The sequence below is a fragment of the Enhydra lutris genome, unplaced genomic scaffold, assembly GCF_002288905.1.
Source record: "Enhydra lutris kenyoni isolate GAN:26980312 unplaced genomic scaffold, ASM228890v2 scaffoldscaffold6, whole genome shotgun sequence".
NCBI lineage: Eukaryota > Metazoa > Chordata > Mammalia > Carnivora > Mustelidae > Enhydra > Enhydra lutris.
In genome coordinates, this window is record NW_019154090.1 from 27,472,902 (window position 1) to 27,542,994 (window position 70,093).

At 52.5% G+C, this 70,093-nt stretch overlaps 1 protein-coding gene across 3 annotated transcripts; it reads right to left on the reverse strand.

Moving 5' to 3' along the window:
- Positions 1-7,133: 7,133 nt before the first annotated feature.
- Positions 7,134-49,500, reverse strand: LOC111141561 (angiopoietin 4). 3 transcript variants are annotated; one of them, XM_022494193.1, is made up of 11 exons: positions 49,137-49,500; positions 26,265-26,420; positions 24,677-24,798; positions 21,813-22,026; positions 20,173-20,206; positions 19,595-19,607; positions 19,408-19,513; positions 16,965-17,066; positions 15,285-15,451; positions 10,815-10,945; positions 7,134-9,910 (listed from the first exon to the last, which is right to left on the reverse strand). In XM_022494193.1, the coding sequence occupies exons 1-11, from the start codon at positions 49,443-49,445 to the stop codon at positions 9,750-9,752; spliced, it is 1,515 nt and encodes a 504-aa protein (XP_022349901.1). In that variant the 5' UTR covers positions 49,446-49,500; the 3' UTR covers positions 7,134-9,749. The 3 variants fall into 3 exon arrangements, with proteins under 3 accessions (XP_022349901.1, XP_022349899.1, XP_022349902.1); XM_022494191.1 differs by lacking the exons at positions 19,595-19,607; positions 20,173-20,206 and having other exon boundaries at positions 19,408-19,523; positions 21,794-22,026; XM_022494194.1 differs by lacking the exons at positions 10,815-10,945; positions 19,595-19,607; positions 20,173-20,206 and having other exon boundaries at positions 9,838-9,910; positions 19,408-19,523; positions 21,794-22,026.
- Between the last annotated feature and the right edge of the window lie 20,593 nt (positions 49,501-70,093).

Here is a 70,093-nt window from a genome sequence, read left to right on the forward strand (position 1 = left end):
CCAGGTGCTGTTCTAAGCATTTTATATGTCTTAACTCAAGGATTCTTAACTTGAGGTCCTTCTGGGGTCCATAAATGCCACTTACCTTCATTCACCTGTAATTAAATTCAGCATTTCCTTCAATATGAATGCAGGGCACAAGCCACAGAGTGTCAGCAGTGCCTGGAACTTGGCCACCATTAGAAACCATAGCTACTTGCGTATCCCGCCACAGTAGTTAAGAGTATCTCCAAATATCGTTGGCACTCATCATTACTTTGCCATTACAGTACTTATGAATCTTAGACGACGAGAGCTTGTTATTTAAGTGTTCACCAAAAAACATGTATAATACCATATCACATACCATATCACAACTATGTTCTTTAAAACTATTTTGAGTACCATGTTTTTAATGAATATAATTTGTTTTCTTCAGAATTCAATGTATTTTATTTCAAGCAGTTGAAAGCAGCTTTCTGAGAAGGGCTCCATGGTTTTACTTGACACCAAAGGGATCCACGGCAGGACACACAAGGAGAACCCTGTGCATTGATTCACTCCTCCAATGACCCCACAGACAGGTCTCATCATCAGCTCGTTAATGGAGGAAACATGAGGCACAGAGAAGGTGTGTAGTGTGCCCAAGATCACATAGATATTGAGTGGTTGTGCTTATTAAATCTGCCGGCTCTTTTCACAGCCTATGGGCTGCTGTGGGGTTGTTCTCTGTATTATGCACGTGCGTGTGATTATCCCGAGGCAGGTGTCAGGCACAAGGGCCTGTGGATCTCCATTTCTGCATGTGGGTGTGTGTAATGCGTATGTGTAGCAAAGGGAACCGTTCTGGGCCTTCTGACTCCTGGGATCACTTCGAGGAACCACATCCTCATATCATAACTTCATCCTCATATCCGGCTGAAGGGCTGGGCTGGGGAGAGCTCAGGGGCCAGGCTAGGCGTGAGGTGGGCAGCAGGTGAAGGGGGGGGTAGGAGGGCCAGCATTGCTTCAGGTTTTGGCCTCTGGCCTGAACCTACTTTTGTGACCTGGGACAGCTTGGGGACAGGGAATCTGGAGGAAAGAGGATGCAGGTCCCAGAGTGAGACCTTCTGCCCAGGGACATGTGAGTGGAGAACACCTGAGAGCATGGTTCTTGTGCCAGGCTGCCTGGTGGGAGTGCTGTGGGCAGCTGGAAGGGAAAGCCACCTTCAGGTAAGACCCCTGGGCTCTCAGCACTCCACTGCAGCACCCCTTCCCTTCAGAGCCCAGACGTGCGGGTTTTCCCAGGATCAAGCAGTTGCGTGACACTAGCTGGGTGTCCCACCACTTAAGTCCATTCTGACGCCCTCCCTCCCTTCAGTTTCAAGTTCAAGTTGTCATCAGATTTGACAAATCGCTGAAGCAGCTCCCAGAACTCAGGGAAACGGTTTACTTCCTAGATCACCTGTCTGTCATAAAGGGATCCGACTTAGGAATGTGGAAGAGATGCGTGGGGCAAGGTAGGTGGGAAGGGCCCAGAGCTTCCGTGTCCCCTGGGGTGTGTTCCTCAGCCTGCTGCCCCACGTGCTCACCAAACCCGAAGCTCTCGAAGCCCAGCCTCTGGGGTTTGAGTGGAGGCTTTGTTACATAAGCACAATCGATGAAATCATTGGCCGAAGATTCTACCTTCAGTGCCTTGCTGCTGCCCACGGTCCCGGGGGTGCGGGTGGGGTGGGGCCCGAAAGTCTGAGGCTGGTTGGGTCCCCTGACAACCAGTCCCCAGCCATGGGGCTTTCCGAGAGACTCACCTCAGGAACAAACACTCAGGTGAGGAAAAGGAAATTCCTTTCACCTTCAGGGCTGGGAGCGTTTTCAGGAACCAACGACAAATGACCAAACATGATGAAGGCTACTTTCCTGGATCTTATCACTCAGGGAATTCCAAACATTTAGGAGCTGTGTGCCAGGAATGGAGATGAAGACCAAACCGGGATGTTTCTTACGACAGATCATAATGTGGCAGGAACCTAGGAAAACCTGCCGCCCACACGGGGGCTTTGGTGTCCCCAGCCTGAAGGCAATGAGTCCCCAGAAAGGTCTTTGGATGTGGGCCGTCCGAGTCACAGAGCGGAGGACTCCTCCTACCCTGTGGGCCTTGGGACGGGGGGGTCACAAAGAAGAGTCCCTTTGATCGCAACTCTGGTCGGTTGTGTTCCTCCCCAAGGTGAAGTGACAGCAGTAAACATAACACATGTATGTCCCATGGATTACTTGTGGTCATTATTTGCTAATTCTCATACCTGTGTCATGTTGGATCAATTATTACAGTTTTGTGAGATGCTTTACAAGGAGCGGGGGAGCATGGAAAAATCACAGCAAGTCATTTTACTTCATTTTCTCGTTTAGAGAACAGGGACAGGGGTGCCTGGCTGGCTCAGTCAGTTAAGCATCTGACTCTTGGTGTTGGCTCCGGTCATGATCTCAGAGTCCTGAGATCGAGCCCCACATTGGGCTCTGTACTCAGTGAGGAATCTGCTTGTCCTTTTCCCTCTGTTCTGCCCCCCTGCCAAATACATAAATAAAATCTTTAAAGAACAGGGACAATTACATGCTAAGCTGTGAGGACTAAATGAAGTATTGCATTTTCTCAATTCTAAATGGTAGCCTCCCTGTCTGGTGGATGCTGTGTTTGAGGAACTTTGGACAGGAAGAGAAAACAGTAGCTTGCCTCTTATCTAGTGTTTAATTCAGTAACTTTTCTTGCTTTATTGAAGTAAAATTGACATGTGATAAACTGCCCGTATTTAAAGTGAATCATTTGAGAAGTTTTAACATATGTGTGCACCTGTGAAGCCACGCCCATGGCCAAGGTAATGAGCCTGTGCATCCCCCATAAATGCTTCCACATGAGTAATTTAGACGAAAGTGTTGTCTCAGAGCAGGAGCTCTGGAAGCTCTCATTTGTCTGAGGTTTTTTTTTTTTTTTTTTTTTAAGATTTATTTATTGGGGTGCCTGGGTGGCTCAGTCATTAAGTGTCTGCCTTTGGCTCAGGTCATGATCCCAGGGCCTTTGCATGTGCTGTCACCTCTGCCTGGAACCCTTTTTTTCCCCTCTTCACCTAGCTCTTCTACATCCTATAAGGATGGCTTCCCCAGCTAGTTGCTGCCTTTGCTCCAATAGTACCATATGGTTCCCCTCTCACATTCATTGTACATTAGGTGGTTTGGTTAATTTGTATTGAATTTCTGTCTCTTTCTACCCACCCCAGACTATAAGCACCTGAGGACAAGTGTCGGTCTGTCTTGTTCATGGCCATGTCCCCAGTGCCTAGCACAGCTGCAGGCACATAGAAGTAAATACTGAATGAGGGAAGGGACCATCTTATTTGAATCTCATGACAACCCCATGAAGCAAGCAGAGCTGGGCTGCTCACTCCCTTTTTACAGATGAGGAGAGTGGGGTCCAGAGAGAGAAGGGATTGGTCCAGACTTCTCATTTGTGGACACAGCCAGACCTGGGCAGCTGTGGTCCTGACGCCTCTCCCAGACACCAATGGGCCGGTGGAGGCGGAGGGAAGAGACCTCGGCCAGCCAGGAGGTTTCCAGTCTCCCCAGATTAAAGTGGCCTGTCCCTGTCCCTCCCCTGCCCAGGCCACAGGGGGCAGGTCCAGGAGGTTGACAAGGAAGAAAGCTAAGTCCTACTCGGAAAAGATTTGGGGGCAGTGAGCCTGTGGCCATGTGTTCTGAAGCTGGGACAGGGAAATCAGGAAGTCAGAAGCAGGAAGGAAGGTCCTGTCCCTGCCCCGGGGTGGGGGTGGGGTGGACGTCAGGCAGGGACAGCAGGACTTTATTTTCCTGTGTGAGCTTCAAGCACTGGCAGCTTGGCAACTGCTTATGCATTTATTTTCCTTGAACCCTGGTCACTGGGAACATGAGACCCAGGTGAAGCGACCCCTATAGCCGGGGATCTGGGTCCCGACCCACCTCGGTAAATTCTTCCTGTGTGACTTTGGCAAAGTGACTTCACCTCTCTGGGTCTCAGTTTTCCCACTGGGAAAGGGGAGAGATGATAACAGTACCTATCCCATAAGGTCATTAAGGGGCTTCCGGGGAGAGTCTAAGGGAAGCTCTTCCTGAGGCGGCTGGCACAGAGAAATAATTGGAGACAATTCGCAGAACGTTTACTATGTACAGGTTCTCTGCTGGGTGCCTGGCAATTTACTAAGCCCTCACGGGGGTTTTGGAGACTCTTAAGTTATCCTTGTAAAGAGCAGAAGTGGACTTGGGCCCAGCTCTTGGCAGAACCAGAGGGCTGAACCGATACATTGTGTTACTCACAGACAGTAGCCACCGTATGCCGGGCCCGGAATTCTGTGCCACGGGGACGTGAAAGTCCAGTGGAAATGGACCATCCTCCAGGACAACTGATGGCCGCCTGGCACCCAGAAGGAATTCTTCAGGCCCAAAGCCTCTGAATTCCAGTGTAAGAACAGAGCAGAGGTGGAGCTGGAGAAAGACTTGAGCTGGGCAGTGAAGAGCCCTGATCGCAGGCTGAGCACTGGGTACTGGGGAGCCGCTGAAGGTTTCAGGCAGGGGAAGTGACATGACTGTAGGCCAGGAGGGAGCAAACCTGGAGAGGGAGCCCTTAGAGAGACTGCTGGGATATTCTGAGCCAAAGATGAGTCTGGAGTAAAGAGGGTAAGTGCTGGAGGGGAAGCTGTACTGGACAGCCTGTTTCCCTTCCTGCCAGGTATGAAATGGCAACTTTGGCTGCAGCTGCCCTGGCTGGAGAGGGAAGCTCAGGTTGAGGATGGCAGAGCTGCCCACCAGCCATGGACTGCTTAGCTCCAGACTTTACAGAGAAGAAAAATACTTAACCTGCTGAGTTTTGGGGTCCTCTTGCTACAGCAGCTTAGCTTAGACCCTAAGTCACTGTGCAAGTATAGGCAAGGCACTGTATTTCTCTGAGCCTCTGTTTCCACATCTGTAAAATGGGGTAATACTAGAGCCCATTAGGATTCAGAGGTGGTGCATGTAAACTAGCACAGAGGAGGCAGACAGTGCCCCATGTTCCCACCCAAGCCCCCCATTTGACCACGTGGAGGAGGCACTCCCAACCTCCCATTCAGTGCAAGGGTAAGTCCCTTACTTTCTTTTCCTCCTTCTGACTCCCCCACTGGCACCCAGCACGGGGCAGTGCACACAATAAGGCCTTTGACTCAGTTTTATACAATAACAGGATCTGGATGACTTTCAGATGGAGGTGCTCCCTCTCCTGTATTTTACAGAGAAACTGAGGTTTAGTGAGGGGCAGGAACTTGCTTCCAGTCCATAATGACTCAGGCAGAGTGGTGACCGGATTCAGTCACTGGCAGGCGTTGGAATGGGGAGTGATCTCTGATGTAGATGCTGGGCAGGCACACTGTCCCACCCCTTCCCCCTTGCTCACTGTGACTGCAGTCACACTGGCCCCCTTGTAGTTCCCCGTGATCACCTCAGGGCCTTTGCACCTGCTGTTCCTCCTAGTGAACCCACCCTTCCCTGGCTTCCTCACTATATAGTCCTCCAGTTAGGTACTACCTCTTCAGAGAGGACTTCCCCTGATCACCTGACGTTGGACCTTCTGTAATCGGTCTCTACTTCCTGTTTGTTCTCTTTATTTGCAATATATTGTCAATTTAGTTTTACAAATTAAAAAAAAAAAATGGATTGGGCCAGCCTCTCTCTCTAGCCTGTTAAGTTCTGTGAGTACAGGACTATCTTGTTGGCTCTGTCCCCATCACTTAGCTTGGCCTTGACCCAGACAGATCCTCAGCATATGTGAACGAATGCATGCATGCATGAATGACTGCACGAGAGAATGTTCCAGGCCTGGATGTCCACCATCACCTGGAATCCACATGATTTCCCTGTGAACCAGCCCTCAGGCTCCCCAGTGTGCAGACAGGGAAAGGAAGGCTCTGAGTGTCCTCACGGGGTAGCGCAGGAATGTGTTGGGCGTTAAAGGCCATTGGACTTCCCTGAACTCAGGACACACGGGAACCTCTGTTGTGCAACCTCACGTTCATCTAACACAGGAAAGTAACACATTTATGCTGGGTGCAGCCTGGACCAGCCTCCACTCTCCGAAGCGCTGCCCTTCGGAAAATGCTGCTGCTGCTGTTGCTAAGGCAATGTTGTTAGTTTTCGGAAGCATCTTTAAATGGAAGCCATGAAGGCTCGCACGGACATCAAGGTGGAGGGAAATCTCGAAAATGGACTCAAATCCCCCCAGCCAGCACGACAGACCATCCTGATGCTGGTTGTTCCCCTACTCCCTGCAAAGGGCCACCTTTGACCTTGGCCACAGCTCTGGAGTGTGCACAGTGACTCTCTCCCTCAGTGTGGAAGCTGCTTTTGCTGGGGACATGCAGAGACCTTAGGAACAATGTGATCGAGTGCCAGTGGTAAAGGCAGACTGGTCTTGGAGAGCTTTCCAGAAATTTCCTCTAGTCCTTGAGATAAGGAGAGGGGACCCTACTCCAGAACTTTTGTGGTTGGTGCCAAGATGTCCCAGAGAGGCCTGGACAAGCGAGGCAGCTCATAGATACAAGTGCACTGGAGGTGGTGATTGGCTGTGCCACCTTGGCTGAAAGCCTTTCCCTCTATGAGCTCTAATTTCTTCATCACTACAATGGGGAGACTGCTGGGCTGGTGTAGGGAGAGGTGAAAAGGATTCTGCATAGGAACCTGCAGAGTCACGTATCCCAGAAGCCAGGTCCTACATGTAGGGGCCCAGAGGAGATCCAGCCAGGGCCAAGGCCACACCAGCCATGCCCCCACAGGGACATTGTGCCACCCGGAGTCCTTCCACTGGTCTTGTCCGCAGCCGCTGTGGGTCAGCATCACTGCCAGGGGCTTACAGAGGTCAGGAGCTGCTCTGTCCTAATTGCACAGATGGGAAACATAGGCTCAGAGGGGGAGAGGGACTCTGTTTCAGGGACACAGCCAGGACAGCGAACCAGGGTCTGACATCCCTAGATAGGCCACAGCTGTGTCCTTGATAGTTTGGGGCAACCCTGGGATGAGCTGAAGCTTGGGGGTGAGGAGGATGGGAGAGGGTGCAGAGATGGAGAGAAGGGAAATGGGAGTCAGAGAGATGGAAGGAGGAAAGAGATGGAGAGAAGGGAAATGGGAGTCAGAGAGATGGAAGGAGGAAAAGTGATTGTCAGCCTGGAAATAGTGCCTGCGAACTGCTAGTCCATGTGACTTGGGTGGGATTGACCCCAGCCCTGTTCCAGGCATGATCAGGTGGCCCAGGTCTGGTCAATTAGATGCCCAGTGATAAATGCAGAGATGGGCACAGGAGGACCAGTCCCAGCTGGAGAAAATCATGCCTTTGCCAGAATCACTGGGACAGGGGCACTCTCTGCCTTAGGGATGCTCACCTGGGAGGATGTGAGCCTAGGGCTGCTGGAGCCACCTGTCAGGAGACAACCTGATTGAGAGTAAAGTCAACATGGTGGATGCAGGGCTGAGAGGTGAAGACAGGTATGAGTTGAGCCCCTGGATCTAACCGTGCCTGAACCCACCCCTGGACTTCCTGGTATGTGAGTCAATCCATTCCTTAGGACCAGTTCCTTTCTATCTCCTGTGCTGGAGGGTCCTGGCATGGAGGAGGAAGGGAGGTAGGAAGGAAGGATGAATATTTAACAACAGGCATCTGAGGATAACCCAAATCAGCTTCTCAGCCTTTTGTAGAAAATGAGCACAGACCAGGATTTGGGACTCAGCTCACCCAGAGGGGTCTGTCTCTGGGGCTCCCAGCTCTGCCTTCACCTCCTCTCCAGCACACACCTGGCCCATACACTCCACAGTGCAAACATAAATGCCACGGATTCAAAAACAAATGCTCACCTTACTTGGGTTTGGAAGAAGGGGGGCATGCACTTAGGGGTGAATTTCCTCACCCCACTTTCCTCTTTGGGCACTAAATTTTATTAGGCACCTGCTCGTGCCGAGCCCTGTTACAAAGCTGACATACGCAGTTTCATTGCCTCCTGCCACGGCCCGGCCAAGAGGGAGCGTCATTTCCATTTCACAGACAAGGCAACTGAGGCCTTGAGAGGCTGAGCCACGGGCCTCAAGTCCAGGAGCTGGAACAGGTCTGTCCAATTCCAGAGCCCCACCCACAGCACGACCGGGCACACAGTAGACACTAAATAAAAGCCTGGCTAGCAAATGGTGTGCGAGGCCACGTGGGCCTTCTGGGCAGCACTCTGCCCCTTGGTACTTTCCCCCTCATGCCTGCAAGGCCACCATTGGCAACCACCTCTTTGTTTTTTTCAAAGAGATCAGCGTTAATCTGTGCTGCTGGCTTTGCTTGGGGGACTGTCTGAGGTGAGACTCAAGGACAGGTGGGAAAAGGTGGCCCATTTCCATCACTCCAGCCTTATCCAGGAGAAACCCTCCCGAAGACAGAGGCGTACCCTAGTGGGAGAGCAGGATGGTCTCGGCTGGTCTAGGTGTTGGCTGAAGATGGCAGGGCAGTGCTGGTCTCATCAGGTCTGAGGAGGGTGACCGTGATGGGAGTGGGTGGCAGAGTGGCTGTGGCCCTTCTCTGACCCTGTCCTCTGATGGAAGCTCATGGGGAGCCCCTGGTCTTCCAGACCCAGGCCAAGGCCGGCTCTGCCCCCCAACTCCCACCTCCCTCGAACCCCCAGCTGTAGCATCACTGTTGGATCAGGAGGGAGGAGAGGGCTAGTGTCCTGGCTTGGAGGCTGGAAGGTTCTGGACATGAAGACTGGCGTCCTGCCCAAGGCAGAGTGGATAGTCCCTAATTCCTGAACTTGAGCTGAGGTGAGCTAGGATCACAGAGAGTGCTGAGAGGGTAGCCTCCAGGCAGAGATCTGGCTTCTTAGGGCCAGAAGGAACTTAGCAGGACCCCAGCCCAAAGCACAGACTGGAAACTTAGTTCTAGACCCTTCTTCAGGGGTGGCATGTGTCTTCTTTAAACCAAATCTTCTTCCAGTTGTTTTTAGAGGCTGTTTGAGATCGTCACTGTGTCTCTTGTAGTTAGAAAGGGTGAGTGCAGATGGGGGTGGGGAGAAGGGGCTCCTTCTGGTCACACTTGACCAACTTTTTCAAAGGGCATCTTAGATGTTCTGGGATAAAGAGGACCTATTTTCAAATAAGGACACTTGGAGAAAGCTGCCCACTTTAAACAAAGGCATATGATCTCTCTAAAGTCTCTGACAAGTCCTGCAGCTAAGAATGCCTGTTCATATTGATTTAACCAGGTGTTTCCCTCCCTCACTTGAACATAGGTACTTTTTGAGGGGAGCCTGAGTTACTCTCTCCAGAACATATTCTAGGACATGCTGGGGGTAAAGAAATCCTTGTTAGATCTTCTGACGCCTCCAAGAAACCAGGTCAGAGCTCCAGATACTGGGGCCTCGGAGGAGTGGACTGTTAGTCATGTATTTCTTCGAACACCTAAAAGAATTCTGTTTTCAGCTCATTCAGTGTGTTGTGACCCTCAAGCTGGCAGGAGACCCGTGTAGGAGACAGAAAGGAAGAGGACAGAGGGGCACTATAGAGGCAGGATCTCCCCATGACCCACCATTTCTCAACTGGAGGGGAACAGGGAGGCAGTGGACCCTCTGACTTTGGGCAAGGAGGGCTGGGCTCAGGGGACCCAGGGGACCCAGGACAACGCCCAGTACTCTGTCCCATGTTTGGAGTCCAGCTTTTCCAGGAGATGCCCAGTCCCGGCTCTTCCTCTGGGTCCAACCTCCAGGCACATCTGCTCCTCAGACGCTCACGGGGCGCAGCATCATGCGAGTGGCCCGCAGCGAGTAGCTGGGGCCCTGGAAGTAGTGCCAGCGGATGCCGTTGAGCTTGCGCACGTGGTGGCGAGCTGGGTAGTAGATGCCGTTGAGATTCGAGAGGCCACAGGCATCAAACCACCATCCTGGGGGAGGGAGAGGGACGTGCTTGGGGAGGTGGGGGCCCAGCCAGTGGGCAGAGGGCAGTCCCCCACCCCAGGGACTCATCAGGGCTGCTGCCCCCTCTGGGAAGCCAGCTCTCAGGGGATGGGGTCGAGTGTCAAGGGCAGACCCTCTGCTCAGCCTGCAGCCACCAAAGGCAGCACCTCAATAGCCCCCAGCTTGTGACAAGTATCTCAGGGGATGGGGTCGATTGTCAAGGGCAGACCCTCTGCTCAGCCTGCAGCCACCGAAGGCAGCACCTCAATAGCCCCCAGCTTGTGACAAGTATCTCTTTGGGGCTCCGTCTGATGTCTCTGTCTCTCTCTTTGGTCTGTGTTTCCTTGCCTTTCCTGGTCTGTCTCTCACATACCGTGTCCATCTGTCTTTCTCTATCTCCCCCTCTGGACTTCTATCCCCACAGAGCTCTCTGTGTCCACTGCTCCATGTCTCTATGTCCTGCTGTTCCTCTCTCTGACCTCTGTCCTTCCCAAGGAACACTGCTGGAACCAGGGTTGGTGGAGAGCTGCCCCTTGTTCCCCTGCCCAGGGCTCCCCACCCTGGTCCCGCTCGGCCTGGGGAGCAGAGTCTCTGGCTTGGGGCTGGGACTGATCAGGCATCGCACCCCACCCTCAGTGGTCCCCTAGCCCAGTCTAAGAGGAGTATCCGTGGTGCCTGTGTTAGAATGAGGGGAAACCCTAAGGGAACCTCAAGGACTTGGTAGAGGAAGGGATGGAGGAGTGTGGCCAGGCCAGCATGCAGGTGGGTGAGACCCCACCTGCACACTTTTCCCGACAACACCTGGCCATCCAGGACCTGGATGGGGAGGTAATAGGGGTGTCCCGCCAGGTGAGCCTGGGGACACATGGGGCTTCAGACCCCCGCACCCACCTCCAGATAGCATCTGGGCACACTTGCAGAGGCAGTTGTCATTGTCTGCGTCACGGGTGCTGAAGTTGGTGCCCTGCAGGACCAGGCTGCTCTGGCGCCCTGCTGACCCGCTGTACCCGCTCAGAGAAAGCCTGGAGGCCACCCGGAGGTGGTGATGGGAGATGGGTCTAGAGTTAGGTCAGGACTGGTTAAAGAAGGTCTCCCCCAACCCAAGAGGCTTTGCTGAGACTGGGGCTCCCCCTCCAGTTGTTCTGGGAGGGGGAGCCCCAGTCTAGGCTGCTTGGGCTGTCCGGGCCCCTGGGTTGCCCTCCCTGCCTACTGCCTCCCAGGGATAGAGCACCCGCTGTGTGCCAGGCCTCCCCCATCTCACTGAACCTGAGTCTTAGACAGGAGTGAAAAGGATCAAAATAATAATACTAATAATGAGAACAATGACCAACATTTTTTTGAACACCTTCCATGTGCTAGGCATTCTGTGGCTTAGCTCCTGCTCCTGGCATCCTCACAACACCCTCTTATTTCTATCTTACAGATGAAGAAACAGAGATCCCAAGAACCAAGGGAGACTGCCCTAGACCTCGGAATGAAAGACAGTGAGAGCCAGGTCCCAGCCTAGGGTGGTCTGTCTGGGGAGCTGTGTGCATTTTGCTCCCCAGCTGACCACCCTGCGACCCCAGCCTGTCACCTCCAGGAAGCCTTCCCTGACCACACCAGCCCACATGGATCTGCAGCACCCCCAGCCCTGTGACTTGCACATCTGCAGCCAGCTGGGGGTTTCTCTTTCTCTGCCAGGCTATGAGACCCTGGTGGGCACGGCCAAGGCTGTGTGGCAATTACAACCATGAACTCTGGGGATAGAATGCCTGGATTCGAATCCCAGCTCTGCCCCTCGCCAATGGTATGACCGTGGGCAGATGGTGTTGCCTGTCAGCTTCAGTTTCTCCTTCTGTGAAATGGTAACGATAGTCCTGTTACCCGTGACGACTTCATCGCATTATTGAGATCCAAGGCCCCCGGGGTTGAGGAGGGCAGAGCTGCGCGTTAGTGCTTGTTAGCCATTGTCCCTGTGGTCCCACTCGGGACACACAGCCGCCATGGGCTCTTGTTCAGCCTGATGGGAGAGGGTATTGGGTGCTTGCAGCCCTGGGGATGGGGGTCCTAAGGGTGGAGAAAAATGGACACCAGATGCAGCCAGAGCAGGTCGGGGCAGCTCTGGTTCCCTCAGGGCAGGGCATGGGAGATGCCACTGGTGGGATCAAGAGGGAACGTTGGACCTGGGCATGAGGACTAGCTCAGTCCCTACACCTCCCACTGTGGGCTCTGCCTGTCTGTAGTGACGCAGTGGCATGGCCATTAGGGTCCAGGTGCCCCAACTGGGAAACCCTAACTGTGCCCTTAAACATGTAGCCCGGGACTTATGGGATTGGTGTCGCAACCTCCCTGTAAAGGGGCCCATCTGGCCAGGAGCTCCCATGGGTGGGGATGGCAGGTTGGCCTGGCTTCTCTCCGTGGCCATTAGAGGCTCCCCTTGATGTTTCAGTGATGTCAGTTCAAGGTCAGTCTTGGAGCTCAGGCTGAGGTTTGGGGGTCCCTTTCAGTCCAAGGTGCATGGAATCACGGCTGGACAAAGCCAATGGTCTCACGAGATCATTCCAGCAGCACTGGCCTCCCTAAATGTCTCCCAAGTCCTCAGCTTGGGCTCTGCCTCTCTTCCCTTCTCCTGTGGGAACTAGCATGGGGAATCTTGTGACCTTTTGAAAATTCTCAAGTCGGGGACCAGGAAGCCCCACGTGACCCATCGTTCAGAGGCACTTTGAACATGTTCACAGCTCAAGCCCAGGGACCTCAAATACACAAGTCTCTGGGTATTCCCAAGTTATTAGACACACAAGGTATGTTTCCACGTGTCTGTGGATCTGTGGGTGGGGTCTGTGTGTCTACTGGTGTGAGCATTTGGGTACAGTTCTTCATGCCTGCGTGTGTGTGTGTGTGTATGTGTGTGTGTGTGTGTGTTTGACGTTTGTGCAGCAAGAGCTATGGTGGGTCCCGGTGTGTGCCCTGGAATCTGTCTCTATGTCTGATGGTGTGTGTGTCTGTTCGTGTAGCTGTGCACTTATAGCCCGGGTACTCTGTAGGCCCAGTGCCCCCTCCCATCACCCTCCACATGGGCATGTATGTCTCTGCACGCCCCTGGGTACCTCTGTGTGGGTTTCTGTGTGGATCCTGCCTTTGTAAGCAAATCTGGCTGTGTGGGCACCTCTGGGGTGCACACACCTGGCATCTGTGTGTGTGCGTGCCTGTCTGTGCCTCTTCTCCCTTCCTCTGTGGGCCACTTCCTCTTGCGGGCTAATGCTTGTGCTTCAGCCAGGCTCCAGAAGGCCCCCATTATTGTGTCTGATACCTAGAGGCTTATTTGTGTCTGATACCTAGAGGCACCCCTCCTGTCCCTGACCCCCAGGCCCCAGGGCTGACTCGGCTTCCCTGTGGGGGATGCTCCCCATCTCACCAGCCAGCTGACTATGGTGGGGGCACGGAGGCCGGCCTCTGTTCTGTCACCGTCTCCTTGGCTCTTCTCTGGCAGTTTCCAGGTTTGTGTCTTCTAGGATCTCTACCCCCCACCTCCGCCCCGGCTCCCAAGCTTTTTCTGAATGAGTGGGGATTATTCCTTATGATCTTGATAGAGACTTGCTCAGGTTTGGGGTATCTGTCACCAGTTGGATGTAACTTATCCCCTCTGCCTGGGATGCCCTTCCTAGTCTCTCTCTGTCTGGAGGATACCTACCATTTATAGGCCTTTCCTCCTCCCGGGAGTCCTCCCCGTTTGCATGAGCATCTCTGTGCCCCTGCACTATCTCCATAGGCAGCTATTGTCTTCCTGGGAGTGTGGGACTGCCTGTGGACCTGCTCACCCCTAGACGCACAGGACACACTGAACTGTGAACCAGGCACTGGGGATAAGAACAGCAGTGAACTCACACAGAGCAGGCCTGCTGAGTGTGTTAAGGCTGCCTCGGGGACAGCAATTACAACATTATTTGCTGAGCACTTACTAAGTGCCAGGCACTGTGTTAATGCTCTATGGGCAGTATCTCATTTGAGCTTCATAACATGTTGAATGAAGCAGATGTATGCAGGGCACCCATTTTACAGATGAGAAGGTGGAGGTAGTCTTTTAGGGTTGCTCAGGGAGGTCACTAAGGTTGCTCAGGGAGTCAGAACTTAAGCCTTGGCTTTGGTGGCTTAAAGGGGAGTCAGCAGTGTGTTGTGGTGACTCACTGGTCACCTTGAGGAGTAGAGGAGCATCCAGCTTTGCCCTGCCTAGCCCAAACCCAGGGCATGGTCCATTCAGCTCTGAAGCTTGCAGTTTAAGGAGGACTATTATCAGATTGGGGTGGGTCCCCATAAAAAAGATGTCAGGACAACATTGCTGGAGGATCCAGGAGCATTTAAAAAGACCAGAGAAGTGCAGGGCACTCATTGAAAAGCTCCTCAAGTTGGAATTAGACATAATGTAGGAGGACAGAGAGCCTCCAGAGATTACTTTGGAGGAAGTGACCTTCCTGTCAGTGGAGGGATTCCTGGCTGGCTGATGACTTTGGCTGTGGAGGAGATTCTAGCATCATGGGAAGACCGAGATGATACCGTGAGGTCCTTTGCAGACCCGTGAGTGTGAGTCTATGATTTCAATCCTGTCCTGTTCAAAGAGAACTTTGAGTTTCTCAGAGAGGCAACATCACGTAGTGGAAACACCCCGAGTTTTGGTAGCAGTGAGATCTGAGTTCAAGTCCAAGCTCTACCTAACTTGTAACTTTGGGCAGGGGACTTAAGCTCTGTGCCTGCTCCCACATCACTAGAGCAGGTACAGCAATGCTTACCTCAGAGTGTTGTAGGAAGACTAAATGGAATAATATGCTTTGGGAACACAGTAGGTGCTCATTAAATGCTCTTTTCTTTTCCTAAACAGAGCTAAGAACCAAGCCAAGGGAGGTGTGGGAGACCTTGCTGATTTTACATTATACTTCTATTTAAGCCCATCCTGCAGTTAACAAGCAGAGGTATAGAGAAGCCAGAACGTTGACTTGCCCAAGTTCACAAAGTGAGTTGAAACAGAGCCAGAATGAGCTCAGGTCCCCTGATTCCCTGCCCAGGGACCTTTCCACCTCACCCCCACAGCATGGATAGCCTGGACTCTCTGCTCTGGGCCTCATTAATAGGGCTGACTCGGGATGACTGACCTTAGAAGGCCCTTTCCTGCTCCTAGGCTGGCAACGTCAGCGACATGCTCTCCACCCCGCCCAGTGGCTAGGACGTGCTGAGTGTTAACCAGCCGCCTCCAGAACCCGTGACGTGTGCCCAAATGGGGGACAGATGGTAGGAACAGGAGACGCCCAGGGACTGACCCATAGTGCAGACTCTACAGCCACTAACCCAGGACCCTGGCCCGCCCACCAGCCTGGGCCCCAAGCCCACCTGTACAGCTGCCCCTCACTGCCCAGCTGGAAATGCTCATACTGGGCGTAGGCCTCGTTGCCCTCCCAGTCTTGCAGCTCCACGCGCAGAGAGTAGGCTGTCCTGCTGGTGAGCTGGTGCACCACCTCATTGCCCAGCCAGTGCTCCCCCGCCAGGTCACCGAAGCCCTGTGGAGAGGGAAGGGTAGGGGTGGGTTTCATGCTGTGACGGGAGGCTGCCCCGCTGGCTAAGGAGCTGGGCTGGGCCAGGCTCCAGGGCCACTTAATCCAAAACCACTTTGCCTGATGATCAAGTCCATAAAGTACAGTGTGGGCAGGCCTAGGGATGGGAGTTCCCCACCTCCTGGAGCAAAAAGACTAAGATTTTTGTAAATGTAAACTTCTGTTCAAAATAATTGAAATCACATTTCTATAGAGTTTGAGAACAAACAAAATGAATCTGTGATGATAGAAGTCAGAATAGCTTCTTGACCGGGACACACGGAGGCAGAGGGGAGCACAGGGAGGGCTTCCGTGGTGCCAGGAGTGTTGTATACCTAAATTTGAATGGTGGTCACATGGGTGAATACGTATGTAAAAATCCACTAAATATCTTACACCTAAGATCTGTGCTTTTAGCGGCAAAAAATTAAAGATTTTACTCAGCTGCATACATTGTAGAGAAAACTTTGTTCAGTGGTATGGCAGCTGCTGCAAAATTTCAGCAACATAGAAATGCAAAGCTAAGCATGCTAGGAGTTACCAGTGTCCCTGGGCAAGGAGAAACCAATGCCCTGGGCAGAGACACAATTCAGCACCAAGGACAGGGACACACCTAAACCCCACTCCCCATTTTAGTCACGCAGCGCGGCTGATCAGCCTAATGATTAATAATCATTGCCCTTGTGTGTTTCTGCGTCTGAGTACCTATTCCTTTTTGTCATCTCAATAATTGTTTAAAACCCAACTGGCTCAAGGACACTCTTACCTTAATTTGGTATTTCTTTTTTAAGTATTTATCAAATGAACAGTAAGCAGACACAACTAATGATACTGTTGCATTTCCATGTATCCTTTTCTATTTCTTTTGCTTGTGGAAACTTTAAGAGCTTTTAAGTCAGCTTGCCAAAGGTCCTTTATTCAAAATTTAATTAAAAAATTGGAAGACAGTCTAGCACTATGTCTCATCTTGTAAAATGCATAGGGTCTTTTTGAGCCAACAATTCCATGTTAAGAATCTGTCTTGCAGATGTGATGACATTAGTGTGTGCAAAGACAAGGACGTTGACTTAAGCAATGCAGCCAGGGGTGGGTAGGGAGATTATTTTCTTCTGTTCCATTTTTTTGTATCCTTAAAAAAATTTTCTAAGCAACATGTATACATGATCTTTCCACAAATAAAGAAATAAAGTTAAACTTTTATTCTTAGGGTCTGTCTTAGAATTGCAAAAAGAAGGTTTGATTTTCAATGATGGAGTCCCTGACAGAGAATGTGCACTGGGAAAATCTGTTTGAGGGTAGTTGTCCTTGGGTGAGTTTCTGGGTTTTTTTTTTTTGTTTTGTTTTTTTGTTTTTGTTTTTTTTTTCGTTTTGTTTTTGTTTTTTCTGGGAAGGACTGAGGGTAAACCAGTGTCCTGCCTCTGATTCACCTTCACCAGGCTTCAGGGTGGAGAAAAGCCCCTTCCCAGGGCAGTAGTGTTACCTGTTTGTAATCTCTCCAGTTCCGCTGGAAATTCACGCTGCCGTTCTCACGGCGCTGGATGAGAGTCCACCCGCCTCCATTGGCCTCCATTTCACAGAACACCTGGAAGGAGTTGGGTGGTGCTTGGGGAGGGATTCAGAAGCCCCTGGGAGTGTCAGAGGCAAGTCTGGGCCAGCCTGATTTCGATTTGGCTGACATTCTCACAGAACAACAAGTGAGCCTGGTGCTTGAGGACATCAGAAATATCCAGGTTCACATTTCCCACTTATCGTCATCATTTTTCTAAAGTCGTGGGCAAGTGACACCCCCCCTCAGAGCCTTCCTTTCCTCATTCATAAAATGCAAGTATTAAGACCTTAACCTCTTTGTGCCTCGGTTTCTCATCTGCAAATGGGCTTGATGTGAGAACTATGTAAGCTGAGCCATCTGAAGAACAGAGCCTGGGTGTACTGGGCACTCAGTAAGTGGAGGCTTTCCCTTTGTTGGTATTGTGAGGTTGTTGTAAGGATTAAATGCCAAGAGGCGTAGAGCTCTTGGCCCACAGTGCAGATTCAGGAATTGCTCTTACGTTCGGCAGACAAATGTTTTCTGAGCACTGCTACATACCAAGCTCTACTCAGGACAAGGAGGGTTGCCAGTATGGATAAGACAGAAAAAGTCTTTCTCTCAAAGGGCTTACCATCCGTCATATCATAATTTCCTCTTTCAGCCTAATCTTTGTTCACATATCCCTTTTCCAGCCAGTTCAGTATAAGTTAGGTGTTCAGTGAGAGATAAATCAACCCTCAAGGCTGGCTTGGTCTGGAGAAGGCCATGATGGGGTAGGTAGACTATGGATTATGAACATTTGGGTAGCTAGAAGGAGAGCTTCTAAGGAGTCACTGGTCAGCCCTGGAAGTCTTCTCAGAGGAGATAGCATTAGAACAGGGCCTTGGCATGTGCCTGACAGGCAGACAAGGGGAATGGCCCCTCCAGGGGAGGGAGCAGCTCTGACAAGGTAGAGGCCAGCTCAGGGAGAGAAGACAGTTGCTTCTGTTGTGGAAGTAGCAGAAGGTGCAAGAAGGGAAATTGAGGTCCAGAGAGGAGAAGGGACTTGCTCAAGGCAAGCGAGACAAGAAAAGCTGAGGGGCGCTGAGTGGCTCAGTGGGTTAAGCCTCTGCCTTCAGCTCAGGTCATGGTCTCAGGGTCCTGGGATCGAGTCCCACATTGGGCTCTCCACTCAGTGGGGAGCCTGCTTCCCCCTCTCTTTCTGCCTGCCTCTCTGCCTACTTGTGATCTCTGTCTGTCAAATAAATAAGTAAAATCTTAAAAAAAAAAAAGAAAGAAAAGCTGAGGTTTGAGCCCAGAACTTGGGTCTCCCAGAATTCTACGATAGCTGAACTTACTTAGTTTCATGTAGAATATTTACTTAAAAAGTCATGTCCCTTAAAAAAAAAAAAAACTTAAATACTTAGATTAACTGCGTTTTAAAAGGAAATCTTACTGTACCATAAGTTGAAAACTAGTAACACTTGTTTTTATTCAGATAATTATAAAAATAAATTAAACAAAAACGTGAAATTCTAGCTAGAAATTAAGGGCTTGATCTCTGTGTCAAAAGAAGAGTTGAGCAGGTATATGTGAAGTGGTAAAGACAATCTGGAGACAAACTGATATGAAATTCAAAGGAATTCAAACAGAATTAGGAAGAGCAAAGACTGGTTAGTTGTTCCCCATAGTCTTTCATTTCTGGGCCTGGTCCCCAAACCCTCTCTCCTGATAGCCCCCCTTTCCCTTGACCACTCATCCACCTGCTAACTGGAGCTCAAAGCCCAGGGCAAACTTGGAAACATTCACTGGGGTCTCTGTTGGTCCTGGTACCTAAATTCCCACGTGGAGCAGAGCCCCCACACCTGCATTCAATTGGACTATATGTAAATTAGAAATAATCTTCTTTTGAGATGCCTGGGTGGTGTAGTTGCTTAGGTGTCTTGTCTGCCTTTGGCTCAGGTCTTGATCCTAGGGTCCTGGGGTGGAGTCCAGCATTGGGATCCTTCCTCAAGGGGAAGCCTGCTTCTCCCTTTGCCTGCTGCTCCCCCTGCTTGCCTTCTCTCTCTCTCTCTCTCTCTCTCTCTGACAAATAAATAAAATCAGGAAGAAAGAAAGAAACAAACTTCTTTGTGTTAAGCCCCTGGATTTTCAGGGTTGATTTACTGAATCAGCTAACATTACTTTAAGCAACACAGGACTATTTTCTGCCCTTCCAACTGAAAGCATTCTGGGAACTTCTCTACCCCCACATTCTGACCTCTGATTGGATGGGGGCTCCAGAAGGTAGGTTCAGCCCACCTTCTCTGACATGTCAGATGTTGTAGAAAGCCTGAAGCTGATGGGGGATGGCCTGGCAGGGACGCCCTTGACTCAACACCCTTGGATAGTCTCAGCCCCCAGGGAGTCCCCTAACCTTCCTGGGCTCCGTCATATTGGCCACATGGATGGTGTAGATGCCGCTGGCATTGGCCCCGAAGCGCTGGATCTCTGCACAGTCCTGGAACATGTGCTCAGCGGCCCTCACAGAGGCTGCAATGGGACAAAGCAGAAGCAATTGGAGGTAAGCTAAGGAGAGAGGGAAGGGGCCAGGTGGGCACTACTTCCTGCCAGCTTCTGGGTTGGGAGATGCTGGGCACAGGGAGAGGTGTCAGACCTGGGAAAATTTCTTAGGGGAGGTGACCATGAGCTGGGATGTGGATAAAGGGCAGGAGTGACCTAGGAGAAGGAGAAAATGTTCCAAGCAGAGGAACAGCAAGTTCAAGGGCTCTAAGGTGGGAACAGTCCTGGTGTGTGCAGTGATGGGAAGTGGTGGAGGCCAAGGAAGAAAAAGATCCACCACCCATGAGAGCAGAGCTGAGGCCAGAGAGAACTCTGGCTGTCCGATGAACTTGACAGGAGTAGGGCAAACCCGGCACAGGCATGGTCACCAAAGAAGGAGAGATGAGGCTGAGTTTCAGCAAGGGGCCAAGTCAGCCTTGTGAGCCAAGATGAGGAGCCTGAGCTGTGCCAGGGAGGAGCGCTCTGGCTAGAGTGTGGAACAGGGACCGAAGGGGATGAGACTCAAATCAGGGCGGCCACGGACCAGGCTTCTAGAGTCTTCCAGGACTTCCAGGAGAGGTAACTGGGGTCTGAACTCCAAGGAGATCCTTCCCCCTTTCATAGACCAGGAATCCAAGGCCCAAGAGTAAGGTCACTGACTCAAGGGCACATAGCTGGGGGCACAGGCAAAGCCTCCCCTCTCTCTAAATCATACGAAGGAGTCCTTAGAGCCTTGGACTGGAGGCACAAATCGACAGTGCCCTTCTTTGGTGACAGTGGGGCAGGGGGACAGGGTGTTTGGGCAAAGTGTGCCTGAGGCGAGGTCCCAAAGCAACCTGCTCTACAGACTGGGGAGCAGACACTGGGTCACAGCTGGAGACCGGGCTAGCTGTGGGGAGAGGCCTTGGGGAGAGGTCTTGGGCCGGGGCCTGCATCGGGGGCTGAGCTACAATACCTCACACAAGGGACTCATTTAGGCGGCTTCCCTGCCAGGGTTACCCACAAGCCAGTGATGGGTTCGGGTCACTCCATATCTCATGGTTTGGAAGGCATCCACTTCTCCTGCCTGTGGCTTCCTTGGGGCCTCAAATCCCTTAACCCAGCAGGGCCTGCCCGACTTAGACAAGCCCCTGGTGCCATCCTCTGGCCCCAAATCTCTGCCAGCCATCGTACCTGGAACCCATCACTATTGCTTGATTCCTTGTAACTTAAAGGCTTCCCAGGCTCCGCTATGGCAATCCTAGAAACCCCTTCCTATGTCTTTCTCTCACCCAGCCATTCTCCCCTGCCCAGTTCCAATTAGGCTTCCCCAAATATAGTTCCACTTGATGCAAAACCCTCATGTGGCTTTTGGCTGTCCTCAAGTTCATGTTCTCTCTCCTCAGCACAGCCTTTTAGGCCTTCAGTGGCTTGGAAATTTCAAACACACAGCTAGCACATAGTGGCACATACTAGGTACTGAAAAAAATTCATTTCCTGCTTCTTCACTTAGAGACCCAGAGATGGGCAGGTGGGTATTTTTGCAAGACTAGGCTGTTCACTGCTGCGTTCCCAGCACTCGACATTGGGCCTGGCACACAGTGGGTGCTCAGTAAAGGCTTTGCTGACTGAGGGAAGCTGAAGCCAGAAATGCCTTGGCCACCCTAAATGGACCCCATCAGAAGGAGTCAGTGAGAGTTGGTGGGTGGGGGGGGGGGCACCAGGCATTGTTCTCCCTTCTCAAAAGCTAGGGCCAGAATCACCTCCTCACTTCTGTTTGGCTCTCCTGGGCTTAGGGACAAGGGCAACAGGGTGACAGGAGTCTTTGGGGGAACAGTGAGTCTAACCTCTCCATTCTACAGAGAGGGAAACTGAGGACAGGGGAGGGGTGGGGCAAGTCTGAGCAAGGGAAGATAGAGTGTGTGGATCCTGGAACCCAAACTTGTCAGTCTGGGCTGGTGGTATCCTTGTTAGCTTCACTTCCTTTAAACAGATGGGGAAACTGAGGCCAAGAGAGGGACGGGGGCCTGCCAAGGTCACTCACGGAGTCAAGAGGTAGAGTCTGGATTGGTTCCTCCTGGCACTCTCGTCCTCACCACTATCATTACTGGTGGTTATTTCTGTTTTACAGGTGCTGGGAGAGGGGCCGGGCCCTTCCCCGCCCCACAGTGGCTTCTGGGCGACCCCTACCCCCACCTCGAAAGCGAGCCGGCAGGGTAAGCAGGGTCTCCCTCTCTTCTCCTGCCCTCCTCCCACACCGCGCAGGCGCCCCGCTCGCTCACCCGGGCCCTGGGCCACGACGCGCACCAGGCGCTGCACCGACTCCAGCAGCTGGCGCTGCTGCCGCTGCAGGAGACTGGAGTTGCCGCTGGCGGCGCGCAGGCTGCGCTCCAGGCCCGCGAGGGCGCCGCTCTGGCGGCCCAGCAGACGCCGCAGCCGCTCCTTCTCGCCACGGAGGGAAGCCAGCTCCGCCTGCTGCTGCGTCTCCAGGGCCTGCACCCGCGTCTCCAGCGCGCTGCGGGGCGGGGGTGCACGCGGGTCATCCCGCGGGTCCCCACACACGGCCACATTCGCGCGCTTGCCTCTGGGGCTTGGGGGGCACTCCGCGGAACAGATCCGCACGGAGGCCCAGAGAGGCAGAGCATGCTGTCCTGGGTTACAAGGCGGAGGGGATGGCGGGGAGGAAGTGCACCGGTGGCAGAGAGTGAGGAGGGGAGGAAAGACGGACCCCGCCCTGGAAGAAGACAGATTGGGGTCCATAGAAGAAAGAGGTGCGGGTGGGGGGACATACCAGTAATCTGGGCAGTGGTTACCAGATCCCCAGTATTCCTGCCCTTGGAGCCAGCAGTCCGCTCTCAGGAGATAAGCTCCAGGGAGCAGGCGCGAGAGGGCCCCTTGGGGGATTAGTTATACTAGAGAAAAATGAAACAGCCACGATGTCCAACAGCCAGAGCTGGCTGAGTCTGTTTGCTTTCCGTGTCCCTGGAAATGTTCTGGAACCGCGAAGAGGAAGGAGGCAGAGCGCATCTGCACGAAACTGGAAAGACGCCCAAGGCGCGGAGGGAACTGCGCCGGCACATCAGTGCCTCTAGTGCAGCCCCACATGTGAGAAGACAAAACAAGAGAAAGAAAAAAGGTCTACATGGAAATGGAGAGGGAAACCGGGGAACTGATAGGAAAAGGCATGGAAAGACACGTGGAAGAACACAGCGGTGCCTGAGCGCATCTTCCTGATGAGGTGGTTCTGGAGGAGAGCGATGGAGAGGGAGGAGGAAGGAGGCAGTTGGAGGGAACCCATCTTCCCTTTCGTTTTCTAGGTCCTTATGGTCTGGTGATATAGTAAACATGGAGCATATTTGTCATGAATTTCTAAAAAAAGTTTTAGAAAAAGCAAAAAAAAAATCTTTTGACTCAACAATTCCACTTTTGGCATTTTATCTTGGTTTGTTCCTGCCTGTGTGTGAGGAGGTATGGGGACATAATTAGGGGCTTGGTGTTGAACAGGAGTAAGAGACAGGAAACAATCTCAATCCCCAAAATTGGGGACTGGGGATATAAGCGTGGGCGCAGCCATAGGGTGCAACATGATACAATTAGAGAGAAGAATGGACAAGTGTGTCATGCAATTATGGAACAGTTTTCAGGATACTTGGAAAAAAGAGGCGCAGAGTGGTACACTCCATTTGGGTTCAAGAAGGGCAACAAAAGGACTATGCGCACGTATTTATTTACATATTCATAGGAAACCCTCAAATGACAGCTTGTAGAATGTCTGCTGTGGGATAGGGATTTTTGTCTATGTGTTCACTTTGTCTAGAACAATGTCTCACATGTGGTAAAGCTCAAAAAATGATTGTTGGTTGAATGCATGGAAGAGGACAAGACACTAGGAAGAGGGGTTACCTCTGCTGTGGACAGGTCTGTGGCCGAGGGATAGGATGGGAGGGAGACATCCTCCTATTTATGAGGTTATGTTGACCCATTCTCCAGACAAGAACAACGAGTCTAGCCAGGGTACAAGGAATTTCCCCTGAGCCCTGAATTCTGTGGCAGGAAGAGAAAAAGTTGGGGGCACACTCGGGTTCTAGAATTTTAGCTGTCTCCATGGGCCAAGTGCTTATTGATGACATCGTCTGTCTTCTGTGACTTCTAGGCACCTGGTGACAATTCAGACTGTCCCAGTCCCTGCTCTCCCCCACCTCGGGGTGAGGGCACAAGAATAAGGAAGTGGACAAGCTATCATTAGCTGCACACAGATCACAGGGAGCTGGGCGGGCCTGATGACCCGATCTTGACCCAGCACGTGAGCGACAATGACATCTCCCCTTGCACCCGGGCCGGTGGCTGCTTCAGAGCGTGGATTTTGCCTCCCCTAACACCTTGACCTTGACAGTTTTTCTCCACTCAGCTCGAAACCAAGATAAAATCAGCCTCAGAAGTCCATTTCTCTGCCTTATCTGTACCCCATGACTTTTTTATTCTTTGTAATTTGCAGGGTGTTCCCCTCAAGTGTATTTGCTTACAAATGCTGAGACACTCTCTTCTCTGCCTGTGTAGGCGAGAGGCCGGCAATGTGGTTGCTTCTGGGAAAGGCAACCAGTTAAGATCAGATTTACTTATTTACAAGCAAGTAAATCAAATAAAAATTTACAGGGTGAATTGCACAGCATATAAACTAAACTGTAGCTCAATAGAACTGTTAAAAATTTATAAAATAAAGGAATAAAGAAGGAAAGGAGAAAAAAAAAAAAAGAAAGAATGGAGAAAGAATCAGGGTGTCCCGAACTCCCGGGGGAAATGTCTGTCTCCTGTCTCCACCCAGCGGTGCCTGTCTGACCCCCAGCCCCACCCCAGGGCCCACCTTCACTCCCAGCTTGAGTCTGGACTCTAGCCCTGGTTTCAGTCCTTACCCCAGCTCTGGCTCCAGCCCGAGACCCCCCTGTAAATGGTCCTTCACTTCAGTCCTAACCCAGGCCCCCAGCTCTGACCCCAGCCCTGGGCCCAGGCACTAGCCCCCAGTCCAATTTCCAACCCTGGCCCGGGCCTCAGCCCAGCCCTGGCTCTGGTGCCCCCCAGCCCCACCCCATCCTGAGTCCCAGCCAACCTGGATCCCAGGCTGGCCCTCGCCCCCAGGCCTGGCCTGGTGCCAGGGCACTAGCACCCACCTGTTGCGGCCGTGTAGCCTGTGGAGCTCGTGGCCCTGCAAGAGTAGCTGTTTCTCCAGCTTGTTGGTGGACAGTGAGGTCTCGAGTAGCTGGATCTCCATTCGGGATGTCTGGTTCAGGACCTGTCCCAGCAAACAGGAAGGGGAAGGGGGCGACGACACAGACCCTGCAGGAGCCCTGATTGGCAGCCGCCCCCCCCCACTCTGGGGGCTCTGTCATTCTAGAAAGGTGCTGATCTATTTCCCTCCTCCTAGCAGTTAGATCCTATAGTCGTTCATTCATTTATCCCTTCCTTTCTTCACTCACTCACAGGCCCTTGCTGACTTTATGGTCTGTTTCTTGACAGCAGTTCCATTTTTCCTGATGCTCAGGCTCCAGGAGGAGTCCCCCTTGACCACCCCCGCCTCCTACCCCATCTGATCTTGTCAGATCCAGCTTCCACTCCCCTCCCATGGCCCATACCCTGCTCTTGGCCTCTGTCATCTCTTGCCCTGTGTCCTGTGCCACCCTCCTTAAGGGCTCCCTCTCCCCGCCCTTATCCCCTACACTCCTTCCTCTGCTGAGCAGCCCCAGGCATCCTTTCAAAATGTGGCCCATCTGCTCAGAATCTTCTTGTGGCTCCCACAGCATGTAGTGGAAAAGTCCCAGTCCTCGCCATGGCCTGCCACGTCCTGTGACGTCCTCTGCCCCAGTGGCTCTGTGAACCCTTGCCCACCCCCTCCCATGGTTGCTTCAGCTACACTGACCTCCTCGATGTTCCTGGAGCTTGCCAGCACAGTCCTGCTGCTGGACCTTTGCACATGCTGTTCTCCCTGTTTCTGGAAGGCCCTCCTGGTGAGCCTGGCTCTGATCCTGCCTCCTCAGAGGTGCCTTCCCTGCCGAAACTTGCAGGCCCTCCCTTTACCACTCCTAGCACACACTCCCTCCCTCTGTCCATGCCGGTTTCTCCTGAGACTCTCACTCTCTCCCATATACAGGGGGTTTATCATGTTCATTCTCCTGGAGGTCATTAGAAAGGAGATGCTTGAGGGTAGGGGTGCATACCTGTTTCATTTACTGCTCTAAACTAGAACCAGGCACCTCCCGCCGTGCCTGGCACACAGTAGGGTTTCAACAGACATGTGCCTATTTGTCATTCAGTCCTTTTGTCCATTCCTTTACTCGCCTTCCTCTTTATACGTTTGTTCCCTCCCTCCCCTTCTGTTGCTCCCACTGCCTCCCATCTCAGAGCTGCTGGCCCCATGAGGTTGAATGAATTCTTCACGATCCATCTTTCCCTGGAGCTCTCAAAGCCCCCTGAGTGCTGCTACCCTCTCTCATGCCAGTGCCCAGCACAGACGCCGAGTCACTGGAGTCACAGAGGCAGAAGACCCAAGCCCAGGGCCCGCCCCCAGGGGCACTGCCTGGTGGTCAGAGTGATTCATGATGGGGGTCATCGGGGAAGGGCCCCAGGGTGCTACAGGCCCAGAGGAGGTCCAGACTTTATCTAGGGACAGAGGTCAAGGCCAGATGGTCCAGGCTGTAAGTCAGCCAGGCTGGCCTCAGCCCTTCCCCCCACCCCCCAATGCCACAGACTTGGCCTCCGTACCTGAGCCTCCACGTCAGTCAGCTTGCGGGTCTGGGCGGTGGTCTGGTTCAAGAGGCTGGTGCCTAGCTCCAGCATGGTGGCCGTCTGGTTCTGGACCATGTGCTGTTGGACCTGGGCCAGCTCTGACCTCAAGCTCATCTGGATGTACCTTTCTAGCTGTGGGGAGACCGTGGGCTGGGGTCATGTGTAGGGGCTGGAGGAAGGCTCCCGTCCCTTCCTGTGCCTTCATGAAGGACATAGAGCAATGAGCACAGGCCTTCCTGTCAGGCCAGGCCACCATTACCTCTCTCCTGGACTATTCCAGTAGCTTCCTCCCTAGCTTCTCTGCCTCCATCCTTGTCCCATGTACAATCCATCCTCAACTTAGCAGTCAGAGGGAACTTACTAAACTTAAGTCAAATAAAATTCCTCCTCTGCTAGAAAGAAACCCTCCCAGGATTCCTATCTTAGAGGAAAAGCCAGATTCTTCCCTCCATGATTTCTTCTGCTCCCACTCTGATTTCTTCTCCCAGTCCTCTCCCACACTCTGCTCCAGATGCACTGGCATCTGCCATATCCCTCCAACACGGCAAGCAGACACCTACCTCAGGGCCTTTGCACATACTGTTCCCTCTGCCTGGAAACTCCCTTCTTCCCACCTCCATTTAAATGGCTCACTCCCTCATGTCATTTCAGGTCTCTTCTTACCACTTTTCACTCCTCGAGTTTATATTACATATTTATTGTCTGTTTTACCACTGGAATGTCAATTCCATGAAGACAGAGACTGGGTCTTACCCCTTTATCTCTGTATCTAGCACAATGCTTAGTGCTCAGTGGATACTCAATACATACATATTCAATGAATCGATGGAAAAGGGGGAGCAGCAAGGGTCAGAGGATATCCCCCAGTGTCATGCCCATTATAAGAGTTTGCAGGTCTGTCCACCCAGCTGGACTTCCTATTTTCCGGCCCCTTCCAACTGCCAAACAGACTGAACCAGACAGTCTCCAACGGTTCTCTCAGCTCGGATGTTCTGGGATCCCACGAACTAACATTCATATCTTTGACAGGGCTGCTCTCTTTCCCAAGGGCAGTTGAAACTTGTCTGGCATGAGACCAGGATCAAGTTGCAAAGGTGAACAGAGTGTTCTCAGGGATCTGCGCCTACAGGCAGAGAGCTGGTGCCCCTCCTCCACTCCCTCTCCATTCTGCACACACACTGGCCTCCAGCCATCATCACACCCGCCCCCCCCCCGGCCCTGGCTCCTTCCCTTGCCCTCTTGCTCAGTCTTCCAGGAGGTCTGACAGACAAGGCAGCTCCCAGGGTCCCTGGGAAGACCGGCGCTCCCCAGGGAGAGGTGGTGACCTTGGCAGGGCGGGGGGGATGGCGATGGGGTAGACTCTGGCTGTTTCCTCCTTGGTCTCTTCTCCCCTTTGCCATCCTTTTTTTTTTTTTTCTTTTTAAAAGATTTATTTATTTTAGAGAGAGAGAGAGAGAACACGAGCGAGTGGGGCAGAGGCAGAGGGAGGGAGCATCTCAAGTGGAGATTCTGTGCTCACTGCGGAGCCTGACATGGGGCTTAAAGTGGGGTTCCATCTCAGGACCTTGACATCACTATCTGAGCCAAAACCAATAGTCAGAGTTTAATGGATTGAGCTACCTGGGCACCCCTCCCTTCTTCTGTCTTAACAGTCTGTTCCTGTCCCTTCCTCCCACCCCTGTTTTTGAAGGAGGGCAACGAGCAACGTCAGATCCTGGAGGGGGCGCATGTGGGTCGTGCCATATTGACTACAGCGGTGGTTCTTGAAGTGGGTACCCTGCCACAGTGTCCTGGGAGCTTGTTAAAAATGCAGATTTCTACCTCCCGCCGTAGACCTCCTGAAACAGAAATTCTGGGGTGGTGCCCAGCCATGCAGGTGAATCAGATGCTCACTCAAGGGTGAGAACTCCCAGGGAGGCAGTCACAAAAGGGACCGAGGACTAGGGAGACTGGCCCATTGGAGCTTCTCAAGTCTTTGTCATGTGGGCCCCTCAGTCCTCCCTTGTACCATCAGCTCCCCGCCCCGCTGTCCCAGCCACTCCCATCTAAGAACAAATTCTTGACCCTGCAGTCCCTCCAGCTGTGCTGCAATTTCCTTGGTCCCCTCAAAGGCAAAACTTCTTCAACTTGCCTCCAGTTTCTCACCTGTATCCCTACCTTTGCCTCTAAAAACATTAACAGTATTATTTGGTGTATGGCGCGCATACAAAGAAGCATAAGGAACGATATAATGAGGTCTGTGTATTTACCCCATTCAAGAAAATATAACCCATACTGGAGTGCTTGGGCGGCTCAGTGGGCTGAGCAGCTGACCTGACTTTTGGTTTCAGCTCAGGGTGTGGTCTTGGGTCGTGAGACACCCCCAACCCCTGCATCAAGCTCTGCACTCAGCAGGAAGTCTGCTTCTCTCCCTCTCCCTGCTCACTCTCTCAAATCAATCAGTCTATATCTATCTATATCTATATCTATATCTATATCTATAACCCATCCTGTTGAATCCTGTGTCCAGCCCGCCTCCCCAGCCCTGGGAGCCCCTTCTCTCCTTAACTTGCCTCATCGTTGTTTTCTCCTGAACAAGGGAGGCCCAGGGACCCTTCCATGTCCTCTTACTCGTCCCCTCAGCAGCACTCAGGGCAGATGGCCACTCCCGAGTTCTGGAAGCACTTCCCAGATGCTCCTTCTCCTATTTGTCCTCCTACCCGTGGTCACCCCCTCTCTGCCTCCTCCTTTACCAGGTTCCTACATGTCAGGGGGCTCTTGGCCCAGTTCTGTGCCCTTGTCTCTCTGTACGTTCTCTCCCTAGGTCAGAGGTCCTCAGTGGGGACCACAGGGTCTGCAGAGAGAATTCAGGGGGCCCATGACCTTGGGCGAGAAAAAACTCTTTTTTTTGCTAACCTGTAAGGAAAGTTTAGCATTGCCTTCCATTATGAGTGTAGGCCACACATGGCACTATTAGCGGATCCAGCAACTTCATTACCAATAGAAATCACCAATATTTCCACACCATAGTGCAAGTGTTATAGAACTTTTTTTAAAAAAATCTTTCATTTATTTATTTGAGAGAGAGAGAGTGAGCGAGCAAGAGTGGTGGCAGGGGAAGCCAGAGGGAGAGGAAGAAGCAGGCTCTCCGCTAAGCAGGGAGCCTGATGCAGGACTCCATCCAAGATCATGACCTGAGCTGAAGGCAGATGCTTAACCGACAGAGCCACCCAGGCGCCCCCGTTACAGCATCTTAAATACTGGTTTTACTCATCATGACCTGAGAACGATGGACCTTCTCAAACCCACCCCCGCACAGCTTTCCCACTAGAGCGCAGGCTTGCTATTTGCTGTTTTGATGACAGTAACATCATCGCTGGGTGGTCTTGGGTTTTTATTTTACGCATTTAAAAGCGTTGCTCTGAAAACTGATCTACTAGCTTCACCCAGGACCAGATGACAAAGTGTTTGGGGCCCCAAATGCATTAGGCCCCACACTGCAGGTGTTCCTGTTGGTCCTAAGACTGTCAAGTGCTGACGGTGCCGCCTCTGCCTCCCACCGCCCTTCTCCCCTCCAAAGCCACCAACCTGACATCCTCACGTAGGCTTCCAACAAGCGTCTCGGGCAAAAATACCCAACATGGACCCCTTGGTTCCTCAGCGCTCACTGCCCTGTCTCTGCATCCCCACCGACTCTCCCTCACTCCCCCCATCTTTCCCATCTCTGCAACTGGCCCCAAACCGAGACCTTATCCTTGATGCTTTTCTTTTTCTCATCTGCTGCGCTCCATCCCCTAGGGAGTCCCGACCACTACGATCCCAGTGCCAGTTTCAAATCTGCTCTCTTCCCTGGGCCCTGGGCCAGGCTACTGCTGTCCCCCGGGGTTGGCTTCAGGTGCGCTTGCCACCATGCCTCTGTCAGCTCCCTGGGATTGCTAATGTGTGGCTGCCAGGGTGCCCAGGGGGGATAGGGGAGGCAGAGCTATAAGGAGGCTGCTCTCGCGTACTCCCAGGAGTCACAGACCTCCTGGAGCCTGGCTTAAAATGCAGAAAATGCAGACTCCCAGACCCTAAGCAGACAAATAGCAAGTGTGTTCAGGAGATGAGACTCTCACACATCTCCCCCAAGCCTCTCATTTGCAGATGGACAAACTGAGGCCCAGAAGACTTGCCCAAGGTCACTGCCTGGTGGGCTAGGTTCCCCAACTCCTTGCCCAGGGTTTTTTTCAGGTCTGCAGAGCTGGGTTGGGGACTCAGTGTAGCTTAGGGGTCATCTCAAGTGACAGGAGTTCCCTAAGTACCCTCATTGGTCCCCCACTTGTCCTGTGGCTGTGAGTGGCTGGGTGGGACCCAGGCCACCCGCAGCTGGGGCCCATCACCCAATTTGCCACACCCGCCCACCAGCATGGGTCCTGGGATGGGTAATTTGGGCCAGATGGGCCCATTTTGGCCATGCTGGGCTCTGGTGAGTAATGCTGGCCTGCATGGTGGGGATTGGGTATGGTCCAGAGTTCAGGCACAGGCTGGAAGGATGGGGGAAGGGTCCTAATGAAGGAGCCAGCCCAGGATGAGATCTGCCAAAGTCCCCTCCCCACCCCCACCCCCAACCTTAGGATTGGACCTGCCTCTTCCCTGTCACCGTCATGCTGGCAGATTCTCAGGGTTGAGATGGAGGACAGGGGCCTTGACCTGTGATGTTGATAGGTCCCTGTCCTCCATCTCTCCAGCCTACAAAGAGGCTGATCTCTGGCCTTGGGGCTACCAACCCTCCCCCTTCGCCACAGGTTTTAGTTTGGCTCTATGACATTCCAACTGTGGACCTCTAGTAATTGAGGGCTACAATTCTCTGAGCCTTACTTTATTGATCTGTGACACGGGGACTGGAGCCCTTGCTCCTTGTTGGGTAGGGCGCAGCTGAAAAGGGCCTTGAAGGAAAGGAAAGGAGTTTAGACTCCAGGGGCTGGGTAAAGAAGGAAAGTATTCTGGACAGATCACAGATAGGCATCCCCTCAAGCCTGCTTTTCTCCCACGTTATTTGTACAAAAAAAGTCTACAACTAGAGAATGGAGAAGCAACCGTCTACAGATAAGTAACCATCCTTGACTCCATTCAAGGAGCTAGCGATGTGAGCAAACAAAGAGGATGAACTACACAGAGTGAAGTAAGCCAGACTCAAAAGCCTACATACTGTAGGATTCCATTGAGGTGACTTCTGGAAAAGTCAGAATCCATGGTGTTGCCAGGAACGGGAGTCTGGGGTTGGGAATTGACTGCAAAAGGTCATAGAAATTTCTGAGGTGTTGGCAGTGTTCTGTGTCATGACTGTGGTTGTGGTTGCATGTCTGTAAACATTCCTCATACTCATGAAACCATATGTTAGACGGGTGTGCCTCACCTTGTGACTACACCTCGGTAAAAAACAAACCCACTGAAACAAGATTCTAGAAAATGTCCCATACGAAAGTACGTATTACAACAATAAATACAGTTTTTCAAACGAATCCCTCTGAGTGCCATTTATGTATTCACTCAGGAATTTCTTGAGCACCTATTGTGTGGTTGGCCCTGTGCTAGGGACTAGGAAATCAGGAATGAACAAAATTGGCAACAAAATTCTGATTCCAGCCCACGGTCCCTAAGTCATCGGTTAAATTCCAACAGTGACCAGTGTGCTGAAGAAGATGAGACAGGGCAGTGAGTGAGGTCAGGGTAGAGCTTGGCTGGAATGGCAGGAAACCCCTCACCAGAGCTGAGAGGCTTGCCCACTGTGCCAGATTCAGGAGGAAGGGAGTTCTAGACAGAGGGAAAGGCAAAGGCACAAGCCCTGAGGTGTGAGTGCATCTCGTGTGTTCGAGAATCAGAAAGAAGGTCAATGACGGTGACCTGCCCTGCCTGTCTCTTCCTTGGAAAACGGTGCCTGAGGTTCATATTTGGGGAAAGCATTTTGTCAATGACAGATAAAATCCAATGAGGATAGAGTAGTTAGTTCTATGTATCTGATGACCCTGGGTTCGAATCAAAGCTCTCAACTTAGAGGTGGTGTGACCTTGGGCAGGTGCCTCTACCTGGCTGGACCTCTTCTTTAGAATGAGGGTAATCATGGCTCCTATCACTGGGTTGTGGGGAGGAGGAGGATTCCTGACACGACCTACCTAAAGGGCCTGGTGTGGTTATATAGCCAGCACAGGACAAACTCCATTATGGCTATGCCATGGATGACCAGCCAGCTGTTAAAAAGGAGGCTGACCTTCATCGGAGGCTGGTCTAAAAAGAAGTCCCAGTTATACTTTTGAGTGAAAAGAGCAAGATGCAGAACATTTCCCACAGTGGGCCTGCTAATCTCTAACTGAACGGAGCTCCACCCATGGTGAGGACTATGGGCCACAGATTGCTACCGTGGTGGTACCGATGCCCATGACTTTGTCACCAGGAGACATCCCAGACGTCCCTGTGTCTCACCACAGTGACTGCGGGCATACAGGACATCCTGTTTACACACATCATGACGGCAAAATGATGGAAAGTACTAGATTGTCAGATTTTGTTATTTACTGTATTAACACAGGAGCCATAGGGGTCGGTATTGCAAATCTGTTTAAAAAGTATTGGGATACCTATCTCTCAAGGCAATGTGTTTCCTCTGTCAATCTATGCATTTAATTTTACATTTGAAAAAAATCTGCTTCAGAGAGAGGGTCCAGAGCTTTGTCAGATGCCAGAGAGGCCCAGGGCACAGGGAAGATGAACACAGATGTCCTCATTGGTGCCCCCTCAGTGGAGCACGCGCCCCAGAGTGCGGGTGGAGCTCGGCCCCCCTTGGCTTCTGGGGCCTCAGAGGGTGTCTAGCAATTCGTAGCTCCATGGATGTTCGTTTATTTGAATGAATGAATGGATTGAACACCTCCCCTCCTGGAGGAAATGGCTTTGAAAGAAATACCACTGCATGGCTCTGTGAGGCAGTCTCTGGGAAACAGAACAATGGGTAAGGACAGAATCACACTTAAAAAAAAATTAAAAAATTAAAATTAAATTAAATCCCTGCCCGAGCTGCCTCATGGCTTGTTCCTTCTGGCCTTTGTGCCAGGAAGCCAGTAAGGGAGAGCCCACCATCATGATCCCCACTGGCCAGAGCTGCTCTGGAATGGGTGGCTGGGGTCCCCCACAACCTTTGTGGGACCCTTTGGAAGTCAAGGCCATCTCTGTACGGTGTCTAGCTCTGAGTCACTGCGGGTGGGATCTCGTAGGAGGGTGTATGACTGGCCCCCTGGGGTGGGAAGGACACTGGAGAAGAATGAAGCCTCGTAGCTACCCCTCCAGAGGCTGGCGAGGCTTCTAGCATCAGAACTCTAGGCTCTGGGTGTGAATCCCAACTGCTCCACACACTGGCGATAGGAACTGAGTGGAATGTCTTCCCCCTGAGTCTCGATTTCCTTATCTGTCAGATGGGAAATGGGGGAACCAAGAAACCCCCTTTTGGGATTAGCGTGAAGGCTAAATGAGACCCCTGGACAAAGAACCTGAAGGTGTCTGGCCTGTAGCAGATGCTCCCTGCATCTCCCCTTAGGAGACTCTGGAACCTTCAACTTCCATTAACCGACTTCTTTTCCACAGACCTGGAGAAAGCTTCTGTTTATATCTAGCTTTGAGGCCTCCTGGCTGTGTGGCCTCTCAGAGTCTCAGTTTCCTCAGCTGTAAAATGGACACAGTAGTGGGGCCTATCACATGAGATTGGAGGGAAGGGGTTCAGCGAGCCCGTGCCTGGTGCGTGCCGGGTGCACAGTGACTTTAGCTGTTACTGTTGTTGTCATCGTGGGGGCTTGGCACCCCTCCACCTGCAGCACCCCAGGAAGGCTGGAGCCTCTGTCCTTATGAAGAACATATGTCTCAGCCTCTCGTCCTTCTGTCCTTTGCTGGTGGGACTTTGCCAGGAGTGAGAGTGGGGACAGGAGTCGGGGGCCCTGGGGGGTTGGTAGTTGTCCTGGTAACTCATTATGGCACCCCATGATTGCCGGTTGTACTTGGGCACCTTAAAAATAGCCTCTCGTCCCCCTGTGTGGGGCCTCTGCTATTGACCCCATTTTATGGATGAGCAAATGAAGGCTCACTTCCCTGAGGTCACCTGTCAAGCTAGCAGATCTTGGATCCAGCAGATCCAGATCTGCTGATTCTGGAAGCCAGGAGGTCAGGTCTGGTGGGCACAGGATGTTTGGGGCAGGAGCTAAGCAGGTAGAAGCCATGTCCCCCTTACCTGATGCAGGAGTGGGGTGTAGCCCCTTTGTGTAGGGAGCACAAAGGACAAGTGAGCCAGGCGAGCCCTGATGTTAGCTTCTGCATGTCGCCTGAGTTTCTGGGTCCTCTGCTCAGGCTTATGCCTGAATCAGATCAAAAGAGAACCAGGGGCTTCCAAGAGCTGGGGTGTCTGTTAAGGTACAGAAAGGCCAGGAATTCACCCCAAAACAAACCCTGTGAAACTTCAGGGAGGCAGCAGGGAGCATGGTTTCTTGTCTCAGCTCCCCAGCTCTGAGCTACGTGACTTTGGTCGAATGATTTCATCTCTGAGCAAATGCCATCCTTCCCCTGGCTCAGGCCCAAACTCTTTGAGCCCTTCTTCACTCCTCCTCCCCCAAGCCTACATCTGATCTGTGGTCCCTACTCCGCAATCATGTGCAGAAACTGACCACTTTCCCCAGCCCCACCACCTCTACCCACACCTGGCCTCCACCACCTCCTGTGCGGCTTCCCCGCCTCGCCACCCCAAACTGCTGTTCGTGCCCCCCAGTCCCCAGTCTATGCCCCAACCAGCAGCCAGAGAGAGTGCAGCACACCTAAGCCAGGTCATAGCACCTTCTGCTCAAAAGCCTGCCAGGGGAGTCCCATGTTAATAGAGGAAACCATGCTTCTTTGCAAATTCCTTTCCAGGAGGAAAAAAAAAAAAAAGTCTGTGCTTTGGAAGCGGGCAAAACTACCCCAAAGAGCAGGATCTGAACTGGGCTGCATTGGAGGTGAGGGTGGGGGGAATTAGGGTCAAGCCAGCCAGGCTGAACCCAGGCCCAAGGTACAGGGTAGGGGAGATGAGAGTCTGGCTTGATGATAAAGAGGAAAGCAGCACCACCCCCACCCCCTCCCCCACCCCCACCAACCAGAGATCTGAGCCCAGGCAGGAGGGATATGGGATTTTGAAAGACCTGCAGGGACCACACAGCCAGCTCTATTTCCCATGTGGGGAAACCAAAGCCCTGATCAGGAAAGTACTTTATAGGAGGCTGCACACAGGAGCTAACGGCCCAAGGTAGCCAGACCCACGAAAATCTGGAAGAACAGAACTTTGGTATCTGTGTGTGTGTGTTTCAATTTAAATGTGTATTTTTATAATTTTAATTTTTTTTTCTTTTTTGGGGGCGGGAATGGGTGATATGAGCACATTGTCAGAAGTCCAAGGACTCAGAGGACGTGGAAGGCTAACGCCTCTTGCAGCCCTGCCCTGGTTCCCCTCCCACAGGCCACTGAAGGACGTGCGGGGCTCACTTCCAGGGAGACTCCATGTCCATGCTGGTGCCCCCAGCGAGCGCGCTCACATCTCCTGCACTTCGGGCTCGTAAAGCTTCTGCACCCCCTTCTGCACCTGCCACTTCTCTCTGAGAACACGGTGTGAAGCCTGCATCCAGAGCCATCCAGACAGCCCTGCCTCATGGCTTTAACAGCTTCACTGCCCTCCGTCCGCGGCCACCGCTATTTGTGCAACCGGTCCCCGACAGCTGCGGGCATCTCAGGCTTTTGCCATCACTCCGGGGCTGCTGGGAGCATCCTTACCCACAGGTCACCTAGCTCTCCTGCACCGTTGTGTCAGGCATGAGGTCTTTGATGCAGAACTGCCAAGTTCAAGGGCATGGACACTTGCGATGTGAACAAACGACCCTTGGCAGAGGTCCTGCCTGCGGTTTCCACACTCGTATCAGAGGAGGAGGGGCCCTGGGGCTGCGGCAGGGGCCACGGGAGCTAGAGTGTTGCCCCACCGAGTCCTCCGGACACACATCCACAGCCCCGAGCTCAGGAGCACCCTGTCAGCCTCCTTCTGACTCTTGGGTCTCCCCCCAAATGTCACCTCTCTGGAGACAGGTTCCCTGGCTACCCCATCAAAGGTAAACACGGAGCCCCCTCTCCCTCCTCCTCCCACTGCAGCGGCCTGGTTTCTTCACGGCACTCCACACATCTGAGATCACGGCTGGGATCTCTTCGCTGTCCGTTTTCTCCCCGGGAATACCAGCCCCAGGCACGCAGGACAGCCATGGTCACGGCCACATCCTCTGGGCTCAACCTGTCCCAGGCCCCCGAGAGGCACTTAGTAAATATTTGTTGAAAGGATGAATAGTTGGAGTTATGTCAGGAGTGGCAGATTTCCACGGAATAATTGGCTGCTGGAAATCAGTTTGGAGACACCTGGAGAGAGGCGGACGGACAGGGGCAGAAACGCTGGCGAGGCTGCTGTGGGCTCCTCAATAGCTGGAGCTCGGGGAGGTCCCCAGCAAGGCAGGGAGCCAGCCGGGGTTGCCTTCAGGAGGCACGTTCTAGAAATGACGTGACACTCATTCATCTGTTCAACAGATTTGCTCAGATGTGCCGGGACCGGTGCATGGACGCTGGGGAGAGTGCAGAGACCGGAGCAGGCCTTGTTCCCGCTTGAGAGGTGGGCCGGGCTCTGCCCTGCGGCTAGGCACCTCGGAAGGCCATCAGGTCTCCAAATCGCTAGGTGTGTGCGGGCCTGGCCTCGAGGGCCTGACACATAGAGCCTCTCTCGTCCTTGGCTCTCTCATCATCCCCATTTTATAGGTGAGGAAAAGAAGCTTGAGAAGATGAGCCCATCGCCCGTGTCACACAGCCTCTGAGCGGCAGAGGTGACTCAGAACTTGGGCCTGCAGCTGTGGAGAGCACAACCTTCACCGCTCAGGGGGCACCTGGAGGCAGCCAGACTCCAAGACTCCAGGCTCCAAGGGTCCCACATCCTGGTACGTGTGCCAGGCGCCGTGGGTCCCTCACTGGGCCAGGACTGGCCGCGATGACCATGGCACCTTGTAGAAATGTCTGAGTGAGGCTTTCTGCTTTGCACCCTTTTGGGTCTCTGGTTTGGGGGGGCTACTGGCCGCCTTGTCCTGAGGACCCGCCAGCAGCCCGTCTACAGGCTCACCCCCACCCCGCGGGCCGGCACCCACCTACAAGCCCTGGGAGGGAGCCGCCCAGAGCCGGGTCCTCCAGCTCCAGGGGTGCCTCCAGAGGACCCCAGCCCTGGCTGGCAAGAGTACAGTACATGAAGAAAACCTGTGTCAGAGCTACCTTGTCAAGCTGCGCCTGAATTCCGGACTCTCAGAAACCGAGGGATGGTAACTGTGTGTGGTTCTTTTAAGCTGTGACATGTTTGAGGGGAATGTGTTGTGCCACAGTAGTGAAGGAACGCGCTACTTTTGCAGTGGTCGCCAGAGTCAGACCCTCTTGTTCCCAGGTGCTGCCCCTACCAGGCTGGGTGCGTCACACCCCTGCCCCGTTGTCCCTATGACTCAGTTTCCTCATTTTTGCAACAAGGCTGACTTTGTGGCTCTGAGCCTGATGGCCAAGGGTTGGCCCTTCCTCCTCTGCCTTGCTCCAGCCCCCTCCCTTTCCCCTTGGGGCCTACACAGGCCCTGACCCTGCGGTTCTGAGCCGCCAGGACCAGCCCTCCTGGCTGCTTTCCCCTCCGTTGCTCTTCTTCTGGGCCAGGGCTCAGAGAGTGCGGAGCAAGTGGGCAGGGGGCCAGAGGTGGAGTATGTCAGTGACCAGTGGGCTGTTGTGGAGGGAGGCGCTGTTCAGCCCAGCCCACGATTCCCGGCACAGGCCGGCCTTCTCCAAACTTCGCGCTGCAGCCCTGAGTCTCGCGGGGACCCGGAGCACCGAGTCGGGCACTGGTCCAGTCACAGTTTTGCCATTTCATTTCTGTGCCAGTGACAGAGCTTCTCTGGGCCTCAGTGGCCTTGTCAGAAAATGAGGCTCATTGTTTCTACTTGGCAGACGGGCCAGTGGAATAAAGGCGGCCAGTGCTGGAATCTGCACCCAACAGGGGCTGGGTTTCTTTCATCTTGTTCACTGATGTAGCCCGGGACCTAGTGCAGAGCCTGGCACGTGGAGGGGTTTACCAATATCTGTCGAATATTCGTGGCTGTCCCGCTCTTGGAGCCTCTCACATTGAATGAGGTGCGTGTCTGTGTCTCTGTGTGTGTGTATCTTTGGGCTGCCCAGTGTCTGTTCAAGTTAAAGAAGCCACAGGGAGAAGAGAAGGGGAGTGCGGAAGGGAGAGCAGGGGGAGGGGAAGCTAGGCCTACATTTGCTGTCTGAAGTTGGGGTGCTTCTCAGAAAATGGAAACAGGCTGCTGGGGCCATTGGCCTTCCAAGGCTCCACTCTCCTTTTGTAGTTGTCTGAGTCTCAACCTTGATCTTGGAAGGTTTGTCTAAAAGGGGACCCATTAGATGAGTCCTCCTTATTCTCTCTTGTGCAGAGATTGAGAATTTAATGGGGAGAAAGTGAAGAAGCACATTTCTCCTAATTGCTCACCTCGCTGCCACCTGGGGACCAGCCTCTACATAGGACGGGGTAGTGTGTCCATTTTGCTTGGCAAATGTGTGCTCAGCAATAGTATGTGCTGGGCACTGTTCTAGCCACTGTGCTTATTAGATCTTTGTCCCCACTCTCTGTGCTATCAGCCCATTTTACGGATGAGCCCCAGCGTGGTTAAGCAACTTGTCCAAGGTCAGGCAGCTTGTCATGGGCAAACCTGGGCTGTCTGGGAGCAGATCGACCAGGTCACACTTCTGCAAAGTCTCCTTGACTGAAGTGATCATTTGGCAGCACCCCTCCCCCCCACATGCCCCCCAACCCAGCTCTACCTTGGGGAATCAAGCCAAGCAGGTTCTAGAAAGAGGGAGGCCTTGCTGGGGTGCCTTGCCATGTGGCCCCAGGCTTTCCTGCAGCAAAACTCTGGTGTGTGACTGTTCTTGTCTGATTCCTAGCAGCCTGGAGGAAAAGAGGGATTGCTCCCCACTCGACAAAGGAATGAGCAGAGGCCTGGAGAGGCCGAGCAGTACCCACAGCTGGTAGGTTCAGATCTGAATCCAGTGGCTGAGCTCTTGCCACTCACCCGTCTTGCATCTTTGGTGTCTGAGGCTGACCCTGAAAACAGGGTGATGGAGGAGGGATCAGGGAGGAGCAGGTCCAGAAGTCCGTAGCTCATTACAAAGCAACTTTGCAGAGCAACCCTCACTAGGCACAGGGCAGAAAAGTGCCCAGCACCCAAGATCCCTGAGAGCAGGATCGGGCCCAGGGAGGTGTGGTCTGGCCCCTGATGAGCACTCCAGTCTCAGCTTGACCACATGTCTCCTGGCTCTCTATGCTTTAGCCACAAGGAATTCTTTTCCCTTCCTCTAAATCACTTGTTCATTCCACCCCAGGGCCTTTGCACTGGGTATTCCCTGTGCCTGGAATGCTTTTCCTTTCTCTTCCTCTTTCCTTTCCCTTCCTTTCTCTTCCTTTCTTCAGTTCTGTCCTTCCTCCTGGAGCCCTTCCTCCATCAAGGTCGGGTCCCCCATTATCTACTCCTAGAACAGGTGAGGTCTTCCTCACAGCGTGTATCAAGGTTGATCATTACACATGAGAAATTACTAGGTTGGTGTCTCTCCTGCTGCCGCAGAGGGGAGGGATTGAGTCTCTCTTACTTACTGGGGGATCTGCATCCCTGGCACAGTGCCTAACAATGCAAGCTCTTAATAAACCTCTGTGGAAGGGGTTTCTATCTGTGGATTGAGTGGATGGAGAAAGAACATCTTCACCTGTGTGAAAGCGTGCCTGCACACAAGCCCAGAACTTAGTAACTGTAAGGACACATTAATTTTTCATGAGGTTTGTGACATGCAGTGTGTCATGTTACTATAGGGAAGGAGGGACAAGGTGCCCTCAGCTGGGTGTCAGGAGCCCTGAGTTCTGATCTAACCCCTGTCACTGACCTCAGGGTGAGGATAGTTGAGTCACTCCCCATGCCCAGGGGCAGTGTCCTCATCTGTAAAATGGGGGGCCTAGAGAGGCCATCCATGGTGTTTGCGTGTGAGGTCTGAACCCCGCTTGGGTTCAAATCCACCTCTTTCCCTTCCTAGCTATGTGAACTCCCTGGGCCTCAGTGTCCCCTTAATTAAAGTGGATCATGGGTGCCTGGGTGGCTCAGTCATTAAGCGTCTGCCTTCGGCTCAGGTCATGATCCCAGGGTCCCAAGATCAAGCCCCAAGTCGGGCTCCCTGCTCAGCAGGAAGCCTGCTCTTCCTTTCCCAATCCCCCTGCTTGTGTTCCCTCTTTCGCTGTGTCTCTCTCTGTCAAATAAATAAAATCTTAAATATATATATATATATATATATACATATATATATATATATATATTCCTCAGCATTGAGGATGTTGTGATGTTTAATGGATCGATCTTTGTGTCACACGATAGGCAGCCAGTGCCTGGCACAGAGGAAGTCTGTGGCCATCACGCACCCCGGAAAGGAGGAGAAACTTCCCTGACAGCTGAAGCTGCATCAGGTTCATGCCCGGACCTTGGCATGCGCTGGGCATCTGGGCCTTGTGGTAAACCCAGACAGGAACGTACCACCGCTCCCAGTTTACAGCTGGAAAGACTGAAGCTCAGGCCTTTCCCACATTTGCAGAGTTACACATCTCACAGCTGCGAGGTTGAGTGGGCAAAAGTGAGTTGTAGAAAGATCTAGATCGTGCGACACCATTTATAGAGGAAACAAATATTATACATTGGTTAGGGAGAGCAAGAGGTAACTGACACCGAATTCACAGTGGTTCTCTCTGATTGGGAAGAAAGAGGGACAGGGGCAGGAGCTGAGAGTCATCGGGAAGATTTTACTTCTTAAGCTGGGTTGTGGGAACGAGAGCTTTATCTGATTTTTCTATCTTTTTGTACTTCTAAAACATTTCTGTGGATATTTAACAAGTAGAGAATACACTGAAAGGGAATTAACTGGGAGGTGACCAGGGAATTGGGATGACAGGTGATTTTTTTCCTTCTGTGTCTTACCCGGCCCTGTACATGTGTTAACTCATGTAATCACGATACCCTGCAAAGTGGCTTCTATTAGCTCCCCCAATTCACAGATCAGGAAACTGAGGCACAGAAGAGGCAAAGTGATTGTGAACACACAGCCAACAAGCAGTGGAGCAGCTGGGGTTCAAACTGTGTGGGTGGGAGGGGAGGAGGCTCCAAGGTCCACACTCTGTCTGCCTCTGTGGGATTTAGTGTGGGCTCTGGCCAAGGATGGGGGATACCATGGTGTTCTGGGTCCCCTTGGCTTTCAAGAGCTGCTGAGCCTTGCTGAGATGCTTACCAAATCTTCTCTGGCACAGAGCCTTCCAGAAGCCCTCCATGGTTGAGGGGCTCGTGGGGAAGGGAAAAATTTAGCATCGGTGAGTTTCTCTCGGGTGGCCAGGGTTCTCTCTGTTCTGCAGACCCCAGCTGGGTATCCGGGGACCAGACCGTAATGGACATGTCTGATTTATTAGCCAGGAAACTGGTCTTAGTGCCCAGAGTGTGGGTTCAGGCAGCAGACAGCTCGAGGGTTAGATCTGACCTCCTCCTTTCTGGCCATGTGACCTGGGGCAAGCCCCCGAACCTCTGGGTGCCTCAGTTTCCTTATCTGTGAAGGGGCAAAAAGTCTTGTTTCAGAGGCTCGCTGTGAGACTCCAACGCAGGAACTCTCACGAGGCACGTAGGACGGTGTGTGGCACACGGTAAATGCTCAGTGAACCCTGGGCTTGAATTCTGTTCTCTTTCTTTTGTCCTGTGCACTCTCCAGGAGGCAGTGAGTGTTTTGATTTCCACTTTACAGGGACCAAGTGATGCTGGTGGCTTCCCCAGGGTCCCACAGCTGGTCAGTGGCCCCACTGGGACATGACCACCCCCACCCCCCCCCCCGGCTCTGGGTCCATTCCAGGCATTTCAGAGCTGACTCTAAGGTTAAGCAAACGCTCCAAGGCCAGAGGTGCAGACATAGGGGCTGACCTGGGGCCAATCTTCTCACATTTCCTGCCCTAGCTGACAATGGGGGAGAGGGTCTGTGTGCGTCCCAGCCCAGCTGAGCTGTTGAGCCCCAGAGGAGAGAGCCAGAAACGCACAGCCCTGCCCCCATGGGATGGCCTGGCCCAGGAGCTTGAACAAATGGCCTGGCCCTGTCCCTCACTGGGGGGAAGCTGCTTGGGGGGGCCGCTGCCCCTGTGGCGCCCTCAGTCATCCCTAGGCCAAGGGCATCTGTGCCAGCCATTTGTAGGTTCCCTTCTTGGAAAAATAACCCCATTTCTCCAAGAAGCAGATGCTGTTCTCTCTCCCTACCCCCCAGCCCCAAACTGCTTAGAAAGCAGCCAGCAGTGAGGTTAGGAAACCAAACCCCAAGACATTCTGTTCGGCAACTGAGATTCATTTCTTGTTTGGATAACCAAAGGCGGAAAATGCCAAGAATTTACGGGCAGCCTGGGGAGGCTGGGGCAGCTGGGAGTCCTGGGCCAGTTTGGGAGGGTCTTGGGCTGGGCCAGGAACCCATGCTGCGCTCTGTTGGATGTGCTTTTGACCCACATCCAGCCGGGCAGGGCCTTGTAAGCACTGAGCTGAGGTCTGGAGCTCTTCTGAGGTTTGGCGTCAGGGATCTGGAGTGAGTAGCAGAGGCTGGGGGCAGTGCCAGGTTGGGAGGCTGCTGTCCAGCCCCTCTTCCCTCCCCACTTGGCTTTGGTGTGCAGAGAGGGAAGAGAAAGAGGCCCCAGATGAGCACCCTGGCTGAGGGGTGGGCACTGGTCATTGCCTTGTGGGTCCTGGGTGTTCTGGGGTGGACAGAGCCTGTGGACACCCAGGAAGGTAGAGATGGGAGGGCTGGCTCATCTAGGCGGGGAGGGAAGGAGGGTCTGAGAGAGAGACAGGGAGAGACCAGTGGCAGAGACACACACAGAGATAGAGGCAATGTCAGGGCCAAGGTGAAGGTCTCAGGAGAGACCCATGAGAGGCAAAGAGAAACAGAGATAAAAAGGAAGATGCAGAGACACGTGAAGAGATGAGCAGAGAGGGCCCACTGTCACTGGGACCGGGGAGAGAACAGAAGGCCCCATGGTTTTGGGGTCTGACGTCTGCCCTGCCCCTGGGACTCCAGCAGCTCAGAGGAAGTTGGGCTGCCTTTGCGTCTGGCCTGGGATTCCCTGCTCTCCTCATCTGTAGAATGGATCCTGCAATGGGAGAAGGCAGAGTGGGGCACTTTCTGGCAGAGACTTGGGTCAACTCAGGGAATGACAGTAACAGGAGGGACCCTTCCCTGAGCACCTGTTGTAAGCAGATGCTTTTCCAGTTCTGCTTCTCTTTGGCCCACATCAAACTCTCTTATCACACGGACGAGGCACTGAACGCAGGGCCAGCACGAGGTTGCCCAGGCAGTGGACCCAGGAGGCCCCACCATGCTGCACAGCCTGCTGGGGAAGCCTGCCCATCCCCGCCCCCTCTGGCTCTGTCCTCTCATCCCCTCAACATTCCTGGCTGCAACTTTCCACCCAGATGAGAGGGTGGAGCAGAGCCAGGAGCTGATGCGCAACCGACCCAGACCACCGAGAGAAGACTCCAGACATGAGTCATTAGGGCAGAGGCGGTCCAGGGGGAGTGGGGAGGAGGAGGAGAAGAGTAGAGGTGGAGGAAGGGGAGAAGAGTAGAAGGAAGAAGCAGAGGGGAGTGAGGAAAAGGGAGAGGGAGTAGCCCCCCACCCCATGCACCCCGAGAACAGGCAGGAGGACACCAGCCAGCTGGTCAGCTCCACGCTGGGACAAGGGAGTGAGTGTCAGGGATTCGGGAATTCTGAGGCACTAGGGAACCCCCCCCCCCAATACCATCTTTCGGATCTTGCCTCACCCACCTCCCTGGCACCCTCCAAAGTCAGGAGAAAGGACCTGGAGTTTGGCGTGAGACTCCAGGCTTGCTGTCACTGCAGGTGACTCCCGAAAGTCCCCTTCCTCTGTTTCCTCACCTGTGTACTGGGTGGGGGGGATGGAGGTGGGCAGGGGACAGGGGCTGGAGTCAGGGGCATGGGCCGAGCAGGTGCTGGCCACTGGCAGCTGGCAGCAGGGAGGGTCTCTTCTACGTCCACCCTGCTGATTGGAATCTTTTTTTTTTTTTTTTAAGATTTTATTTAAGAGAGGCAGGCAGAGAGAGAGAGAGGAGGAAGCAGGCTCCCCCTAAGCAGAGAGCCCGATGCAGGACTCGATCTGAGGACCCTGAGATCATGACCTGAGCCAAAGGCAGAGGCTTAACCCACTGAGCCACCCAGGCGCCTTGATGATTGGAATCTTGCCGAGAGCTTGATCTGGGGAGGCCAGACCTCTCCGCTCATCCCCCGTAATCCCTAATGGCGATGGTGATGATGATGCTTCTACATCAGCATATTCTGAATCTCATTTTTTTTTCTCTTCTGGGATGTTACCACAGAAACCAAGCAGAGGCCTTTGGGTTTCAAAGACTCTGAGATAGGCCCAGCCCAAAGGGCACGAAGGGGCCATTCAACCAAGAGCAAACACCTGCTTGGACCCCAGCAGAGATCAGATGGGACCTGGAAGCCCTAGAGGACACCAGCAGGGATGAGCGACATTGCCAGCCCCCAGGTGATTGGGCTGGGGCCCTTGGACTGACTTGTCCGGGGCTGAGCTGCCCTCACCCAGCAGTGCTGGGCTCGAACTAGTGATGCGGCTGAATGAAGTAAGAGCCCATTGATCCTTCCCATCTGGCTGGGTCTTCACGGAGCACACGCTCTGCCCGGGGCAGCAAGCTGAGAGCCGCGTGGGAGCCATCTCAGTGGTCCTCCTGGCCATCCCTCAGCATGTTGCCATTTGCTCCATTTTGCAGACGGGGAAACTGAGACTTGCTCATCCACAACCACGTGGAAAGCGTCAGACCAGGATGTGAACTCAGGTCGGCCTGACTCCAACACTGGCATTCTCTGCTCCATGGACATCTAAAGAGGACATTGTACTTCAGGCTGAAGAGGTGGCCCAGGGGGACCTGACCTGAGAGCCTCTGGTCTAAATTCATCCTTCGGCTCAGTCCATGTTGCCTGAGCACCAGGCACCCAGGGGAATCAAAGAGGGATGAGTGGGTGATGGTCGGAGTAGAGAAGCCAGTGGGGAGGTGACAAGGCCTGAGTGGGGTGGCAGCTGGGGAGACAAGACAATGAGCCACAAGGAGAGAGGCCAAGGCCATAAGGCGGGTGGGACCTGCTGCCTGGGGACAGGTGGGCATGGAGAACAGCCCAGAGCTGCAGAAGGCCTTAACAGAGACAGGTAGGCAGGGAGGGAAGAGCTGAGAGTCAGGCAGCTTTGGGGTTGAGGCACCATGACCTCTCAGAAGGGAGACACCTGTGGGGTCACGGTCATGGATTTGGGGCTCAGGAGACTGTCAGATGCCGATTTGGTGTCATCAGGGGGCAGGTGGGAGACAGTGCCACAGGAGCACTGGGGGCAGCCCTGGGAACGGTGTCATGAAGTGTGAGAGGAAAGGAAGAGCGGGGACAGAGTCCTGAGCAACACTAGCATTTCGGGGGGTGGGGGAGGGGGCCCGGAGCGACTGGAGGGACTCAGGGATGTTCACGCATCCGTGCGTTCGTTCACTCCGCAGACATGTAAGGAGCACCTGCTCTGCCAGGCGCTGTGCCAGGCTCTGGGCACTCAGTCATGAACAAAGCAGCTATGATCCTATGATCTCCTGGAGCACAAAGACCCACAGAAGTGCTTTAAGAATGGGTAGTGGGACGTGCAAAGACAGAAAACCAAAGTCAGGTTGAGGGGATGCAGAAACGGAGGGAGGATGGTTGTTTTAAATGGAGCGGACAGGGAGAGCCTCCCTATGGAGGTGACATTTAAGCAGAGACCGGAAGGGGGCTGGGTGAGCCATGGGGGCATCTGGGAGAAGGGGTGTTCTGGGGACTAAGGATTTTTACTTTTATTCCAAAGAGATGGGAGCCCCAGGAGGGTTTTATGCAGAGGACGGACAGGATCTAACTGAGGATCCCTCTGTCTGCTAAGAGAATGGACTGTGGGGGCCAGGGTGGAAATAGGGAGCCCACTGCGGCTGCAGAGGGAGGGAAAGCGGTTGGGAGGTAGGTCAGGGGAGGCGTGTTTTGTGGCTAAGGACTTGCTGATGGAGACCGTTTCTGGAAGGATAGTACTGGCCAGCAACATTATATTTGTCATGAGATCAAGTATGATGAAGACTGAGTCGTGGCCTTGGGATGTGGGAGGTGGCATGTGGGAGGTGACTTTTGGGGGAAGGAGTACATGGGAGGTGAGGAAATGGAGGCAGTGTGGACTTCTGAGAACCAGGCCAGAAGTCCGAGAGGGTGTGGACTGGAGAGGAAGCTCGTTTCCTCTACTCCTCCTTCTTCTACTTCTACTTCTTTTTTTTCCCTTTCTTTTTTTTTTTTTTTAATTATTATTTTTTTTAATGGAAGATAATTAGATGGGATCAAACCCTGAGGGGAAGAATCATCAGAGAGGGCGCACAGGAGGGGATAGTCGGCTTGGGGAAGTTCAGGGGCTGTAGGGGTTGGGGATGGGATCTGTATCCTAGGAAGGAACAGTGGCCTTGGCTGCTGAAGGAACCTTTTCCTTCTGAGCCGAAGAAAACTCCTGGGAACTAGTGGATGTGTGGGTGAACCTGCAGGTGTGGGAGAGGCAGCTGAAGGTTGGCTTTCCCTTTGTCCCCATTTTTCACTGAAGCAGGGGGTCATTGTTCTGGTGAGAGGATGGGGGACAGTAAAGATGGAGGCTTGAGGAGGAGGCGAGGTTTGGAATGACCCTCATGGAACAGGAAACACACAGACTTCAAGGCTGCATGGAGCCCCCACTCCAGCATGGGAGGGCAAGAACCTTCTCGAGGGGAACTTGGGGTGGGATTGTGGCAGGTTGGCAGTGTGGCAGAGCAGGGGGGGGGGAGGGCAGGAAGGCAAGGGCCTATGGGGAGATGGTGAATGGGGGGGCTGAGATCAGGGCAGGAGTAAGAGGTTAAGTGTGCGTGCCCGCAAGTGATATGCAAGTGTGTGCAAAGCAGGTTGGTTAGTCTCACGTAGGGCAGTCTCCCCACCTTGGGGACAGATAAACCCAGGTGTGCTCAAGGCAATTCTTTGGAAAACAGAGGAAACCATCAGAACTTCAATTGACATGATGATTTCGTAGGTCACCTTTTCATTTCATTTCATTTATTTATTTATTTATTTAATTTATTATTTCTATTTATTTATTTATTTTTATTATATTTTATTTATTTATTATTTATTAATTAATTATTTATTCCTTTTCATTTTGTTCCCGGTACTTGCATTAATATGGGTACATGTGCAAAAAATATTAAATAAATGTGCATGGACACTGTTTGGTGATTGGGTGCATGATCTGAACAGTTCGGAAAGCAAGGAGTGAGAAGGCACTGCTCCTTGGAGAAGCTCCCTGTCGGTTGCTCTGTGCTGTTTAATACACCCGAAGGCTCTAGGAGTCGGGCCACTTCCCTCCATCATATGTCGCTGCTCAGGCCATCCTCTGCACCTGCGGCCTGGGTCTCACTCTCTCCCTCCATTGCTCCTACTTAGGGCCTTCTGGCAACCCCGTCTGGGAACCCACAGGACACCCTTCCTGCCCGCAGGCCTGTGTGGGGCCACGCTGGCTTTGTTCATCTCTGTGCTCAGTGCCTTGTCCCGGGATGGCACACAGCGGGGGCTCACTGTTTGCTGAAGGAATGAGGACAGAGGACTCTGGAGTGGTTCTGGCCTTGGGCCACAGCAGCCAGGAGTGTCCTCAACTCCTCATCAACAGGGCTGAGTGGCCCCCCTGCAGAATAAAGCAGGATCTCCCAGCCCCGTCCCGCTCCATCCAGGCCTCCATCTCTGCTTGCCTGACAGCTGAGCAGCCCCCTCCTCGGGCTCCCAGAATGCACCCTGCTCCCTGCAGGGTATTTTGTTCAGAACAAATCAGCTGTGTCTCCCCTGTTCCAAGGTCTGCACTGGCTCCTGCGAAGTTCAGAGCAAGAGCCAGAGCCCTCCCAGTGGCCCCCCCAAGGCACGACATGGCCTGCCTCCCCTCACCTCTCCAATCAGCTCGAGCAACCCTCTCTTCCCTCCTTTGTTCCACCGCGGTCCCCGCGGTTCCCCAGGCACCCTGACTGTCCCCACGGTTTCCCAGGCACCCTGACTGCATTCCCACCTCACAGCCTTTGCACTTGCTGGCCCCTTTGTAGCAAACGCCTTCCCATCAGGTATCCGCATGGGCTGCTACATTACCTTACTTGTTCTCTGGGTTTAAACATCACCTCCTCCGAGAAGTCCTCTCAGATTATCTGACCTCAAACAGCCACCACGTCACCACTCTCCCTCTTCCTGCCTTTATCTTGCTTCACCATCTGACATAGCGTATATTTATTGCTCATCTCTTTATGGCCCCCACCAGGCCAGCAGGGGTCATATTGTTCTGTGTACAGTTATATCCCTGGTACCTAGGATGGGCCAGGCCCCGGATCAGAGCTCAGTGGATTTTGCTCAGATAAGGGAATGAATGGCTGTAAGGGAGCCAGGTTTCCAGCTCTGAGCCTGCCTCGTTTTGCTGTGTAGCATCAGGGCCATCCCTGTCCCTCTCTGTTCCCCATTAGCCCAGTCTGTACAAATCAGAGACATGGGTTCAATCAGCCTGGCCTTTGCACTGGGGAAGGCTTCTGGGGAGGAGCCCCCACCTATCCACCGGACAGGCCCCTGTGCCTCCCCACACCATGCCCCTGCAGGCCCAGCCCTTACCTTCTGCAGCCACTGAGTGTTGTTCTCCAGCACCTTCTCCAGCTGTTGCACTCGCTGGGCAGGCCAGTCCCCTAGGTTCAGGGCGGCAGCTGGCGAGTCCCTCTGGAGGCTGTTGGAGCCCCCGAAGGGCTCCTGCTCCGGTGGGCAGGGCTCCGGCTCGGGCAGCACGAAGGTGTAGCTGCACTGGCCGTGCTGGACGCGGTGTGCCCGGCGGCGCCCGCCCGCCTCCTGCCCTCTCCGCTGGGCCACGGTCACAGCGGCCACGACGAGGAGGAGGCCGCCCAGCAGCATGGCCAGTCGGGAGAGCATCCGGAGAAGTGACGAGGGCGAGGGCTGCGGGCTCAGAGCCCCCACAGCGCTCCGCCTGCCCCCCGCCCGGCTCTGCACCCGGGATGTGCCGCCGTGGCCAGCCGCGGGCGGACAGGCCTGCCCCCCCCCCCAGCCCTGCAGCGGCAAACCCCTGCTTGGCCGATCTCTGTCCGAGCGGCTATTTATACTTGCTCCAAATACCACAGCCCCTGGGCTTCCTGGCTTCCTCCCACCGCCCGTGCTCCCGCCCGCAGTCACCCCCTCACCTCCAATCTTCCCCCTCTCCCTTCCTTCCTCCTCGTGCTCCTGCCCACGGCTGCTCTGTCCCCGCACCGGCCCTGCTCCCCCGGCTTGGCCTGGCCCCTGAGTTCTTTTATTATCCAGTGGAGGCTTGGCCTCCCTGTGAGAAAGAAAACAACACACACACACACACACACACACACACACACACACACACACACTCACATGCACCAAACCCCCAAAGCTGTCTGCTTCAGAAAACCAAGCCCAACTGAACCCTCTCTTCCTGTCTCTGTCTCTGTCTCTCTCTCCAAACTCCCCCCCACCAAGGCCGGGATCTCAAGTTTCAGCTCCCCTTCCCCTTCCCGCTCCCCACCTACCTTCCCCCCTCTGATTCCATGTTAGTGCTTGGAACATGAGTGAAGTGACCCCAGAGAGAACAAGGGGGGGCAGAGGGGTGAGGCTGGGGAGGAGGCAGTGAGTCCAAACTGTTCCTAGAGACCGAGAAGATCCTTTCGAGGCCAGGGAAGTGGGCGCTTTAGCCGGGAGCTGGCTCCGGCCCTCCCTTCTCCCTCGGGCTTGGGGAGATGTCGTGACCTGGGGTGGTTCTGGTTCAGCGGCTGGGACACTAATGAGAGGCTGTCTTGTCCTGGGGCAGATTGTTCTAGAGCTGCCTTTGGCCGGAGAGGGGAAATGGATTGCAAAGAGAATAGCTTGGGGGTAAAGAAGTGTCTCTGCCAGCCCTGGAGCCAGAGGGGGCTGCCTCTAAATCCTTCTCCCCAGCCCCTGGCCCTTGGGTAGGCAGCTGAATTTCTCTGTGTCCCCATATCCTGCTTTGTCAGCAGGGTAACTCCCGTCTCTTACAGGATGAATGTATATGAGTCCTCTGCCTGGAAACTGAGGAAAGTTTGATTTACTCGCTTACCTGTTTATTGGTCTAAATCCTGGCGATGCCAGCTGTGTGACTTTGGACAAGTCACTTAACCTCTCTGTGCCACTGTTTCCTTTTGGCGAACTGAGGAAAATAATACCAACCACTTCACAGAGTGTGAAAATTAAGTAAATTGGAGCAGGGATGGCAGCGGGTGAGCACCAAATAAATACTTTGTACCAAATAAATACTTTGTACCGCTGTGATCAACGTCATAGTTACTGTGTATCTGTTCCCCGAGCTCTTGGGAATGTAAACCCCACAAGGGCAGGACTTATTTTGGGGGGACACGGTCACTGGGCAGGAGGTGCCCAGGAGTGCTGGCTCCTCTCCTGGGTGTGCTGCCTTCCATCTTCTTCTGCTGCTTTTCCCGGGGCTGGGGTGGGGGGGGGCACATCCAGCTGTTTGGTATTGTTTTTTTTCCCTTTGTTTTCCCAAATCCTACGGAGTTTTGAATGGGGCAGCCTGCTTGGGGGCAGCAGGAACCAGGGGGCTCATCCGGCTAGTTGAGAACTTTAAACCAGGTGTGTGGGGCTTTGGCAGGAAAAGGAAAGACAGCTGGTTATCAGCCACCGGTATCGCTGAACTTCCTGTATGCTCAGGACCCTGCTTGCCCACCTCTGCCTCAATTGTCTCATCTGTAAATGGGGTCATACCATCCCTGACCTTGTGAGGAAGAAGCGTGCTAACGCAAGTCAGGTGTCTGTCCTGGTGCCTGGCACAGATGAGCCCAGAGTAAGGGGCGACTGTCATGAGGATATAACGATTAAGCCACACGGTATGAGCCCAAGGCTGGTGTCATAATCATCCCCATTAACAGAGGAGAAACCTAAACCCGGAGCAGGAGGGTGATTCGCCCAAAGCCCGGAGATGCTTGACCAGAGCTGGGGCAGGAAGGCAAGCTCTGCTCCAGGTGGGTCTGGAGCCCATCTCACTTCCTCCCACTTATCCCTCTGGGCAGTGCAGGAGCCTGGCCTCCCCCTGTTCCCCGCCCACCCCCAGCCCCAGTCCCCTCCTCTGTGCACAGCAGGAAGCATCTTTACCACCTCTGGGAGCATTCAAGCTCTCCCCTCCTCCCCACCCACAGACACCCAGGCCATGCATTTAATCTTACTGACCTAAAGAATGAATGTAATTTTCTTCCCAAGGTCCCATTATTGTGTGAATGGCTCTCTGCACAGAAGAGGAAACGAGATTACCTGTTCATGGGAGAAATGTGGGTAGGACCAAAAGAAGAGCTCTGGAAAGCTTGGGAGATGATGACCCTGGCAGCCTCGGCACCTTCATTTCAGCACCTCTTTCTCACCTCAGGGCCTTTGCACATGCTGCTTGCTCTGTCCAGAGCACTGCTGTCTGCCTATCCCCACCTTTCAGAAGTGTTCCTCCTATTACTGTGGCTGTCAACCAATTACCCCAACACTTGGTGGCTTAAAACAAAAATAACCATTTCTTATCTCTCAGGGTTTCTGTGGGTCAGGAATTCAGGAGTAGCGCAGCCGGGCCATCAAGAGATTGTAGTTGGATGGTGGCTGAGTGACAGTCATCCTGAAGGCTTCTTCCATCACCTGTCAGCACCTCAGCCTTCCATCCCCTGCCCTGGCTCCCTTATGTTCTCCTCAGATGTTGTCTCCAGCACGCCAGCTTCAGGTTTTACAAGGTTTCTGAGGACTATAAAGGTGCTTGTCCCCAGAGAGCCAGGTGGAAGTGATATAGTACTTCATGACCTAGGCTTGGAACTTCTGCCTCTGTCTGTTCATCAGGGTCTGCCCAGTTCAAGGCTGGGAACCCAGCCTTTTGATGGAGGACCCCACCTTTTGATGGAGGTCATTGTCCCAAGAAGAGCACACAGGACAGGAGTTACATTGACGTAACCATCTCTGGGAAATGCTACAGGCAAGGGAACTCATGCTCAGCCCGGGCCTTGAGCCCTGTTCTTGTGGTAGATCAGAATCCCCACTCATAGTCCCACCCTTTATTGTAACCCTCCTCAAGGTGTTAAAAGATGAATTATTTGTGTAATTACTCAGCTTTCTCTATTTGGCCCCCGCATTTGATATGTAGTATGTTCTCAATATCTGCCAATGAATGAATGAATGAGTGAATGAGTGAGTGAATGAATGAGTGAATGAATGAATGAGTCTGTGAATGAATGAGTGATTGAGTGAATGAATGAGTGAATGAGCGAATGAATGAATGAGTGAATGAATGAATGAGTCTGTGAATGAATGAGTGATTGAGTGAATGAATGAATGAGTAAATGAGTGAGTGGATGAGTGGATGAATGAGTGAGTGAGTGAATGCAGTGCTTGAGCCAGGCTCTTCCAGTTGGGCTGCTGTGGAGCAGGAGGCAGGGGCGGCACCAGCAGAGCAAGACCGGCTGACACAGACATGACAGAGGCCTTGGGCAGATGGCTGACGTCTTTGGCCTGCAGATTCCTCCTCCTCAGTCAAAGGGAGTGTCAAACAGACTCTTCGAATGCCTCCAGGAGATCTCTCAGAGGTGAGCTCTAGGCAGAGTTTACAAACTCTCAGGCTGGTGAGGATCTTCAAATATGGGTCCATAAGGCCAGTGTCCAAGGTAGTTGGGGGCAAAATCTAGCCCAGAGGCAGAGGGTTTGCAAAAAACCTCCCTGCCCTCAGGGAAATGGGAACCAGCCAGTCCCGGGAGGAGCAGCTGGAACCCAGGTGGTAGCAGGGACAGGCTGGCGGCAGGACCCAGAGAAGGAACCTGAGAAGCATCATTGGGGGTCAGTTGGCAATGTCAGGGAGCATGTGTGCTGGTGTTGAACTTGACACTGAACTTGGTAACCTGGTGCTCTGTGCGGACTTGTGGCCCCGACCTCACTTCTGAGCGCCAAACCCAGAGCCATCCTCCCGGACACAAACCTCAGGGTCTCAAACAGAACTCCCCACTTTCTATTCCCCCACTCAGCCCTAAGCAAACTTCTGGATTCTTCCACCACTAGTAACTGCCCAACCTTCTCCAGGCACCTGGGACGGAAACCAGGGAGCAGGGCTGACTTCAATGTGCAACCCTTGCATTCATACAGAGACCACGCTTCCAAGGGCTACATACAGGTGTAAGTCACTGTCTGGAGAATCTTAGTCAATTCTGAACAAAGGGTCCCACACTTTCTCTCTGCACCGGACCCCACGAGTTATGTAGCCGCTCCTGCCAGGGAGTGTGGAGCCTCCCCCACCCACATCCCACCCCATCCCGAACCCCAATCAGACCTGTTCTTCCAGCAAGCTCCTGTAATTCTTTCTCTCCCTGCCCCCATCTTCGATATTCTGGATAGGCCAAAGCCGGCCTGTCCCGGGGGCAGTTCTGGATTTCTCTCTTCCAGACATATGCTTCATCTGCTTGGAGCTGAGTTTCCACTTCTGTCAAACGGGGTTGATGTTGGTGATGACCTGATAGGGTTGTTCAAAGGATGAAAAAGCCGATTACTGTAAAAGGCTTAACATAGAGCCTGGCACATACTAAGGGCTCAATAAATGACAGCCCAATAATGTCATCATTCCTCCCTGTTGTCACTCTCCGAGGCCAGGCTGATTCATCTCTTGCCGAGGGGAGAACAAGAGCCTCAGAACTGAACTCTTGTTAATCCATCTTTGCTGCTGCAGCCAGAGTGATTTTTCCAAGACACAAATCCAGCCCCTGACCTCTTTGCTTAAACCCTTCAGTTTTAAATGCCAAACTTTTTAGTGCTTTACAGATCCCTGCAGAATCTGGCCTCCAGCCTCATTGCTCTTTCCCTAAGTCTTTGCACCTCATGACGAGGAGCTGGTTTTCCTTTCCAGCACCCTCTCTGCTCTCTCCAGCTTCTGGGACTTTGCTCTTATAGTTACCTCTATGTGGATAAATCCTTTCCACCGGTATTCCTTGGCTTCCTACTACTTGTCCTTTGGGTCTTATTTTGGACATCACCTCCTCCGGGAAGCCTTCCTTCATTGCCTCCCCACTGTAGTGGGAATAGACCCTCTACCTCTGGGATCCCAATGCTCCTTGCCTGTATTTCTCCCCCCAAAGCCTCATCCTGCATTATAAAGGCTTGTTTGCAGACCTTTGTCCCCCTCTAATCTGAAAACCCTTTCCAGCGTTGACCATCTTTCCATTTCTGTGTCTGTGGTCTGTCCTAGGGTCAGGTTCATACTAGATTCTCACCAGTGTTTGTTGAATAAATAGTCACCACTCTGGGGTGGGAGCTGGAGTGGTAGTCCCAAAGTGGAGACTAAGGAAACCTTTCTAAGGCAGAGGCAGCAGGAAGTTTCTGTCCAGGGTATTTCTATTTGGGTCCTGCCCAAACATGTAAAACAACCCCCCGCCCCCCAGTTTATTCTCCCTCTGCTAGCCTCTTGTTACCATGGCGCCAGAACATGGAGAAAATACTTATGTCCACCTAGAGGAATTTGGCTTTTGCTCAAATGGCTTAGGCAAAAAGAGAATTTGTTGGCCGATGTAACTGAAGAGTGTAGGGGTTTCTAGCTTCAGGCATAGCTGGATCCAGATGCTTAAATGATATCAGGAATCTTCTGGGACCCTGTTTTTCTTTTGGCTTAAATCTCAGAGTTCCCACCACCGTTCCCTCCACCACTGGTGGCAACAGTTCCAATCTATCCACTTAGCAACCCCTCCCGAAACAGAGTGCTCCTTTCCTGAAAGTTCTTGGGAAAGTTCTGGCTCGGGTCACAAGGACATTCCTGAACCAAACACTGTAGCCAGAGGGATGGGGTACTCTGGTCGGTCAGGCTGGGCCATTTGCCCAGCCCTGGAGCGCTGGAGTAGGGTCAACCTCATGGGACCAAGAGGGATTAAGGGAAGGGTAGGAAACCTGGGATAGAATGACCAGAGGGAGATGGATGTTGAGGGTGCAAAGCATCCGCCCACTTGCCTCCCCATCCTGGCCACTCACCAGGTGAACTGGCTCCCCTGCTGCCACTGCCACCTCCAGCCAGTGGAGCCCGGGTATCACCAGGGATGTCGTGGGTCCTTACCTCCCATTTAGCTTGTGAGAAAACACACCCACAGGGGTAGGCAACTTGCCCAAATTCGCACCCTGGAATCTATTTTCTTGGAAGCACTGATCTTCCTGCTCCTGATCTTCTGCAGGGGAATCGAGATCATTCCTGGAGAACCATGTGCTGCTTTGGGGCTCCTTGAGTATTTGGATCTGAAGAAGGAGATGAAGCCACAAGCCTGAGTCTCCCACCCCGGACCTCATCTCCACAACCCAGCACTTCTCCCAGCTCCCTTCCTTTTCAGCTCCCTGCATTTCAGCACCCAGGATGATAACTGAGGCTCGCAAGTGGAGCAGCATGGTGCGCCCCCAAAGCTTCTTGTATGCGTTGGGTGCGGCCCGGAGGACATCACCCAGGGCATCTCAGGGGGCCGCTGGCATGAGGCTGAGGGGCTGCCGACCGCCTTGGGGAGGGCCTGTCAGTGTCCCCAGGAGGCTGAGGGGCAGCTCTCATGCAGCAAGAATCACGATGTCTTGGTGAGACTTTCTGCTCAGGACCACCGCCTGTCTGTCTGTTGCTCTCTGCATCTCCTTTCCGCCACCCCAAACCCAGAACCACCACACAGTTCACGGATCGGAAGGCACCCAAGGCTGGGTTTTGAGGTCACTCCTATGACCCAGGCCTATCAGTTAAGAGTCCTTCACTCTGGGAACTGAAACTTGATTCCTTGATACCCCTTTAGTCAGTGAGACACTGCTTCCTCATCTCTGAGAAAGGATAATAGCCCCTCGTTTAGTAACTTCCAGTCTAGTAAGTCTAGTAACTTCCAGTTACCAGTGCTGGGGAGCAAAGCACTCCAATACTTAATGGTTTTCAACAATGGCAACGTGATGTTACTCATATATGCACAGTTTTGGCCAGATTCATTGGGGATGGCTTGACTCAACTCCATCAGACAGCACCTGGAGCAGCTTGAAGGCCTGGAATCATCTGGAAGCTCATGCATTCACATATCTGTGACTCAGCTGGGGCCATCAGCGAGAATAGCTACACGGGGGGCTTCCTTGTGGCCTAGGGAGCTGGGTTGCCAGGGCCCAGATCTTATGGCCTAGCCTCACAAGTCATTCAGGGTCAGTCTTCTCCATGCTATTCATAAAGGCAGTAACAAAGTCCCACCCAAGGTCAAGGGGAGCGGGAAGAGACTCCCTCTAGGTGGGGAGAGGTAAGGTTTCAGAAAATCACATAGGTTGGGAGAGATTGCTTGTTTTAGAAAACACAGCTGGCCACAAGAGGCTAGGATGAGAAGATGTCATTTAAGAATTTAGCATGTAGGTGCTCAAGAGTCAGTAGTGTTGCTATCCTTGCTATTATTGGAAAGATCCAGCATCTCTTGGCATGAAAATATCCTTTAGACCCCCTGATAGTGAAAGGTGCAGTAGGAAGTGGCTTATTTCCATTGGGGCTGCCAGAGAAATTGACCTAGAGGTGTTCTGGGATTTGTCCCAAGTCACCGAGCGTATCCGCACCTAGCAAGATGGGCTCCCTTACAGCTGTCTCTGTGGTTAGCATCACTTGTCTCTCTGGGGGCAACCACCCTGGCCTCAGTTTCCCATCTGAACAGGGGGAGAGTCCGGGCTCTGCCACCCCAGAAGTTGAGGGGTCCAGTGTGGAGGATACTCTTGGCTGTGCCTCTCAGCCTGGGTCACCAGCCCACCATCCTTTCCCAGGCCAGGGAAGCTCGGCTGCCTCTGAGCCCGCCTCTGAGCCCGCGTCTGGCGCTCACTCCAGGATGTGAAGAATGAGCCTGCCAGGTCGGAGGGCAGATCTATTTTTGAACCTGGGACCCCGAGGAGCTCGAGAAGAGCCTGTGACCCAGGGAACCAGCATACCCCTATATATTTTGTTTGTTTTTCTTAGAGAAGCACAGCATGTCCTTCAGAGAAAAGTCAGAAAATGCATGTTAGCATGAGGGAAAAATAAACGGAGCTTGAACTGTCACCAGCCGGAGGCAAAGACAGTTGCTCACATTTTTGGAGTATGACCTCCCCTCCTCCCAATCATTTCCCTCTATGTATAGATGCATGTATTTTGAGGGTGTGTTTTCTAACACACACATACACACACACACACACACACACACACACTGGAAAATTCTCTAAATGGTGTTTTATTGTATTTTACTTATTTTTGGATTTACCTTTTGAAAAAAGAAATCAGAGATGTGCACAGGATCATATGATTTGATCCTATATACCCATCACTGTAAACGGGCACATGCTAGCATTTCGCGTATCTGTTCTGGAGTTTTTAAAGAAATAAAATATTATTACACATTAGGTTGGCCTCTCTCCCATCCTGCTTCCCAGTCTCATTTTCTCTCCCTTCCCACACACAGGTCCCTAAACATGTATCCATAAACAATGTATACTGTTTTTGTGCTTTCAAAATTCAAATATATGCTATGAAGATGTAAACAATGTTCTGTGTGCACGCTGTTTTCCAGCTCTACCTAAATGACACATACAGATCGAGAGCCTAGGTCACTTTCTCGTCATTGCTGTGCAGCTTTGCACCGTGTAATTACATGACTCTTGATTTATCCAGCCCCGGGCTGACGGGCAGTGGGGTTGATCTCGTTCTTCTCTCACTCCTAACGAGGCTCCTGTGGCTATCTTATCCACGAGCCCTTGTGCCTGCGAAGAGATTGCCAAATTGTGCTTCCAGCGGCTGCTGCGCCTGGTTACCTTCCGCCCGTGGGCACCAGGGTTTCTTTGCTCCATGTTCTTTGCTGTCCTTTGGTATCACAGGCTTTACTCTATGGAATCCGATGGCTATGAAATGGTACACGTATCTCATGGCCTGCTTTTCCTACTTTTTTTTTTTTTTTGAAGATTTTATTTATTTATTTGACAGAGATCACAAGTAGGCAGAGAGGCAGGCGGGGGAGGGAGGGGGAACCAGGCTCCCTGCCGAGCAGAGAGCCGGATGATGCCAGGCTCCATCCCAGGATCCTGGGATCATGACCTGAGCCCAAGGCAGAGGCTTTAACCCACTGAACCACCCAGGCGCCCCTGCTTTTCCTACTTAACAATATGCTATGAACTCCTGTCCTCTGCAGACGTTTCTTCTATAAGCGCATGTTTAATGGCGGCAAAAATCTCCACTGGGGCCCTGCCAGGACTTTCTGAACTGATTCCCTGTTGTCGGACACTGGGCTTGTTTTCTCGGTAGATCGCAAAACTGACCACAGCTGCCTCCCATCCCTGTGAGCACGCGCCTTTGCGAGGTGACTTCCCAGCTCCTCCCACCAAGAGGCGGAGTCTATTTCTCCATCCCAGTGAATGGGGGGTTGCCCATGTGACTTGCTTTGGCCAATGAAACAGTTTCACATGTGAGGCTCTGGAAGCTCCAGACAGGCTCTGCCCTGGGGCTTTCTCTCTCGCTCCCCTGGGACACAGGGATCAGGGTGGGAACAAGCCTTGCTCCTCTGCTTGATGAAGAAACACCTGTGGTCGTGTCATCCTGTCACCCCGGCTGACATTGGACCAACCCTAGATCGGCAGTGAGGCCATCCTAGACCACCCGGCCCAGACGAGAAGAATCGTCCAATTGACCCACCGAAACGTGGGGGAATAATACATGTTTGCTGTTGGAAGCTACCGAAGTTCGAGAACCGTTTGTCAGGCAAACCCCATGGTGATACAGCTCTGTCAGCTCTTTACCTCGCCCAGCTAATTGCTGTGAACATTGGGCTATCTATCCCTCAAAGCCAGTGCAAAGATAGAATAGGATGACATTTGTCAGTATCATAAGACAGGATTCAATATCCAAGGGGATCCTCTTTCACATCCTGGTGGGCTGAGATGGGACTTGTGGCCCACCTTATTTCCCCTTGGTTCCCCCTCTGCTCCTCCTTATCTCAAGTGGACTCATTCCTCCAGGTTTTCTGGATGGTACCAATACATAAATGGAAATGTGACAATGCGGACTAAAGTATTTAATGACGTTTGTAGGAACATCTCTAGTACTGGATTTCCAGGTGTCCTGTCCTTCTAGACACTCTCCCTTAAAGTCAGGCATGGCCACATGACTTGTTTTGCCCACTGAATGTGCAAGGTAACATTTAAGAAACATTGAGTGATGCTCTGTGCTTCCCTCCCTGACTGCAGAGAACCAGAAGCCTTGTGTTAAGAGAGCTGCAGCATCAAATGGCCGAAATCTTGGTCCCTGTGAGGTTTCGATGAGCTCACCTGATGATCTCCATTGGACAAGAAGCATGAGAAAGAAATAACATTCTTTCCTGTGTTGTGCTGTTTGTCATGGCAGCATTGCCTATTTTGGGTTGAACTCTGTTCCCCCCCAAATATATGTTGAAATCCTAACCCCCCAGACTGTGTGACCTTGTTTGGGGAAAAGGGTAATTGGTTAAGATGAGGTCATACTGGCGTAGGTTTGCCCTTAATCCAATAGGCCTGTTGTCCATATAAGAAGATGGTGTGGAGATGTGAGGGCAGGACATCATGTGAGGACAGAAGCAGAGATCGGAGCGATGCAGCCACAAGCCAACGAACTGCAAGGATCTGGGGCGATCACCAGAAGCCAGGGAGAGGCAAGGGAACATTCTATCCAGAGTCTCAGAGGGAACATGGCCCCACCTCCGGAGCTCTGAGTCAATCCATTTCCGTGGTTTTCAGCCACCCAGTCTGCTGGACTTGGTTACAGTGGGCCCCAGGAAGTGAATACCCTGACACTCCCCGGCTGATAAAACTGTCAGGGAAGGCAGCCTCTTTCACTCCAGGCATCCCCCTGCCTGCTTAGTGACACTTTCCGTGCACCAGGCGCATGCTGAGGGCTCAGCATGAGTACCCATTCATTCATTGTGTTATTTATGGTTTACCTGTTTATGTTACTTACTGTGTGCCTACCGTGTGCCTGGCTCTTCTCTCTAGGCACTGGGGAAGCCCAGGGAACCAAACGGCCCTCGCTGTCACAGAGCTGGCCGACTAGAGGGGTAGACACTGAACAGGATGACTAACTGGGTATGTGTTTGGCTTTACTGAGGAGGTGGCCCTTGGACAGGGACCAGAAGGAGACCCCAAAGGTCGAGCCTTGAAGATTTAGTGGCTCTCTGCCTGGCTCCTCTTCCAGAAGGGGAATGGGAAACTTTAGTAAGTTCATGGGATAGAAAACCAAGGTGCTATTAAAAATGAAATTGTCGGAGAAAGATTTATGATGCACTGTTAAACACTTCAGCCAAGATTTCTTAGATAGGACACAAAACCAGAAATTGTAAAAGAAAAAGACGGGTGAATCAAACTTCATTGAAATGGATGGCTTTTATCCTCCCAAAGCCATGATTAAGAACGAGAAGGCAAGTCACAGACTAGGAGAGAATATTTGCGAAACATATCTAGGGGTACCTGACTGGCTCAGTGGGTGAAGTTCGTGACTCTTGATCTCAGGGTTGTGAGTTTGAGCCCCATGTTGGGTGTAGAGATTACTTAAAAATAATAAAAATCTTTAAAAAAAACCACTTATATCTAATAAAGGACTTCTATCCAGGATACATAAAGAAGTCCCAAAATTCACTAACAAGAAAACAAACAACCCAAGAAAAACATGGGCAAAAATTTTGAATAAATTTCTCACCGAAAGACGGAAATGGCACATAAGCACATGAAAAGGTATTTGGGATCACCCACCATTCTGGAAATGCAAAAGCCACAGTGAGACACCAATACACGTTCATAGAAATGACTATCATCAAAAAGATTGACGATGAGTCTTGGTAAGAATTCGAAGCAAGTAGATCTCTGATTCATTGCGAGTAGGAATGCAGAATGCTACAGCCATTTCGGAAAACAGCTTGGTGGTTTCTTTTAAAATTAAACGTATATTTAACCTAACTCATTAATTCCCTTCCTAGGCATTTTTCCAAAAGAGATGAAAATGTATGTCCATTTGTATGTATGCTGAAATTCTTATGAACAACATTATTCATAATTGCACCAAACAGGAAACAACCCAAATGTCCATTAACAGGTGAATGGGTAAACCATTTGATATACCCACACAATGGGGTCCTACTCAACAATGAAAAGGAATGAACCACAGATACACAGAACACAGATGGATCTCAAAAGCCTTATATTCAGCAAAGGAAGCAAAACTATGAAAGAGTTCTTACTGAGTGATTCCCTAGAAAAGGAAGATCTAATCTATGGTGACAGAAAGCAGATCACTGGTTACGGGGGCCAGGGTGGGGGGCTGAAGGGCAGGGATTGACTGGGAAGAGACACCCAGGAAGTTTCTGGGGTTATAGAAGCGTTCTTTACTGGATCAGACAGGTAGCAGCACAGGTGTACAAATTTGTTAAAATGCAACAAACTATAAATATAAAATTGGTAAAGTTTACCGTACGCAAATGATACCTTAACAAAGCTCATTAAAGTAGTAACAGGTCTTAGGGAAATGGTCGACTCGGTGATCACCAAAGTGTTTGACCACTGCCGGCTTGTAAAGACTGGGTCCAGGGTGCCTGGGTGGCTCAGTTGGCTAAGCAGGTGCCTTCAGCTCAGGTCATGATCCTGGAGTCCTGGAATCGAGTCCTGCATTGGGCTCCCTGCTTGGTGGGGAGTCTGCTTCTCCCTCTGACCTTCTCCCCTCTCATGCTCTCTCTCTCTCTCTCTCAAATAAATAAATAAAATCTTAAAAAAAAAAAAAAAAGACTAGCTCCAAGTCATTGTGCCTCATCAGCAAATAAGAAATACCACCCATCTCATCGTGCCATCCCTTGTGAGCATTAGAGGTGATTCAGGGGAAGACCCCAAAAGACTGTAGTACATGGTAGTTAATGATTGTTACCTTTCATAATCATAGGAGGGGTAAGGTTCTGTAAGGGGTCTTAGCATCCTCTCTCTCGGTCTACTGAGAATCATGAATCCAGCCGCACACCCATCGATGCCCCCAGCACCTGTTTATTGAGCATTTGCTATGTAACAAGCACTGTGATCCATCCTATGGGTTCAGCAACAAAGAAGAAATGCTGTCCCCTCCATTTGTATTTTATGGCAAGAAAATGATACCAAGCAGGGGCACTCGGGTGACTCAGTCAGTTAAGCGTCTGACTCTTGATTTCTGTTCAGGTCACGATCTTGGGGTTGTGAGATTGAGCCCCATGTCGGGCTCCTCTGTGCTCAGCAGGAAGTCTACCGGAGATTCTTTCCCTCTCCCCCCTTCTCTGCTCCTCCTCGAACAGGTTCTCTCTCTCTAAAAATAAATAAAATCTTAAAAAAAAAAAAAAGAAAGAAATAGAGAAGGATACCAAGCAAAGAATGGACAGAAGATGAATTCCAGTGTGACAAATGCTGGGAAGGAGGCTCCAAGGACCCCTGGTCTTAACCTAATCAGGATCAGAAGATGCTTCCTTGATAAAGGAGCATTTTAGATGGATCTCAGGGTGGTGTAGAGTTACTCAGGAACTGGCTCAGGGGGCAGCTTCTAGCAAAGAGCATAGCACAGGCCCTGAGTAGGGAAGGAGCCCTAAGAAGGAGCACTTTGTCTGCTCGCCTTTCGTGAATGAGTTGCTTATCCGCCCATGGCCCTCGCCCTGGAGGTGGGGATGAGAGCAGGGCAAGCCCAGCCTCGACTGAAAGTTCCAGGTGTTTGGTCATCTTGGCCATTGGGGACCCCTACCTTACCGCTCTGTCCTAGACCCTGACCTCCCCCACCGCCCCGCATTGTAACCTGACACTCCGACCCTCCGACACTCCGGGCCCTCAGAAATCTGTACAGGCCTGGGAACAGCCCAGTTGGAATCCCTTTTGTTTGAGGCCCTCCTCAAGCTCAAAGCATGTTGTACTTCCTGACACAGAGCTTCCTGCATCCCGCTCAGGTGAACTTGGCAGCTGTCCTTGGCTGGAAACCTGCTTTTCACAAGTCCATTGTCCCTGTGGTGCTGCAACCCCTGGGAGGTCAGCTGCGGGCAGCTGTGTGGAGGGGCCGAGGGGCCAGGGGCCACAGCTGACCAGGAGGTGTGCGAGCAGGGGGACTTCCCATCCTTCCAGCCCCCATCCTCCTCTGGGAGGCCATTCCTGACCCCCATCCCTGCCCTCTGCAGCAGCTCCCACCCCCCCCTTCCCCACGCTGTTCCTCATTTGCCATCAGGCACACTGCCACTAAGCGGGGGTGATGTTGCTGCTGATAAGAAGTAGTGTCAGCATTGACAAGAATTACGGCAGCAGCCGGGAGCTAGAGAGGCTAAGAGAACAGACTCTGGGGTTGGCTGGATCTGGTCATGCTGAGTCTCAGTGTCCTCACCTGGAAAATGGGTTCAATATGGCATCTGCCTACTTCACGTAGTTGCTGGGGATGACACCGTCCCTAGCACGAGAGCAAGGGCTCAATCCAGGCCACGGATTGCTGCTGTTCTTATGGTTGTGGCTCCAAGGACTGTTCAGCAAGGACTTCCCTAGGTCCAGAGCCTGCACCACTGCCTCCAAGATCACACGAGCCAACAGGGTGTCGTGGCACCACAGTAGGACAACTGAGTTTCAGCAAAACAAAGGCATGGGCTCGAGGTACCACAGTTGGGACCGGCAAAGCCAGCCCTGCGTGGAAGATGTCCCAGCCGACTCTGAGCCCCCAAGGGCACTTTCCTGCACACACTGGCAGCTGGAGGGCGCTGGGCTCACTAGTCTCTAGGCTCAGACATCCTGGGCTCTTTCCTCCTTCACCCTGAGAGATCCTGGGCTAGGTACTTCACCTGCTTGAGCTCAGCGTCTGTCTTTGGAAGATGAGATAATTGTCCCTACCTCAAAGAGGCTGTGTGGGAGGATGAAGGAGTGAGTGGATGGGAAGACAGAGCCGGAGGCTTGGCGCATAGTGGGACTGATGGGGCAGGTGAAGCGAGGCCAGGCCTGGAAATTCTGGAGGGCAGGCACATTTTTCCCCCAAGATACCATCTCTTTGGCAGAAACCGTTCTCAGAGGGTTTGGCAGCAAGATGAAGTTCTATGGGTGACAGAAAATCTCAAACTGGCCTATTTTCCTAAGTAGGGTATTTTTTTCATTTCACATTGGTGTGAGCGGAATGTTCTTGGCCTAGGAGTTGCTGTATTAGGTTCATTCATTTATTTAGGCATTCCCGGTGCATAGGTCATGTAAGACCAACCTGGGGGGCTCTGTATTTGCTGGTCCTTCCATCTGGATCACTGTTCCCCTGTGGGCACCTTAGCATTCCAGCTAAGCTCAAATATCTGCTTTCAGAGAGGTCTTCCCTGGGCACCCTATAAAACAAACTCTATCCCTTCCCCACTGTGGTTTCTTGATGGTCCTTTTACTATTTGACATTGCGTTTTAAATGTATTTGTCTCTTTGCTCTCTGTCTTTCCCATCAGATCGTGCACCCCTGAAGAGACAGACCATCTCTAAGCCATTCACTTCTGTATCTCCATGGCCTACCACATATCTGGCATACAGCTGGTACTCAATAAAGAGTTGTTAAATGGATGGATGAAATACAGTATGCTCTAACCTGAACATTTCCTGAGCACCTATGCTCTATGGGCTGTGGATATGGAAATAAATCAGATGTAGTCCTTGGTCCCAAAGAGCACTTTGTCTAAGGGAAAGGGATTTTTGACAAATGCCGTAGTAAAACATTGCTGGGGATTCCATTTCCAGCTTCTGCAATCTTCATATAAGTGTGTGGAAGGAAGGAGGCAGGACTGTATGCCGAGAGCCTACTCCATGGTGGGACCTTTCACATGTCACGTCTGACTCAGTTTTCACAATAGTGCATTCTACAGATTAATCATAGGGTGAAATGACTGGGGCAAAAATCAAATTCACAGCAGCACCAGGATGGGACTTACGTGGCCAGATACTAAACTCTGAGTTCTATTTCCTCTGCCACCAAGGCCCCTCTTGCTCAAGAAAAAGAAGTCCAGCCTAAGGAGGCTCAAACAAAAAACTATATATACCATTTTATATAAAATATAGACATTTTGTACATAAACTACTCTGTTAAGTATTTTATCAAATATATTCTCATATTTAACGTTTTACATTAATATAAAAATTTAGAATATAAATGTAATAATTTATTATTATTTATTAATATAACAGCTATATCCAAGAATAGTCGCCTTCAGGCACAGCTGGTTCTAGTAACTCAGACAACATCAAACAACAAACTGGCTCCATTCCCAGATGGCCTCTCAAGTCATGGGGGCAAAATGGTTGCCTTCAATGCCTGCTCTCCCAGCCGTCAGAACCAAAAACAAGCCCCAAAGAACCAAGTCTTGAGGGAAAAAGAGCATCTCATTGCAGGCCTTGGGGTTGGCTAATCCAGCACCCATTCCCATCAGCCTCCTCCCAGCATGGAGACTGTATAGCCAAATACTGACCTTTCCAGTCTCTTCTACAGCTGGGGGGGTGGGGTGGGGTGGGGCTCATGACACAGTGTTAGGTGATGAGACAAACTAGGGTCAGCTGGCAGGAGGAGAGTTTGTGTTGCTCCCATAACAGGGGCAGCTGTGGCCAGAGCAGCCCCTCCCCACTTTGTCTTGTCTTGAGCACAAGCCTGGTGTTGGAGCATAGAGCATCCTGCAACCATGAGGAAAGGAGGGCGGGAAACCACATTACCCTTGACATGGCTAAACTGCTGGACTTCTACCTTCGGACTTCTTCCTAAGAGAGAAAAATAAACCTCTACTGTTTAAGCCAAAGCATTAAATTCCCTGTTACTTGTAGCTAAAAGCATTCCTGTTGCTACACGTCTCTGTCAAGTCCCCATAAAATCCTTGGGGAGGTGCCCCATTGGCTTCGATGGCATCCTGTTCCCGCCGCTGAGCCAACCATGATGGCCGGCAGGGATGGGATATGCCAGCGACCACTGCGGCCAGCACCCTCACCCCATAGGCTGGGCATGGGCAGGGACGGATCCCCAGGGAAGTGTGGGGTCTGCCAGCAGAGGAGGAAATGCTGGCTACACTCCCTCCACCCCAGGATCTGTGGAGACAGCAGACACCTTGCTCTTGGCTTAAGATTTCTTCTGTCATTTCCTGCAACATGGGGCTTGTTCAGCTTCCAGGCTTTTCACTGGGTAGGTAGAGGGGATGATAGGGGATCTTTCTGGGGATAAAGGACAAGCCACACAGTCTGCCTTAAATGCAATGTTTGCACAGTGCCCTTTCTGTGCCCCAGGACCAGGCCGTAACCTTGCCTGAATACATCCTATCACGCCTTCATCCTTGCTACCCTGAAAAAAGAGGAAGGCAAACCTCTCCCCTTCTCATTCCTCTCCCTTCCTGTAAGGCTTTGCCTCCAGACAGGTTCAAGTTCAAACCCACCTCCATCATGTCAGCAAGTGGGCAGCTTCAGAATATTATCTTAACTCTCTGTACCTGCATCTCTAATACAGGGGCTTCAGGGGGCAGAAGGACCCTCCACGGGGGAGGACAGCGTGAGAAAGAGTGGACCAAGTACCTGGCCCACGGTGGCCCTGTGGCTGGCAGCGATGCCTAGAGCACTTTCCCTGCAAACCCTTCCTGATGATCCCAGGATCACAGGTAGAAAATCTGCAGCTGCCTGAAGCATGAACCACTCAGTGGTGAGCAAACCCAGGCACATGGCTAAACCATAGTCCACAGCCTCCCTTGCGTGTAGGAGCGGTCACGTGACTGAGTTCCATCCCATGCCACACCTTCCCCTTCCCTGGGCTTGATGCACACAGGCCTGGAGACCTCGGAGCCACGGTACAAGACGGTGGGGCTATGGGATGGAAAGAGCTTGAGTCTTGGGATCACTGCTCGAGAGAGCTGCTCACTTACCGGGCGTTCCCGTGTTGGACTTTTTTTTTTTTTTTTAAGATTTTATTTATTTATTTGACAGACAGAGATCACAAGTAGGCAAAGAGGCAGGCAGAGAGAGAGGGGAAGGGAAGCAGGCTCCCTGCTGAGCAGAGAGCACGAAGTGGGGCTCGATCCCAGGACCCTGGGATCATGACCTGGGCCAAAGGCAGAGGCTTTAACCCACTGAGCCACCCAGGTGACCCACCGTGTTGGACTTTTGATGCGTAAGAAATAAACCTCTATGGTGTTTGGTGCATTCACACTTTGGGCTTACTAACGTTGCCCTAACTTATCCGATGCCTGGGAGGTGACCTAGAAAGGCTCGGAGGATGGGGGATGCATCTATCAAGGAGAGTCCTCCTCCCAGGACTGCCAGATCCCAGGCGTGACACTAAGCCTCGAGTGAGTCAGTGTGAAGACTAAGAACAACAGTAGTAATGATGGGAGTTGCTGCCCTTTCTTGAGAGCTCTCACCACTTTCCAGGCGCTGGGCTATGGCTACAGACTCTGATCTCTCTCACGGAATCCTCATGATGACCCAGCAAAGGAAGGCACTGCTGGTGTCAGCCCCGTTTTGCGGAAGAGCCCCATAAGGTGTCTGGGGGAAGCTTTCCAAAGGGTGGAGTCTTTGGAGGAGCGGCATTTCCCTGACATTAGCCTCCTTTGCCCTTTCTGCGGCTGGGCCCTCCTTCCTCTATGTGCCGGGCATTATTCGTGGGGCTGAGGACACAGCAGCAGAAGAAACAGATGGAAATCCCCGACCTCGTGATGCTGATATTCTCATGGGGAAAACAAGCAATAAACACACAGACAAATAAACAAGAGGAGTTCAGATGAGGACCAGTAACACAAAGACAGTAAGTCAGGAAGCTGCGAGTGGGCCAGTGGAAGACATGGTGCCGTGAACTTGGATGTCTGAGGAAACCCCCACCCCTGCCCCCGACATAGAGTTGAGAGGGAAAGGAGGGAGCCACATGAAGATATGAGGAAAGGTGTTCCTGGCAGAGGGAACAGCATGTGCAAAGTGTGAGTACAAAGGCCCCAGAGGTTGAAATGAGCTTGTCCTCAGGGCACAGAGGAGGGCAGGGTGGCTGGAGTGGAGTGAGTATAGGGGGAGGGGCATGATGAGACTGCAGAGAAGACCTGGATAAGACAAAGGACAAGTCTGGGTGGGCAGTGGTGGGAGGGGCTGAGGACTTTGTTACAGGGATTCGTCTGGGTGTCAGCTCTGAGGGTGCCGGTAAGGAGGAACGAAAGCAGGAGAGAAGAGAGAGGGGTCTCAGCCCAAATTTACCTCCCCTGCCCCACTTGACTTGTCTTGTCTTTGTGTTTTCCTTGGCACAGTGGAAGCTACATCCCTTGGGAAAATGAGGCCCAGGCTTGGATCCACAGGCCCTTGGAATGACGGGGGCACAGTCCTGCCCTCCTGGAGAGCCTGACGTGGAACAGAGGGAAGGGACAGGCAGTGTTGAGAGAAAGGACCCTCATAGCCCCTCCCCTGCCTCTCATTTGCTGTGACCTGTGACCTGGGGCTGGTCACTGACCTTCTCTGGGCCTCCCTCTTCTCCTCTGTTTGAGGACGGGGCTGGTCTGGTTCCACTGTTTCCCAGTTCCTTGTCCTTGGGCAAGCTCTTTAACCTCCTTGTGCCTCAGTTTCCACATCTGCACAGTGAAGATGGCCCAGTCCTCGGGGCTATGGTGAGAAGTCAGGGTACAATGGCCAGGGTGCTCATAACTGCTAGGAATTCCTATTAGTACTACTATTTTAACATGCTATTGCTTTTGTTATTTTTGTGTTAGCATTAATGCAGATCTGTTCTGAGGCCCTTTCTGGCTTTCAGCGTGGCCGGCTTGTCGCCTCCACCTCTCCCTCTCTGCCAGCGTGAGGGACAGCGTTCACCGACCTCGCCCGTGCTCGGTCTGGAGCAGGGGTGGGACAGGGATTGATGTCCCTCTTGTGGAGGGACCCAGCCCCTATCTCCCTTGCAGCTCTCCTGGCCTGGCACCCTTCAGCAGGGACCCAAGCTTTACTCCCTTGAAAAGGATGGTTTCCCACAAGAGGAGAAAACAGGACCAGAAATCATCCCTGAGACCGGAATGACTACTCAGGTAGAATTTTGTGAGAGCCCAGAGAGATCAGGAAGGGGGCAGGAAGGAGCTAGGGAGGACATGGAGATGGGCCCCAGAGTCAGCCGCCACTCCTGGTCTTCATCAGGGTCCAAGGGAGCAGCCTCCCCTACATTCTTTGTGCTTCCCCGCCCCACCCTGGCTCCTGTCCCATCCTCCCACTGCTTCCCTCTCCTCTCCTGAGAGGATGGTCCTTCCGTCCTTCCATCCTGCCTCAGCTGCTGGAGAGCAGCAGCCTTGTCTCCTGATGCCCCACTTGATTAAAATGCAGAAGGTGCCTTGGTCCAAAAAACGTTGCTAGGCCCTAATCGCTCCCAGCCTTCTTGGCTGCGTGGCCTCTCGCTGCTGGCTGCCCTCATCCAAGACGGAACAGGACTTGGAGACAAGGGAGCAGAAGCCAGAGTGGACCACAAGCTGGGCTTCAGTCTCCTGGTCCAGTGCAGGCCCAGAAGCGGTGTGAGGGGAGGGTGCGGTGGGCAGCTCATTGGTCCCTCCCTGGGCTTCCATCCCTCCATCTGCAAAATGGGGCCAATA

Bases quoted from the DNA above. Each gene is read 5' to 3' on its own strand.
- LOC111141561 (XM_022494193.1), bottom strand. From the start codon at position 49,445: ATGCTCTCCCGACTGGCCATGCTGCTGGGCGGCCTCCTCCTCGTCGTG. The intron at 24,799-26,264 runs GTACGGAGGCCA...TTGCTGGGACAG, and splicing joins TGACTGACGTGGAGGCTCAG to GTCCTGAACCAGACATCCCG. The intron at 15,452-16,964 runs GTAACACTACTG...CCCTCTCCACAG, and splicing joins ACTGGAGAGATTACAAACAG to GGCTTCGGTGACCTGGCGGG.